Here is a 60,205-nt window from a genome sequence, read left to right on the forward strand (position 1 = left end):
CAGAGAAGCCAGGCACGTGGGCGTGGAGCTCAGCAGAGAGCCTGGGTCAGAGACAGGGATCTGTGTGGTCACTGCGTGTGGCTGAATGCTTTCTCGAGGCCGGGGAGGTTTGTGTGAGCTACCCAAGGGACAGCAGAGATTGTGCTCCCAATATCTCCTCTCAAGCAGGCAACAGAGAGATGGTTTCATTTCTTATAAATTTATTACATAATAATATTATAATAATTATTATCAATAATAATAATAATATAAGAAACATAGATCTCTGTGGGGTGTATCACAACGTCAGGGTCAGGAGGCCTCAGGACTGGAGCAGGGGGTGAAATCCCCCAGCTGGAACTCCATACAAAAGGAGGGGTGAAGCAGAACTGACCCTGTAAAGTTAAAAACCCAAATTGAACGGAACCAAAAACCCACAGGTGAGTGTGAGACGAGTGTGTATGTGGCAGTCTGTTACAGTGACTGCTGCTGTGTGTGTGACCTGGTCTGTTGGTGAAAGGGTTACTGGGTGTGAATCTGCCCAGGGAATGGGGCCGGCGGGCTGGGGGCGGGGCGGGTGGGCACAGACCGGCGTGCCAGGTCCCTGGGCTGTGAAAACTTCTGTTTTCTGGGTTTTTTAATTTTTATTAAAAAAAGCTAGAAATATAAACAGAAACTTGTGAGTGACGTGGATGGAGCTTAGTCCAGACTCCACAGCCTAGGTTTAAAAACGTCCCGGGCCCCCCGCCCCACAGGTCATTGCTGAGTGTGAGTAGTCACAGTAAGAGGGGCTGGGGTGCCCGCCGGGGCCTTTGCCTCTCCCCGGGGCTCGCAGTGGCCTGGCTCTAGGGCTGCCCCTATGAAGCCCGATGGGGGAGAGCACTGCCTCCAGGGGCCCTTGGGGGCCTCTCCCAAGCGGCAAGCCTTCACCAAGAAGGCCCACTCAGGCTCGGCGAGGCTCTGGAGGGACAGGCTGGGCAAACAGCAGGTCCCAGTGTGCAAGACGACCTCTGACTTTCTTTGGAAGTGGAGACGGGGTGCTTTCACAGGCACACACCCATGCACGCACCCTGTGCACGCTTCCGAAGCCCCTACACTAGTCCAGAGTGGCCCCTAGGGACCGCTCTCCAGTCAGGCACACGCGGGGCTCCGATGCACTCAGTCACACCCCGAGATTCACACACTCGCACATGTGCGCACACACGCAGGGCGGAACTGGAGACTTCAGGTCTGAGGCAGGGAGGCTTCTTTGCTGTAGTCGCCCAGCAGCGTGGGAAGGAGGCTAGACCCCTTCTGGGGAGGGACCCTGTGAGAGAGATAGCTGGGGGCGGGTGCCAGGGTCCTGCCCTCCCACCCACCCCCCAGCCCCGCTCCAGGGCCACGGTCTCCCAGGCCATCTGACCTTGCTAGTGCCCAGCAGGACTCGCTGCCTGCCGCCCCTCCTCCACGCAGCACCTGAAGGGTCGGTGGGGCACACTATAGCTCAGCGAGGGGAGGGGGCCCAGCCGGGGCCCCAGGGCGGGTTACTAGGACCCTGGCCAACCCCAGACCAGCTGGAGCGTCCCCCGCCCCATGTGGGGTGGCAGTGGCAGTTGAGGGGCCAGAGATGGAAGACTGGGCAGCCGCAGCGGTACCAGTGGGGGGCTGGAGGGGAGGGGAAGGGAAGCTATTGAGGACAGAGATATTTGTTCCTTTTCTCGTTCCAAATATAGAGTGGATTAAAATATGCAAAACAAGGGGGCTCCTTGGCCCCCAACCGAGAACCCCAATGTCTCCCCCCTCCCCCCGAGTCACCAAGGTGTGTCTTGACCTTGCATGCTGGACTAGGTTCCCCCCTCTGCGAAAGTAGCCACCAGGAGCTGAGCGGGAGATGGTCAGGCCGGAGCACCCCACCCCCCCGTCCCCAACCCCTCCCGCTCCAGCCCCCCCGCCCCACGGCCCGCGCCCTTCCTGACCGTGTGCTGGGTGGGGCTCGACGGCCTGGGAGGGCACTAAGCAATGTACAGGGCAAGTCTCCGAGCAACAGCAAACAGGACGATTCATGCAACATTCCTGGCCCGGGCGCCGTTTGGGTCGGGGTTAGGGGGCGGGCCGAGCCCGCGGCCCGGGGGCGGAGGTGGGGGGCCCTGCCGGCAGGGCGCGGCCGGGGCGTGGGTGGGGGGGTGGGGGGCGTCAGCTGCCGTCCAGCTGCCTGAGCGCGCGCTCGATGTTCATGCGGTGGCCCACGCGCGTGACGCCCAGCTCCACGAAGTCGTCCTTGGTGAGCGCCGGCAGGTGCGCGCCCTCGATCTCGTGGTCCTCGAAGCGGTCGCGGTGCTCGCCCAAGTGGATGCTCTCCAGCCAGTCGCCCACGTCGAACTTGCTCCAGAGTTGCAGGGGCTTTTGCTGGAAGGGCCGGCGCGGGCTGGGGGCCCCGGGGCCGGGGCCAGGCGCTGGCGAGGGCAGCGGCGAAGGCGAGGGCGAGCGGCTGCGCGCGCTCACACTGCGCACCACAAAGCGCACCTCCTTCGGCTCGTGCGGGATGGAGAGGCTGGACGACTTGAGGATGGTGGGGGGCGTGAGGCCGAAGGGCCGCCCCACGCCCCCCGCGCCCGCCCCCAGCCCCTCCACCCGCTCCAGCGACGCGGGCTTCACTGGGCTCGGGGCGCGCCGTGCCACTGGGTAGCGGCCGCCGGGCCGCACCGGGTAGGAGGCCCCGCCGCCCGGGCCCCCAGGGCTGCGCTGCGCTGAGATGGAGCTCAGCTCACCGAGGCTGCTGAAGAGCCTGCGGAGGGAGAGGGGGTCAAGGCCAGGTGAGGGGCACTAGGCGAGGTGGGGGTGGGCGGAGGGGCGGGGGCCAGCGGCCAGGAAGACTCCGGGAGGGCGGGGGCGGGAGGGGGTGGCCTGGGACTCGGTGGGTAGCCTTAGGGCCAGAGGAAGAAAGGAGGGTAGGGTCCTGTGGTTACTCTGGCCTCGTCCTCAGACTCAGAGCCAGTGCCCTGCTGGGGGAGGGGGGGGCCCTAGACTGAGCGGCCCACGAGGAGTAAAACCCCTGGCCCCCTCCACTCTTTGCGGGCTCCAAGAGCAGGCTGCCAGAGGAGAGACAGCCGCTGGGGCAAAGGGCTTCCCACCGCATTTCTGACAGCCCGGGACACCAGCTCTGGACACTGCCCCGTCCACCCACACCCTGGAGAGTAAGACTCCGGCAAGACCCCTCACCCCTTCTCCCACACACCACTTCCCCCTCTGTCATCATGAGGGGACCCAGAACGACCTGGGCTGGCTGCACGGCTGGCTGAGTCGTGGTACAGGCTGGTGGCAGCACAAGACGGAACAAGTCCATGAGGTCTGAGACAGACACGAGGCGGCGTTCACACCCACACAGAGCAGCGGCACGTGCAGGGCAGGCGTGAGGCAGCAACACACCCATGACACTCGGCCTCCCCGCACAGGACAGCGCACAGCAGCAGCAGTAGCACCCACGTGTGTTACATGCATGCAGCAGCATGGCAGGAGTGGCAGTGGCCTGCTCACGACAGTGACACAGCAGCACATGTGCACGCACACACACACACACACACACACACACACACACACAGATGGGTCTTCACTTCCCAGCATCACCTGATAGGACCCCAGGCCTTCAGCCCCGCCACGCCCCCCAGCATGGCCATGGTGGAAGGCCTGGCTGGGGGGACTCCTCCAGAGAAAACCCACTCCTAGATCCCATGCCACCTCCACCCCGTTTCTTTCCCTGTCCCCTACTGTGGCCACGGGAAGCCTCATGGGGCCGTCAGTGGCACCAAAGCCCCATGAAGCCACGCAGAGCAGAGATCCAGGCGGGCAGGTGCAGCGCACGGACAGTGAGAGGCATGGGATGGGCATGCTCACTTACACAGCCGGCGCTCGGGACCACCGCGCAGCTAGACAGAGCAGCCACATGCAGATGGGCGGGAGAGAGCAATGAGAAGAGAGTGTTAGCGGCCCAGGCCCTCAAAGCAGGCGCACGGCCCCCAGTCACGACCACAGTGAGGGCAGCCAGGTGCAGGGACCCCCCTGGCCAGATACCCAGTAAGGGAGGAGTTCAGGTGCAGTGGGCCCAGGTGCGATGGGAGGGAACACATCTGGAGCTGCTGGAGGAAGGAAAGTGCAGGCCCGATGTGGGCAGAGCTGGGTGGGCTCCTGGTTTGCCTGTGACCTGTTCTCTGGTCTGTGAAGTGCAGACCACAGTGGTGTGCATCCACAAGCTTTACTAAGAGCCCTGTGTGGCAGCTGCTCAGCAGACCCCTGGCACTTGGGGGTGCTTTGTGTCCCCTTGTGCTGCTGCTGCCTGAAGGGCCTCTCTCCAGCTGCCATCCCACCTCCCTCTCCCTGCCCTTGTCCGCACTGGGCTAAGGACCCCTCCCCTGGGTTCCCCCACCCACCTCTGTGCTATCCTGACTGGTACCTGTCCCACACTGCACAGTCACCCTGAGCATCCCTCCTCCCCTGAAAGCAGGTTTTGTCTCTTCCTGTCTCACCCGTGCAAGGTCAGCCTCCCGCTGGAGATCCAACTCTGTCCCTCCTACTCAACCTGGTTTCCATTGCCTTCCACTGGCTCCCTCTCCTCAGCCTCTGTCCCTGCTGCCTTGCCCAACTGCTCAGATCCAGAGCAGAGCCTCTTGAAGAGGCCAGACTATGCTTCCCCCACCCAGCAGAGAGGGACTCAAAGGACACCTGGGGTGATGGGCTCAAGGAACAGGCACCGATCACCAGAAGAAACCCTCCCCTCTCCCACGTCTGACCTCCAAGGTACCGCCTGGGTTTCGGAGCAAAGTGGGGCGGCAGTGGAGGGTGGGGGAGGGTGCCAAGGAGGTGGTAGGTGCCCAAGTGGTAGCGACTGCTAGGGAGAGGGCGAGGGAGCAGTGCTGGGGCATTGGGCCCAGTACAGTGCTCCCCTCCCGCCACCCCGGGCCCTCATGCATCCCACCCTGGCATGGGGACCTGCATCTTGGGATGGAGTTCTGCGTGGCCCACCCCCAGAGTCCCCTGGAGTAGGGTCTGGAGCCCTGGCAGGGGGTGAGCTGGAGGCCTAGGATGAGGGCAGACTGGCTCAGAAGCACTAGGGAGACCCTGCCGAGGGGAGATACTGGGTGTGGGCAGGTGGGCACCTGCCAGAGGCTAGGGCTGGTGCCAGGAGGTGCCATGAGTGAGGGACTGATCCAGCGGAGTGCAGGGGAGAGGGCCGGTCACACTCCTAAGGCTTCCCTCCCAAGGCCCCAGGGCATAGCAGGGAGCGGCCAGGGATGCCCACGGCCCAGGTGGCTGCTGCTCCGCCCCTTCCTCTCGGGGAACAGGGAACTTCCCACATCGTCCCAGGCCAGGCACCCTGGGAGTGTCCATGGTCAAGGTCCACATGTGTCCATACCACCTCTGCAGAGCCATCGCCGTCTATCACCACTCTGAGCTGTCTGACGGCCTCCCCAGCCACGCTCTGACCACGGCATGGCCACATCACCACCCCTACCAGCCTCCCAAATCTGGGCCACCCACTCTCTAACATGTGGTGCCTCACTAGGCACCAGCACCCCTGGATGCCTTCCGGCCTTTCTCCAGACATCTCAGCCAGGCTCCACACTCCCCAGCAGCTTTCCCACCAGTGTCTGAACCTCGCACTGTCTGGCCTCCTCGTGACTCCTCGACCAGTGAGGTCTGCTCCACCGCCCCTCGCCCCTGCAGTTACCGAGGCTGTCAGCAGAATCCCCGTGCTGACCTGTCCACTGGGTTCCCTCTTAGGCACCCTTTCCTCTACCCCTTCCTTCCTAGATAGGCCCCCCGCTTAGTTCGCACTTTCTCCCAGGCCATGTCATCCACTCCCACCCTTTTCTGTGACCGATGTGCCCATGAATGCCACACGTGAAGCCACGCCACTCTCCCCAGACCTCTCCTGGGGCCTCCAAACATGCTCTCCCTCGCCCCGGTCCTTCCCACACCAGAGGCCTGTGAGCCACCGTCAGCTGCTCCATCCTCTCAGCCCCATGGCTGATACGCCACCAACCCCCAGCATTAACCCTGGCCCTCCTCCTCACCCCCAGCCACCTCTGGACCCAGACCTTTCGTGGTCTCACTCAGGACCTTTCATGTCACTTCCTAATTGTTATCCTGGACTCTTGGTCCCTAGCTCAAAGCCAGGAACACAATATGCACTGAAAAAAAAATGTTACAAAACAAAGACAATGTGACATGTCACTCTCAGGCTTGACTGCCTGTCAACCCATTGGTGCCAACAGGCAAGAAAAAGCCCACTCCGGCCCTGGTCCCTGCCTGGAGCCTTCTGCCACTGCACTCACGCAGGGCAGGTCTAGGCCCGTGGCCTTTTGAGATTTAAGAGCCTCATTCACGGAAATAATCCTCAACAGGAGCACAAACTATATCCGGGCTTGTGAGCATCCCACTGCACTCTCTCTGGTCTCCGTGTCTCACTCCAGCCCTAACTTCTCACCGCCCACACTAGGTCATGGCTCCAACCCTGATGCACCCAGATGCCCCTATGACCCCTCCTCTGTGACCCCTTCCTGCTCCCCTAGCAGAGTTCCGTGAACTCCTGAAGCCCTGATCACATCTCCTGCAAAAACACACCTCACAGGTCCCCAACCTGTGAGGACCTCTGCAAGGACAGAGCATATCCTGGCCCCTGTGCCCTGCACTGGCCGGCACACAACAGGTCCAGTTTCAAAAGAACAAGCCCTGAGGCACCTGCAGTCATGTATGGCTTTATCCAGATCCCTGTCAGATGGGCTAGCAGGACAGGGCTCACAGTAGGTCCCCAGGGCAGGGTTTCTCCACCATCGCAGAAACGTGTGTCTTCTGTGGGATGCTAATGAGTGATCTACTAAAGAACCTGTCCGAGCCCACAGCACACAGCACATCAAAAGTTCGGAGAAGTGCCGCAGGAAAGAAACCTCGTCAACTTTGTGTTTCCAAAGCTATTTCGCCATGAACTTTTCTCTGTAAAATCAGATGTGACGGTCAGACAGGTGTAAAACTGAGGGCCACAGCAAAACTGAGTATTGCTGTGGGGCTCAGAGACATGTGGCCCTCAGACCACATGTGGGATCAGATCCACCTGTGGAGTCTGGAAGACAAGGGGGTTCCGAGCAGATGGGGGGCTCTGAGCAGACGTGTTCTGCCCATCAGGCTAGACCCAAAGCCAGAAGCACAAAGAGGTGGATGGTCTGGGATCAAAGTTCCAAAAAGCCAAAGGCCATGGGCCTCCTGGATGGTCCCAGTGCATTTCCCCAAGTTGCCGAGCTTCAAGTCCATGACACAAGGGGTAACCTCCCCTTCCCCTTCTGAGATCTTCCTAGGTCTCGGGCCGCAGAGTGTCTTGCGGGTAAAGGACGCCAGAGCCTAGACTGAGCTGTCAGTGAGGAAGGTGGGCAGAGCAGGCGCTTCCTTTCTTGTGGTGTCTGTCGGGCGAGGAGAGGGGCAGGCCTGTGAGGGAACACATGGGGGGCCAGTGGACAAGGCACGGGGGTGTGACCCACTGGGTGGCCGTGGCAACTGCCCTAGGGCTTCAGCTAGGATCCATCCTGGGAAGGAAACAGCCCCACTGGGACATCAGAACTTCCTGCACTTTGGATATGTCTCTGAAAGACAGTATCACTAGCACTTTTATCACTATGTGAGAAATGAGTGTCACACTCTAGCCACTGCTGGCGGCAAAACAAGAGCTGCCCAGCAGCGCCGATGGGCAACTCAGCCACTGCCGGCCACACGCGGGGCTGACTGGACGTGGCCACAGCATCTCCACTCAGCCACCTGCCAGTGGCCAGAAGTAAAGGGTCTAGGACAGGCAGTGGGGCCCACTCCAGAGGCCCATGATTTCACCCAGGTCCGAGGGCAAGAAGGGGAGCATAAGAGGAAGGAAGGAAGGAAGTGTGAATAGGAGCAGAAGGAAATGTAGAGGGAAGTGGGGACGGAAAGGCAGGGCAGACGGGTAACGTTGCCGGGCCTATCAAGCGGCACTGGCCGGGCTCAACTGCCAGTGATTTCAGAATCCACGTGCTGTCTGTTACACACCTGACTGATAAAGGTTTGGTCTACAGAATGAACACATACGCACTTCTGTGTGAGGGGAACTACTGCACATAAACACAGCGTCTGTCACTAGAAGGGGTTTAATGACAGAGGCTCCAGATTCTAGTGGACAGAGAGCGGGGCTTGAGGTCAGATGCCACCATCTACTGGCTGGAATGGATCTCCTTAGAACCTCAATTTTATTGTCTGGAAAATGGAGATTATATTATTATCCATCGAACAGAATGGCTCTGAAGATGAAGTAACATGACTTGGCCTTTTTCGGTGCAGGGCACTCATCTTCCCGTAAGGATCCTAAGAGTCCTCCTACCAGCCTGCCTGAGGGCTTGGTCACCCTCACCATTTCACAGGGGTGGGACGGAAGTTCACTGAGGCTAAGTGGTTTGTCCAAGAATACAAACTCAGATGCAACCTGCTGAGGGCTGAAATCCAGGGCCATCGGACCCCAGGCCGATGTCAGGGAACAAAGCGAGGTGCTAAAGCTGGTGAATGCCATGGCACAGGGAGTCTCTTGTTTTAGGCTCTCTGGCATCTGGTACCCTTGGGAACAGCACCTGATTTTCCTTTGGATGCCCGCCCCCTCACTCAGCGCCCAGCCGGGAGCTCTGGCTGACCCCGTGCCCTGGCTCCCAGGATAGCATATGAGGCAGGCCTGGCCAACAGCAGCCCTATGTCTCCCTGACCCCAATGACCGTTTCAGGGGAGGCAGGGGATCCACACGAAGCCAATCGGAGGCCGGGATTCTGCAGGAACTCCTGAGGGAAAGAGGCTCACTCTCCCGTGGGCCTGCAGGACAGATGGGATGTAAAGGTTGGAACTGCTGGCCTTGCCCCTCCCCCACACCACTTCCAAGAAAGGAAACAAACACAGGTTCTGGCATGACCCAGACCCACTGGCCAAGAGCGCCTCGCCGTGACAAAGGGGAAACGCTGAGGACGACCGTGAGGGATGTGGCGGCAGGTCCAGCCCAGAGACCACCTCCTCCTGCCCTGTGACGGCCCAGCTGCACCACGGGAGCCAGCAGAGCTAAGGCAACACCTGGGCTCTCCTGAGCTCGGCCGAGGGGCTCGACAGCCAGCAAACCTCAACCAAGTGTCTGTGCTTCTGTGGCATTTGTCCTAAGCCGCCTCCCTAGACCTCAAGTCACAAAAGACAGCACTTGCATTGAGCTTTGTTCTTTTGTCCGTTTAGCAAATGTTTTATTAAGGCCTGCACTGCACCAGGCACTGTGCTACCCGCTGTCAATGGCTTTAATTTTCATCAGGACCAAGGGGCACAGAGGAAAGGAAGGGCTGGTGGAGGGGGGAGAAACAGAGAGCAAAGATGGGGACTGGTCCAGGCTGAATCAGGGAATCCCCACCCTCTGTTCCTCAGAGGCCTAGGACCTGGGCTGCTCACTCTGACTGGCCACTCCTGGCCACACCCCTAACACCCACTCGAAGGGCACTTTAAACATTGCCCTGCTGAGAAGAGGGCTTTCACATTCAACTGGGAGTTGGAAGAGGTGAAAAGGGGAGGGCCCCAGCGCAAGCCTGGGATGACGGGAGCTGGAGGGCAGCATTGCCGAACCACTCGGGAGAGGCATCACTAGTTTCCCAAACCCCGACTTATCCTTTGAGTCCTTAGCTGGAAGGAAGTAGATCAGACAAGCCCTTGTGAGTAAGACCTGGACCCCTCACTGCTTTGTGAACTCTGCCTTCCAAGGTTGGCAGGAAAGACTCACTAGGTTGGTCTTCAGGGTGGCGAGAAGAAGGACTCAGGAGGTGGCACCCCATGTGCTACCCACAAAGCCAGAGATGGGGGAGGGCCTACGGGTCACAGAAGGCAAAGGCAGACAAGGGCTGGCCAGGGGACGACCAGTTCTGCGTCAGACCACTCGTGGGCAGGAACCAGCTCTCCCGCCAGCAAGCATGGAGCCCACAGGCCCAAGGAGGTACCCCTTGGGGGCAGAGGCTTGGGAATGAGGTCCTCAAGGAAAGAGCCAAGGGATGAGCCCAGAGGCTCTGGCAGCTTCTGCCCAGCCAGAGCAGCACCCCAGCCCCCTGCTCAGCCCCTCCCCCCAAGCCAGCGCCTCCTCCCATTTCCAGGGCACCATGTGGCCTCTTGAAGTCCCCACCTTGTGTAGGAAGTGGGCGGGGAGGACAGAGGAACGGGTAAGGTACGGAGAAGAGAGAGCAGATGGAGGCGCAGAGAAACGGCATGATTTCCGCCTAAGAATGGCTTCCTGATGCACTCGGAAAATCACGCACAGGAATCTGTGTTTGAGGGACTCTGAGGTGGTGCTGAGGGACAGAACAGAAATGTTTCCGGGGCAGAAAATGGGAAATTGGTGGTGGGTCCTAAGAGGAAAAGGATCCAGTGTACTCCAGGTTTCAAAAGGAAGCAAGGCAGCTACAAAAGGAAGCGAGGAAAGATGGCACCAGCCACGTGGGACAGCCATGTGGCCACAGAGAAGCCAAGTAGCTGGGGTGGGGGTGGGGGAGAGCTGCAACTTGAGTGTGGACTAGAGAACAACCCTCGATGGTAGTAGAAGCAGCTACGTCAGGCATGAGAGTGAGAGCGCAGGGACCCCGGGGCAGGGAGCCTCCAGGAGGGCTGTGGAGGCGTTCACGGCCAGCCTGGGTCTCCGGTGGGTGCCCAGCTCCCACTGCCAGCACCAACAGGGATAGAGAGAACAGAACCCCTGATATTTCAGATGGCTGAAAGAGCCTTCGGTCTCAGACAGATAAAGCAAGGCCAGATAAAGGACAGAGATGTGGACGGGAGCACAGGGATGGGCGCCACGGACAGGTGAGGGAGGGGACAGAATGGGCTGTGGAGGAGGAACAGAGGGGACCGTGGAAGGACAAGAGGAAGAACGGGGCGGGCATGGACAGGGGACAGGACCCTCCCCACACCGCCCTGCTCACCGAGCTGCCGCGATGGGCGACTTCTTGGCAGGGTCCAGCAGGCCGCCCAGGCCGCCAACTGGCTCCTCCCCCAGGGAGCGGGTGTCTTTGTTCAGCTGTTGCAGGCGGGAGCTGAGCTCACTGATCACAGTTGGTTTGTCGTCTTCGGGCCCGGGGAGCCCCCGGCTCTCCACGGGGTCCCCCCACAGCTTGGACCTTCTCTGGAAGAGGTAGCGAGGGCGAGCAGCCCCAGCAGCAGAGGCCAACGCGGCGGAGGCGGCATGATGCTGCTGGGCCATGAGCTCGCTGTCGGAGGACTGCTTCAGCAGCGGGTCCCTGAAGGTCACCGGCCCCTTCCCCAGCGGGGACTTGAGCTTGGGCTTGGGAGGCACTGGTGGCTTCTCGAGTAGAAAAGTATGTCCATCGGCGAAGGAGGTGTGGGTGTCGGTGAGCTCCCCGCTCTCCGAGCTCAGGGTGGACATGCTGGACACCGTGGAGATGGTGCTCGTGGTCTCCAGGTGGGGGTCGCTGGAGCTGCGCGTGTCGGCCTCCTCCACCCCCGAATCCGCTGCGGACTCGGGGGCAGGGGGCGGCTCGCTGCTCGGCTTCCCTGAGGCCGGGCCTGGCAGCGTGTCGGGCGAGGGACCTGGGCCAGGGAGTGGGGTGGCCAGCAGGACCCCATTGGCAAACTCTTCAGGAGGCGGCACGAGTCCAATGCGGGCCAGCTCCTCTCTGGTCTCCTCGTCGCTGGAGGACAGCTGGGCGGGCGGCAGGTTCACGGCGAATACCAGCTCTGGCTCCTCCTCTGAGCTGCCCTGGCCCAGCCCGGGTTCTGTCGGGGTACTGCCAGGGGGCTGGGCCCGGGGGCTAGGCAGGGGCTCTGCCACCACGGCCGACTGCGTGGGGGCCGGGGCCAGCTCTGGGGTGCCCGGGCGCTCCTCTTCGGCCCCCAGCCCACTGGGCTCCTGCCCATTGCTGGTGGCGTGCACGACGATGAGGCCGGCTGGCCGCTGCAGGGACGTGTCCAGGACGCTGAGGATCATGGACTTCTTGTCCTCCGGGGACTTCCGCTCCTCCCGGGGAGCCTTCTCGGCTTCCCTGCGAGCAGGCACAGGAACCCAGGCTGGGCTCCTCGGGGAGAAGGCTGGGGAGGCCAGGGGCCCTCGCTCGGGGTCACGAGCCTGCACATCCACAAACAAGGGCCCAGGGCGGTCGGTGTCAGGGCTGTGCACAGGTGTGGGGGACCGGGAGGGCGCCTGGGAGGCCAGAGCCCGCTCCCGGGCAGCCAGGGCAAGGGCCAGGGGTGAGCTGGGGTCCAGGGGTTTGCCGGTGAGCGGGTGGATGAAGGTGGAGCCCGAAGGCCCAAGGCTCGGGCCGCTGACCAATGGCTTCAGAGCGGAGACAGGGGAGGGCAGCAGCAGGTCACGGCCGGGGGTGGCGCCGGGCCCCAGTAGGCGCTCGTCAATGGAGCGGGAGGGCTGCAGGGAGGGCATATCCGCGCTAGGAGGGCTGCTCTCGATGGCTCCCACAGACAGGAAGACGGTGGAGCGCCGCCGCTCCTCCAGCCGCCGGTCCTTGCCTGGTGCCGGGCCGCCGAACGCGAGCCCGGGGCCGTCTCCGGGGCTGTAGTCGAGGCCGCTCGGCCGAGGCCCGCGGTGTGTCGGGGAGGGTTCCCGGGCGAAGCTGCCGCCCGCCGGGCCAGGGCTACCCACAGCCAGGGCCGCGCGCTCCTGCGCATCCTCCACCTGCAGCTGCTTCACCAGCGGGCTTTTCCGACGCTGAGGTTTGGACGGCGCGAAGAGGCTGGCGCTGAAGGCGCCGAGGTTGGCGTAAGGGCTGTCGGGGCCGGGCGGCCGCGGCCGACGCTTCGGGCGCTCCGGCGGAGTGGCCGCTGGCGGGGGCCGGGGGACGTCGCCTGCCTCGGGCGCCGAGTCCTGAAGGATGATCATGGAGCGCGCGCGCTTCTGCCGTTCCGGGTAGGGCAGAGGCCCCAGGGCCGCGCCGGGATCATACAGGCCCGGGGCGCCCGCGCCCAGGCGCGCCTCCAGGCCGGGTTTGAAGCTGGAGCGCACGGTGTCGTAGGCGCGGCCCGGCGGAGGCGGCGGCGAGAAGGCGGGGGGCGGCCCGGAGTCGAAGTAGTAGGGTGCGGGCGGGGGCGGCGGTGCGGTCTGCGGCGGGGGCGGGATGCCTCGGCCCTCGCGCACTGAATCCTGCATCGACGTGCTCCTCGGGAAGCGCCCCTCCAGCAAGGACGCCAGCTTCTCATCTTCCCCTGCGGACAGAGGGGCCCCGGTGAGCCCGGCCCAGGAGCCAGGGGCCTTCGAGGAGGCCCCTCCCGACCCAGGCGCCCGCACTCCCCGTCCGCAGAGGCCGGCCCCGCCCCCCACCCCAGGGCAGCCAAGGTCCCGGACGCCAAGGCGCCTTCGAAATCTGCGGGAGGTGCTGGCCGCCAGCCAGAGGACAGAGTCAGTGTGGGCGTGGGCGCTAGGATGAGATCAGGGGGAGACACGGGGATCCCAGAGCAGGGGATCTAAGCAAGATCCCCAGTCTGGGCTCGTCCCCGCCGGGTTGGGAGGGCTCCTGCGGAGACTGGGGAGGTATCCGTTCAGATATAGCGGAGAGGAGGGCCCCCCAGCGGAGGCTATGACACAAGACCCAAATTCTGCCTACTCAGGTTGGGGACACGGAGAGGGCCCAAGGTCAACACCGCAGGAGGGCAGGGGCAGCCCCACCCCCGCCCCCACCCCCAGTCGTGGGGACAGAACTGCAGAGAAGGGCCAGGGGGTGGCTGGCACAGGCCTTCGCACACAAGACTGAGCAAGGCCTCATCTCAGAACCACCAGCAGTGGAAAAAGCAGGTGTCACTGGGAGGCCCTGGTGGCAACCAGAGGCGGGAAGAAGGGAGATGGTCAGAAATGAGCGGGAACTCTCCCAAGCAGGAGGGACACGCTGTGGACAAGGGGGCAGCAGGGCTGTGGCCGGGGACAGTGCCAGTGCCCAGGTGAGGGAGGCTTTGTAAAGAGAAGTCCTGAAAGGCTCTACGCCAGAGACCGACGGACACTGGACTGAGGGAGGCTGCCAGGTCACTGCCATAGCCCTAGTGGCGGAAATTCAGAAAGGCTGGGCAGGAGGGAGGGAGGGCTGCAGTGGAATGGCAGGCTGAGCACCTGACACGTGTTTTAGTTTCACTCCTTATTGGCTGTGTGACCCCAGGCCAGGCCCTGAGCCCCTCTACGCCCCAATTCTCTCATGGACAACACAGACTGAAAGTGAACCCTACTTCCTGCCGCACTCAGCTGTCATTAGGATCTGTGTGGGGGCAGGGCTGGAGCGCTCAGAGCCCCCACCGTCCTGCCGCCCAGCTACGGCAGGGCAGGACCTCCCGAGCGTTCCTGTGTACACAACGCGTACACCTGTGCTGCAGGTGTGTTCAGTGAGGCTGCAGGTGTGAGGCAGCCCGATCCAGGGAGAGTGGAGGGGCCGTCCTCAGTGCTGACACACGGGTCTCCGGAACAGTTCCTTGGGAATCTACACCTGGCCTCACTCTGGGCTTGGTCACATTTTCATGAACCCACGACGATGCAGACTGCCTGTTCCCAACCACCTCCTCCTTTGGCCACCACAGTGCTCACCAGGCCTCCCAGCCGGCACTGTTTGCGTGTGTCCTGCATAACGGCTCTTTTACCCACCCCCACCCACCCCCTGGCTCAGCAAGGGGCGTGGGGCATGGGGCCGCTTTTGTATAAGATAAGGCTTGAATTCCAGCTCTGCCACTTCTTGTCTGATACCTCTTGGCACTTCAGTTTCCTCATCTCTGGAGACCTGCCCCCTCCCACTGAAGTGCGAAGTGAAGCCATTTAAAGCTTACAGCACAGGGCTGAGCCCCCAGCAGCGCCCCGAGGAAGGTGGCTGAGGTCGTCGTCATCATCATCATCATCACCATCATCATTTTTAGGCCAGCCTTCCACCCCCACTGCTGGACACAGATTCTGTGCCAGGTTCGGCCTGGGTCTCCTCCCTGCTGCATTTCTTGAGCAGCATATGAACGCAGCTCAACACCCACAAGCTTGTGCATGAGATGGAGCCACGTGGGACAAGCTAGTGCACCTGGAACACACCGGAGGGTCAGCATGCCACGTTCTGACCCGGGGTAAAAACAAGTCACTTTCCTTGTGATGAAAATGGGAATCCGTTCGATACAGAGCGGGTGGGGCCGCTGCCCAAATAACAGCCGTGAGCATTTCTCCAGCCCTTTCTGTGCACCAGCCTCAAGATGCAGTACCTGCATCTACTATCACCACGAGCAGTTACTCAGTACTCAGCCTGTGAGTACAGCCCTCTGTGCGAACCTCAGAGTGGCCTTAGGAGGTAGGTACTAGATGGTCCCCATGTTTATGGATCAGGACCCTGAGATTTCAAGGGTTGAGATGTGTGCCCAGGGCCACGTAGCCAGGACAAGGGGTAGGAGTCCCGGAGTCTGACACCTCAGCCAGCGTTCAAGTGGGTGACAGGCGGCAGGCTAGGGCAAGGGGGATTAAAGATGAGCCACCCGTGGACTGAGCACAGGAGGGTCCAGGAGGGTGAGCAGGGAACAGCTGGCAATCTCCACTGAGAGGCTTACAGCCTGAAGGACAGGCACTTAGATGCGGACGTGTGGTGGTCAGTACTGAGACTGGGTGGGGCTGAAGGACAGGCCATCCAGGCAGAGTGAGGGCAGGTGGAGAACAGCCAGTCCTGGTAGATGAAAATCAGAGGGAGGCAGAGACAGAGGTCCCTAGATGAAGCAGGAGAGGGCTGGGGCTAGGCCTCAGGGCCCCAAGGCAAGGCAGAGCCCACAGAGGACCAACTCTAGGGATGTGAGGTGATATCTCCTGCAGAAAGCCCCCTGTGGCCAGAGGGATGGACTAGAGGGTGAAGCTGGGGCAGGAGGTCAAGAGGAGACCAAAGCTGTGGTCTCCAGATGCTGAGGCACAAGACAATGAGGCCTGGCCAGGTAGGGCTGCAAGGACGGTGAGGAAGCCGGCCATCCCTAATTTGTCCAGGGAGGCAGAGAATAAGGAGGAAACCACAGAGGATGCCCAGGGCTTAGGCCAGGGAGGTGACGGGGGAGTGCCTCTTGGCTCCAAAGTAGCTGCAGTCTCATGTGTCCTCTCCCCCACCCTCCTACCTACAGAACTGACCCACAGCCGTCTCTGAAGGACCACTGCTGTCAGCAATTCATGCCATTATCTCTCAGAAACCCCCACTCATCCTGCATGTCTGAGCCCAAACGCATGCACACACACATGCCTGGCCTTTCTTGACACCCAAGCATGGTTGGTGCTCCCTAGTAAATGTGCTTTTGCACCCACCATGTAACTGCTGAGCTGAGCTGTCTGCAGACGTGTCATCTCCTCCAACTGAGCCCCCAGACCCTGCCCAGCATCAGCCTAGAGTGTGCATCAATCAGCAGGGGTCGTGGGGTGAATGAGGGATTGGGTTTGCGGAAACTGATTGGCCAGATGAGTGAATAGAAGACAGGTAAGGCAGCTGTGTGACCTTGGGCAAGTCATTTTACCTCTTTGCCTCGGTTTTCTCATCTATAATCCAGAGGTACTGATAGTGTTACCTCAGCAGGTTACTGTAAGTATTAAATGAACCAGTGTGTGTAGAACACAGAGCGGTGGGGTACACAGGGACAAATGGATGCACAAGTGGAAAGGTCAGTGGGTGAACAGATGGACAGAAAACTGGACATGTCTGTAGGTGGATGGATGGACAGGGGGGCAGGTAAGGGGGCACTAGATGCCTAGAGGGAGGAGCAGTGGGTGGGGCTTATTAGATGACCCAGTCTGGGGTCAACAAGAGAGGAGATGGCCAAGGGTGAGATGTGATGAGGCCCCAAGGAGACAGGTGCAGAAGGCAAAGAGGCTAAGGACATAGCCTTGAGAAGGACCCACATCTTGCAGGGGAACGACGGGGACTGAACAGGTCCAGCCTGAGAACTGAGGGGAAAACCAGTAAGTGTTGTCCTAGAAGCCCTGGGTAGGAAAGTTTCATGGAGAAGGGAGCAGCAAAATCAAATGTGTCCACTGGGAGGAACGCCCTGGAAACCACTGGTGATGCTGGCAAGAACAATTTCAGTTTCAGGTATGGACAATTCCCTAAAAGGCCGAGAGGCAGGCAGGGAATGGGAGACAGCAAGTATGGGTGACTGCTGGAGAAAACTGGCTGTGAAGGAGAGGAGAGATACAGAGCAATAACTGGGGTGCCAGGGGGAGGGGAGAGGGCAGATTCAAGGGGAGGGTAGCTTAGCATCAGAAAAGTGACAGGTACTCGGGCTGCAGGGGGCACAGCCAGGTAGGATATGGAAGACCCAGGGATGGGGATGCTGGCGTCTGTGGGAAGTACAGACGGGGGTGCCCGCTGGCAGGGGGTGACAGATGGCGAGAAGCTTCAAGGGTATCTTTCAGCAAAGTATCTCTGGGTTGGGGGAAGGACTGACACCGCCCCCCCCATATACGTCCACAAAAAAATGAGATTCCTGGGTTGGGGCCAGGGAGAGGCAGGACTCAGAGAGAAACCGGAAACCTCAGTCGAAGGGTGGGGAGAGACAGGGTCCTCCAGCCCCGCACGCACTCCAGCCCCCGCCCCAGTCCTCCAGCCCCATGCAGCTCCCAGCCCAGCCATACCTACAGACTTGGTCCGTGGAATCCCCTTCCGCAGGGAGCCTGGCAGCTTCTCTGGGCCTGGGAGGCCCTGGCGCTCAAACAGTGACTGTGAGAGTTGGAGGGGGCGGGGGTATATGGAGGTTCCAGAGCACTGGGGTCCCCAGCTGCCCATCCAGCCCCACCCATCCTCCTCCTAAGCCTGAGATCAGACACCGCGTGTGCTAATTCCAACAGTGCTAATTCCCATGGTGTCTGACCCAGAAGCCAGGCCCAGGCCCTGCCTCCAAGGAACAGGGGCATGGCTGTGGGCCCACAGGCATAGGCAGCACTGGGCAGGGGTGATGCAGACGGGCCAGAGAAGTCAGGGGTCCTGGGTATGGCTGAGGTGAGGCTGGGGGAGCAGCCCAGAAGGTGCCAAGTGAGAGGAGTGGGCGGGGGGACAGCGACACCATGTTGTGGCCTCAGCGTGGCTGGGGTCCTTGCTCTAGGTGGCACAGAACCTGCCTAAGGCGGGAGGCGCCAGAAGAGTGAGAGCTCAGCACGAGCTGGACTGTGGCTGTTCTGAGGGCTGATGGCCCCAGGTGTCTTCGGGAGACGCTATGGGGTCCTTCACCCCCACCCCTGGAGAGTGGAGTCCAAATGATGGACCCTCGCCCTCCAAAATGCACAAACACCCAGTAGGGGACATGGCACTCTGACCCCGTGCCCCAGCTGCCAGGCTGGCTTACGCTGATCTCAGCAGGGGTGATCCTCCGACTGGTGGGCCGCTGTTTGACGGTGGCAGCTCTCGAGTCAGCATCCGCGATGTCTGGCCTCAGCGCCGGCTCCGTGGCGGCTGCCAGGATCTCGTCCAGCTTCTCTGCACAGCCAAGGAGGTGCCGTCTCAGCCACAGGGACCTTGAACCCGCTACAGCCCTCTGCAGCCCCACTCACGCATCCTGGCTGGTCCTCCTGGGGCTGCTGACAGAGGCCACTGGGGCCCCGCCCACCTCAGCCCCTCACTCCCCAAGGCACACAATCCAGAACCAAGACAAGAGGCCCCATAACTTGTATCCCATCCAAGCCCCTCACACACCAGAACCCAGACACTGCTCCAGCCTGGCCCCTCCGTCCTCAGGGAGGCTCCAGGGGACCCCACAAACCCCACCAGGAAAAGCCCGGCTGACCATTACGGAGAGAACCAGGCAGGGGGCGGGACTGTTTACAGCCCAGAGACCTCCTGAATTTCCCCATTTCCCTTTGCCCTTTCACTCTTCTCCTTAGCACATGGCATTACTCGCCTGTCTGTTACCGCCACTGCACCAAAAGATAAGCTGTAGCCCCAGAACAGACCCTGATGTACAGGAGCTGCCCACAGAGAATGTGTATAAACCAAGAACCACGGGGGGCAGGGTCTGCCCACAAAGAATGTGTATAAACCAAGAACCATGGGGGGCAGGGCGGGGGCTCACTGCAGGAGGCTAGAGACCTAAGAAATAGCTGTATGCAGATCAGGAGGCCACAGAATCTACAACCCCCGAAAAGCAGCCCCACCAAGGGTGGGGGGTGCAGAGAAGAGGATATTGCGAGGGGCAGTGCTGCGGGGGCTTCCACCGGCCCTTTAGAAAGCAGCCCCAGAAGCCAGGAGGGGGAAGGACAAGCCCAGGGCTGAGGCCTGAACCAGGTGCCCTCGGGCGGCGCTCTTTTCAAATCTGTTATAAAAGAAAAGCTTTGTTTGCTTGTTTTTCTTAAAGCTATTTAATGTTTTTGAAAGTGGTGTTTTTGATTACCAAGCAACTTGGAAATTTTGTTAAACACTTGTGTCTGAAAACTATCAGCTGTGGACTGATGACTGGGGAGGGCCCACTTAGGGCCAGCACACGGGACACAGCAGGGGCTGGGGGCAGCTCCCATGTCCACCTGGCTGCCACACTGCCCCTCTCATCCAGGAGCCCCACTGCAGCCCAGCCATCACTCAGCCTCCAAATCCCTGAGCCCTTCCAGACTCTTAGGAGCTGTGCCAACCAGAGAGGACCACGCATCTGGTTACACTTAGTCCTTTTATGCCCCAAGTGCCCCCCTTGGAGAATTGTGGTCAGCCTTGACACCTCCTCCCAGCACTGCTCAGCAATTGCTGTGGGGAAGGAAATAAATTCCTCTGAGATGTACAGTACCCGACCCAGCCCAGACCCATCCTGTATACTGACTGTCCTGACCTAATCTCTTTGTGACTTGATTTCCTGATCTGATAACAGGCATTAAAAAAGGTACCTGCTTCAGTGTCTGTTGTGAGAATGAGCACATACGGCAGAAGTGCTACAGCTGTGCCTGGCTCAACACAAGCACTGAAGACACACTGGCTACAATTCTTCATGTCTGTGCGCCTCACCTCCCTGAATAGCACATGGGCTGGCAGGAGAAGAGGGCAAATACCTTTGCCAGCATGCCCTGCGCATCCAGCCTGGTACCCAAACACAAGAGAGTTCAACAAATGCTACGAGTCACCAGCAAAACACGCTCCATCTGCAAACCAGCTCGCTTGGCCTGTGCACAGCTCCCAGCGCCACCAGGTGCAGACAGGGGCGGGCTGTTAGAGGGGCCTTCCTGTTTGCTTCTGTAATGAGGTGAGTAATTTCCCTTTGGAAGCTGAAATCACCATGATCACCATTTGCTAAGTCCGTGGGGATTTCCAGAGTTAGAAGAGGTTTATGCGGCCCCTCTCATGCTGCAACCACCACAGGCAGAAGGGATCGCTATTGCCCCCATTTTACCCAAGAAGAATCTGAAGCTCTGAGAGAGATAAGTTGCCCCAGATCACAGATCCGATAAGAGATCAGACTTAACAACCAGATTATCCGGAAACCACAGACATAAAGACATGAGCAGAGAGAAGATATTTCCGTGGGACACACGGGGCGCACGCTCACCCGAGCTGTGGATTTAGAGGCTGCGTCTCTAGGTCCAGAAGCACTCAATCTCAGAGACCCAAAGCAGTGTGCACATCAAGTTATTAGCAAAGCGAATATTGTTGGCCATGGGGCAATGGTGCTGAGGCCAGACGAGACTTATTTTCAAAAGGAAAAGAATCAAGAATTCTGCAAACTACAAGCTGGTGAGGTTGACACCAATCCCCAACAAAATGAGAAAGATATATTCTTAAATAAATGACTTTAGATACTTAACAAAAGAAATGAAGCCCATTAGGAACCAGGTCTGGGGCACTATACTGGCTGTCAGGGGTCGCTATGTGGCAGGGACGCAGCTGGGGATGCAGCTGTTTGAACCAGGACCCAAGCAGGGATGAGGGGCCTGCGGGGGCGACGAATTGCTGTCACTTCCCCTGCAACTGGAAGAAGCACACAGGCCTCAGCAGAGCACCCTGGGAGCCCCGCTAATGAGCTGAGGAAAGAACCAAAATATTCCAGAAATAGCTTGTGTGTCTGCCTCAAAGGTGTGAAGAAAAGTGTCCCCAGAGGAGACCTAGTCATCTGTTTTATACCTGAAAAGACCCTGAAAAGGGAAAGCATTTCACCTGGGACCGGGGCAAGGGCAATGGGAGAATTCAGAGGGTGAGATCGCAGGTCACACAGGGAACCTGGGCTCACACAGACGGGCAGGTGTGTCCCTGGCACAGGGAAGGCCCAGTGGATCCTGGAGTGAGGGGTGGGCGGGCACCAGGCACAAAGACAAACGAGTGAACACACAAAGCCTGGGGCCACAAAGCCATCTCAGGCCCCTGCTGGGCACGGACTCCTGTGCAGCAGAAAGAGGCTCCAGTCTCCACGTGAGGTGGAGCCGGCTGGCAAAGGCCAGGCCCTAGACCCCACCAGACACTGGACCTCAGCGCCCAGGCCCAGACTCTGTCCCCGCCTGGCTGCTGTGCCTCATGTAGCCAGGCTGGACATACAGGAAGGAGCTTCAAAGGATCCAGGGCAGGAGGTCTGACCGAAGGGGCAGGGGTGGTCAAGTCAACAACCTGGGCCACAAAGCTCTGGGGCCCAGATTCCTGCACCTAAAGGGTGTCAGCCTTAGGCTTGACCCCGTAACAGATCAGCACAGAAACGGAACCCACACACCAAGCACAGGAGCCCCAGAAAACAAGCAGAGAGGAGCAACACAGGCTGGGGCTGAGCACCTGACACCCCACCCCCATCAACCCGGTCACCCTGGTCCCCAAGCGAGCTCCACAGCTAGGCCTCCTGAACCCTTCCCCCCTCCGCTCCAGGCTGCAGCACGAGCCGTGGCCTCCACTGGGACACTTTTCCAGCTCTGCCTCGGCAGCCCCCGTGGCCCTCACGCCGCTGCCCCCAGCTCACTCGAGCCCCCGAGGACTGTGGCCACACTCCCCATCCCAGGCCCATCTGACCCTTCCCAGGTCCTTCCACTGTGCCCCCAGCAGCCCACCACGGAGAAGGCCAACAGGAGGGTGCAGCCTAGGCTCCCAGACCCCCTGACTCAAACTGGAGCCCCTCGCACACAAGCACTCCCGCAGCCAAGGGTCAGGCAAAGCTGGGCCCCGAGCACAGCAGATGACTCACCCCCTTTCCTTCTCCGAATGGAGGCTTGGAATCAAGAAACAGAGTAAACGGGGTGAGAGGCAGGATTTGTCCCTTGGCACCCAGGCCCCACACCCCACTCCCACCCCCTCCTAGCCCATCCTTACCCTCCCAACAGCCAGGATCTCCCAGACCCCCACCACCCCTGGCCTATACTCTCGTCAGATCGTGAGTGGTAAATCGACCCAAATGCCAAGTCAGTACATGAAATTCAAGGTGCGAACAACCACAAGCAGGGACAATGCTTGTGTGCATGCATGCACGCGCACACACACACACACACACACACTCACATGTGCTTGTGTACGTACACACACACAGACATGCACACACTTGTGTGGACGCACAACTAAGTCACACTTGGTTCAGTCAAATGTTTGTTCAGAAAAAAGGCAAAACCCCATAAAAACCCATTTCAGAGGCCACCAATGGTGCAGTGGCCACCCACAAGCATTCCTGCAGTGTGTTTCCAACAGGCAAGTCAGCATGTTTTCCAGACCAAGGCCAGTCAGGGACCACACCCTGGCATGGCACCTGCCCTGACATTCTCATCTCGAAAAAAAAGGAACCCAGAAGCTCCAGATTTCTTATGGGAAAGAGGATGAACAGGAGGGACTTGGACCCATCAGGGCCCCCTCTGGCCTGGGTCTCCACCCACCTCTGCAGCCCCAGCACGTACTTGGTTCGAGCTATGCAATGAGCACCTGCTGAGTGTGAGGGGCCCCAGGGCTGAAGGGCACTGGAGGGGTCCCACCCTTCCTCCTTCCCCCTCTCTCTCCCTTCTCAGGAGGAGAGTCCCCATCCAACCCCTCCTCTCAATGCCATCTCTGCCAGCCACCTCAGCCCTTCCTTTTCTGGGACACCAATGCCCCCCCAGGATATACCTTCCCTTCCTCTTTCCCCTGCAGGGCCCTCCAAGCCACAGGGAGCCACCTTGCGTGAGCCCCCATCCTTGCCACCTGCTTTTTCTGTCGCCTCACATTTTCCTTTCTTCCCAGGTGTTCAGGTCATCTTCTCAATAGACTACAGACACTAAAGGGCCCTATCAGCCCTCGATATTGTGACATAAAACTGACAAGTTTATGCTGGCAACGAACCCACGGGTCTTATTTCTATCCCGTAAAAGCACAAACACTGGATCATGGGATGATCGCTTAGGTACCTGGGAAAACCCTGATGCTGGCCTGGCTTCCTCAAACCAGGTGTGTCTACAGAAGGTCGGCAGGTGGACTGGCTTCCCAGGACAGCTGTCGTCCAGGGGCAGGAGTGGGTTTCCTGTGCTCCCAGCTGCCCAGGCCCTTCTCTGAACAGAGCCACGGGAAGGGCCTGGGTCCAGTTCAACAAAAACTGTGACCCCCCTCACTCAGCAGTGTGGATGGAGGCTCTGTGGTAGGCTGTCCCTTTGCCCTCCCCCAGACTCTGCTCAGGAAAAGCTGGTGAAAAGGATGCTGACCTCGGGCCACAAGAGTGAGCCCCCTCCCTCTGGAAGACATGGGTCTGTGGAGCAACCCTGTCACAAGGCAACAGAGGGGATGCCCAGGCCAGAAAGGAAGGAGGCTCTTCTTCCATCCACTGGTCTCTGCACACAGAAGCAGCCCAGAGAGCAGAAGGCAAATCCTCTGTTTCTGCAGCGCAGAGTCCCGGGGCCCCTGGAGGGCAGGCCTCAGGCTGCCCAAGCACCTCCTTCTGAACATGCAGCTGTACGTGGCCACGTGATGGCCTCTGGCAAGAGATTCCCAGGAACCATCCACCAGAGCCTGGTGTGGGGTGTAGCCAGCCCCAGGTGCCCACTGGTATTGGTTTATTGACCAGTTTGGATCTTCAATCAGTGCAATGGGTCAGTTCCCCATGGCTAGCCTTGTACCCTTGTGACCCCGGGGCCCAGAGTCTGCCAGCTTCTCTGCCTTACTCTTGAATGAGCGAGGTTAGCAGGCATAGAATTCCAGGTGGAAAGGCATTTTGACCCAAGACTTTGAAGTTACTGTTCCGCTGTCTTCTAGCATCTGCTGATCAGACCTCCGCTGTCAGTCTGACCCTTGTTCCTTTCTAAGTCATCATTCTCTGACAGTTAAGATTTTTCTTTTCGTCTATGGTGTTGTGAAATTTTACTGTGACAGGTCTAGAGGTAGCTTTGTTTTTACTTCATTGCTTCAGACTTACACTCCTGCAAACTGGAGTCTCATGTCCTTGTTCAATTTTAGAAAATTCTTAGCCATTTACTCTTCGAATATCGCCTCTTCCCCAATCTTTTTACTCCTTCCCTCTGGGACTCTATTTAGGCTGGGATTTTTCTCAGTTGTCCTCCATATTTTTTATCTACTCTTTGATATTTTGCATCTCCTTATCTTTCTGTGCTGAATTTTGGGTAGTTTCCTCAGATTTATCTTTTAATTCATAGTTTCTTCCTTCAGGTGGGTCTACCATACTGTTTCCCAGGCACGGATTTTTAAAATCTCAGGGACTATATTTTTGTTTCAATAACATTTCTTTAGGAGTCCTTTTTAAATCTGCTTATCCTTATTTTTCCTCCCGACTGTGTTGTTCTTTCATTATGAGTTCTGTTAGTTCTCTCAAACTTTGTATTTAAACACCTTGTTTTGTCTCTTTCATAGCATTCTACGGTTTCCAGTTCTTCTGATGTTAATTCCGAGTCCTGGGCTTGGCTCGAGCTTTCCCCCATCTCTTGGCTTTGTGGGGTATCAGAGCCCCAGTGCCCTGCCCGTAGGGTCTGTATCGGTCCCAAGTCCTCATGGACTATGGGAGCATCTGCTTCCTCTCACTCCCTTGGCTCTGATTTCTTTCTTCATTTTTCAGAGCTGGGAAATTCCTCTTCTTTTGTTTTGAGATGGCTATGTATTTTTAGAGTTTTACTTTATTCAGAATATTTATGGGGAAGAAGGTCCTGACCACATCAGCCTAATCTATCTTGGTGGCTGTCCTCCACACCAAACTAAACTGCAGTCAAGAGGACCTGCTTGGAAGGAAAGGGCTCAGCAAAGGACTAGGGTCAGGGATCAGTCCATGAGGGAGGTCAGAAATAATTTTAGGAGACAGGTAAGGGTTCCTTCTATGGCTGGGGCAGAACCAAGCCTGAAGCCAGGGTTGGGGCTCAGTCTAGAACCAGGATCAAGGCCTTCCTGTGCCCACGACTGGGTCAGAGCTCAGCACAGGACCAGAGTCAGGGGTCCTTCTATGGCTGGAACGAGAGCAAAGTCTGGAACTCGAATTGGGTTCAGGTTATAGAAGGACAGAGCACGTTAACAGTCACGTGTATTGGGACATGCCGTGATAAAGACGTCCATGGTCATGTAAGTCAGGGCATAACCATTATTAACTGTCACGTATGTCAGGACATGGTCATGTACATCTGAACATGCCAATGATGAGGCTATTAACGGTCACATATTATCGAGACACACCCACGATGAGGCTGCTGGTGGTCACCCTGGGATCGTGACCCCCACATACCCATCAAAGCCCCAACACACTCTTGTTTGCCTCCTGCAACTTACGAGGACCTGTCCCATCACTGTACCAGCAACGTTCACAACGGCCCCATGAGGTCGGCAGCTCACTCTACTGACCCCTGCGTAACCGACGTGTGAACGGGTGCTGAGAGGGTAAAGGAAATGCAAACACCACACAGCTAGCTAGTGCCTGGCAGAGCCAGGAGCAAAGGTCAGGTCCCCTTTTCTCACATGGATGAAATGAAGGCGTAGTCGCACTGGAGGCGTGGAGGACCAGGGGCGGCATGTGCACACGCATGCAAACACACTGGTGAGCCAGGGCCTGACTCCCCACCGCCAGACATGGTGGTCCCACTGTCTATCCCCAGCCCTGTCACCCTGCCCCTCAGCCCTCGATCCATCCACATGTCGGCTCCTTTTGCAGCCCACAGACACCCAATTCCCCCACCACTTCAGCACCCACCCATTTACCTCTAACCTGTCCATACGTCCACCTCTCCGCCCTCCCTCCGCTCTGTCTCTGCCTGGCTTTGGCCCAGCTCCCCTGACCTGGCCCCCCACCCTGGGCTATCTGCCCACCGCCTGCGCTGCCACTCACCAAGCTCCTCAAGCTCCGCCGTCATGGACTTGGAGCGCAGGGTCAGCGTGGTACTGGGGGCCCTCTTAGGGGGCGGCGGGGCTGCAAAGAAGAGGGAGGCCTTGGACCTCCTGTCCAGCAGCAGGCAGCGCGGCGTGGCCAGGTGCAGGTGCCACCTGCGCTCCACCGCTTGGATCTCCTCGTACTCCCGGGAGGACGAGTCACACTGCGCCAGGATCTTGTTCAGGCTGCGGCTGGATGCAAACTTCTTCATGGCGCTGGGAGCTCAGGGGGTGCTGAAGGCTGGGCTGGGCCAGGGCAGCCAGGGCCTCAGGCGGTGGTCGAGGGCCCCAGGGAGGTCACAGCGCTGGCCAGCCTCAGCCCGAGGGCCCACGTGGAAGGCTTCGAGGGCAGAGTCATGGGGTGGGGGCTGGGAGGGGTCTCCCGGCAGGCCGGGCTCCTGCTGCTCCAGGGCCCCCCACCCACCAGGCCTGGAGGCCGCTGCCCCTCGGGGGACCAGGGTGTGGTCAGCCAAGCCAGGGCCTGGGCTGGGCTAGACCCAGCCAGCAAAGCCTCCTGGGCCCAGGCTGTGCCGCGACGTTGGCGCGGGGAGAAGACGCTTTTCCTCTTCCCTCAGGTGCCGCCTCCCCCTTCCCTCCGACAATAAGCGGCAGCGGCAGCGTCAACCTCACAGTTGCTATGGCAACCCCGGCCTCCAGGCAGCTGCTGGCAGCGTCGGGAAGGAGGGCTCTTCCATGCCAGGGGCTGGGGGGCGCCGGGAAGGAGGGGGCAGGGATCTTAGGAGGGCAACCTGGGGTCAGAGGCCGGGAGAGGGTTGGCTGACTAACATCGGGGATTGGCACCCAGGCGGCGCACGTGGGCGTTCGCCTAGGTTCAGCCCTCTGACGTCAGCAGTCAGCAGTCTGGGGCCGGGGGTAATAAGAGGAGCATGGGCCTGGGGTCAAAGGTCTAAGGTCAGGGGACAGAGCAGGGACACGGGGCACAGAGGTCCGAAGCCCGAGCCCTCACCTCTGCGCCGAGCCCCATCTTCTTCAGGCTTCCTTGTCACTGACACCACCTTCATGACGAGGCGGTTCCCGCCCTGGCGGATCAGAGCCACCACCTGCTTGTGCCCGACCTTCACCACGTTCACTCCATTCACCTGGGACAGTCAGGGCCGGGGGCCATCCAGGTGAGTCCTCCTGGGGCTCGGACGGAGGCCAGCACCCCACGGGGCCGCACAGGGAAGGACGAGCCTCACCTCGATTAGGAAGTCCCCCGTGCGCAGCCCGGCCCTCCAGGCCACGCCCTCCACGTCCACCGACTCGAGATACTGAAGCGCGGGGAAGGCCGGCGTGGGCGTGAACTCCTCGATGGGGGTCTCTGCTGTGGGATGGGGAGAAGGCGATGAGGACGGCGTCCTGCCAGCAGGGTCCAGGTGGAGGTGGCTGCCACACAGCAACCTCCCACGAGCGACCTGGGCCCGGGGGCAGCAGGCGGGGGCTGGCCAGCGCGAGAAGAGCCAGCCCGGGAATCCAGGACACACCCCTCTGAGAGACGCCCCCCCCCTCGCCCCCGCCACTCACCCCACCAGAAAGGCCCCCGCTCCATTAGACACGCACAGCAGAGATCCTGGGAACCAATGAGGGAAAGGACCCGCTGCCTCCTACCAACATCCCAAACCAAGAATACAGAGTCACAGCAGGGAGAGAGGAAGCGGGTGGGGGAGAAGAAAGGGGGGCAGGGGCGCGGCAGGAGGAGAGCAGAGGAGCCGAGGCAGGACACAGAAGACACCCCGAGTGGTGCGCAGCCCTTGCCAGCTGGGTACCCCCCTCCGTTACCTTTGGCCCCGCGGAGCACAAAACCAAAGCCCTCGTGGTCCCGTTTCTGCAGGACAGCCACCTTGTCGTCAATGACATAATCGCTGACAGAGGAAAACAGAAAGGTGAGGAGAACCCTGCCGGGAAAGCACGTGCCCCAGACAGGATCCCACGGGCACGGGCACAGCCCACCCTGGGAGCTGTCCTTGCACTCACCCGGGAGGCCTCCCTCCATATCTGACGCTCCATCGCACGCGTGCCCACCCTCGCCCGCCTGCCCACCTGTCCCACCTGTACCTGTGTGCAGAGAGGCTGTCATAGGAGCCCACCGTGTAGTGGCGGAAAAGTCGCTTCGTCCGGTCCTCCCGGGTTTCTGAGGGGAGGTTCAGGAGCTGACGGAGGGTCTCATCCTCCAAGTGGCGTGAACCGCCCCCTGAACCACGCCGGTCACCAGCCTCACGCACACGCGCACGCACGCACACGCAGCGCACGCACGCGCACGCACACACCCCTGGCCTGGTAGTGCCCACGTGGAAGTGAGGGTCCAAATCCTGGGGTCCTGGGCCCAGCGGTCCTAGGTGAGAAGGCTGAGGGGACCATGCAAGAACTTTTGCCTCTAGGGGTCAGGATTCAGACAGGGGCAGGAGCTGTGGCTCATCTTTCTCCTGAGTGGCTGCATACAGCAGACCAGACAGGGCCAGGGCAAGCACAGAGCGAGTCAGCAAGCCCCGAAACTAAGGGCAGAGAAGGTGTGCGCACACACACGTGTGGCCTGGAGTTATGTGTGAGTGCTGTGTTCATACAGGCGTGTCTCTGTGTGTGACCTGCAGTTATGTGCAGGTGCTGTGCTCATACGTGTGCACGTCTGTGTGTGCATGTCCCACAGCCATGCGCAAGTGTCACGCTACATGCCCCTGTGAACTGGCACTGAGGTGGCCCTGTGTCTTCAACGTACCCCTCACCACAGGGATGCTCATCCTTATGGGGTCCTTTGCTCCAGACCCCACCTCTGCATGGGCAGGGAGGGGTCCACGTATGGGGGGCTGGGTCCCCCTATCCTGCTGTCACTGCATCCCACAGAGCTTTACCCCCATCTGTACTCTTGATCTCAGAGTCCCTCACAGCCACTGCAGAGCTGCCCCACCCTCAGCCTCGCTGATGTCCTGCAAGCCTGCAGGTTTCAGTCCGCACCTCCAGTCACTACCCTCCCTACTCCAGGCTTACTTCTCCAGCTGCCTGTACACGTACACTGGATTCTCTGGTACCCTCGCACCCACTCCTGGCCCCCAGCCCCCAGCACCTCTGTCTCCAGCTCCACCACCACCTCAAATTTCACCCCTCAGCTCCTCCCCCCTTCTCTACCAGCTTAGCATTCCTCAAGATCTATTTATTCATTCAACAAGTACGTACTGAGCTCCTACTACGTACCAGGCTCCAAGAATGGAGCAGAGACAGAACGAAGCCCCCCTACCCTGTGGAGTTTACAGGCTAAACTGTACAGCTGAAGAGAGAGAGGAGACGAGAAACAGGTACACACAGAACGTGTGGAATGCTGGTAAGCGGTAAGAAAAAAGGAAGCCATTCGGGGCACTGCAATTCTAGGTGGTCACGTGAAAGCCTCCCCAGGAAGGGAGAGGTGAACAAAGGCACGAGGACGAAAGGGAGCAGCCCTCTGTGTGGGTAAAGGGCTTCCTGGGAGTGGGGGCACTCAGGGCAAAGTCACATGGCAGGTATCACCTCAGGGTGTTCAAGGGACAGTAAGCAGCCTGGGCAGCTGGGGCAGAGGGAGCAGGAGAGAGAGCAGGAAAGGAGGCCCGAGAGGGGACCTATGATTCTGACGACTGTCTCCACCACTAACTGTAAGCTCCTGTGGGTAAGGACCACGTCGCAGTTATTTCTGTGATCCTAGCACCGAGCACAGCACCTGGCACATAACAGGCGTTCCAAATGCCAACTGGAAGGACAGACAGGTGGACAACTGGCTGGGTGGGGGGATGGATGGAAGGATGGATGGAACAAGAGACAGAAAGAAGGATGGATCAAAAGGTAAATGTATATATAAGTGGATGGAGGGAAAGAGAGCAGGGTAGGGGGTGGGGGGATGGATGGAAGGAGGGGATGGGTGGACTGGATCTGCTAGGTGGGTTGATGGATGAGTAGATGGATGACAGGATGGGTGGGTGAGTGAAAGCATAGATGGATGTAAGAGTAGACAGAGGGGACTTCCCTGGTGGCACAGTGGTTAAGAATCCACGTGCCAATGCAGAGGACACGGGTTCGATCCCTGGTCTGGGAAGATCCCACATGCCGCGGAGCAACTAAGCCCGTGCGCCACAACTACTGAGCCTGAGCTCTGGAGCCCGCGAATCACAACTACTGAAGCCCGCACGCCTAGAGCCTATGCTCCACAACAAGAGAAGACACCGACGAGAAGCCCGCGCACCGCAACGAAGAGTGGTCCCCGCTCGCTTCAACTGGAGAAAGCCCGTGAGCCGCAACAAAGACCCAGCACAGCCAAAACTAAATTAATTAATTAATTTAAAAAAAAAAAAAAAAGAGTAGACAGAGGGACTTCCCTGGTGGCGCAGTGGTTAAGAATCCACCTGCCAAGGCAGGGGACACAGGTTCAATCCCTGGCCCGGGAAGATCCCACATGCTGCAGAGCAACTAAGCCCATGCGCCACAACTACTGAGCCTGTGCTCTTGAGCCCGCGAGCCACACTACTGAAGCCTGCGTGCCCTAGAGCCCATGTACCGCAACTACTGAGCTCACATGCTGCAACTACTGAAGCCCACATGCCTAGAGCCCACGCTCCGCAACAAGAGAAGCCACCGCAACGAGAAGCCCATGCACCTCAACAAAGAGTAGCCCCTGCTCGCCGCGACTAGAGAAAGTCTGCGCGCGGCAACGAAGACCCAATGCAGCCAAAAATTTAAAAATTTTAAAAAAAGAGTAGATGGAGCAGTGGCTGGATGGAAAGAAGAGCTCCTGTTAACATCAGAAGACACAGATATCAGGAAAAGTATTGATCTGGATTTCAGAACCCTGCCACTAACTTGTGTGATTCTCAGTATGTTCGACAGTCCCTTTTGGCCCTCCCCTTATAAAGTAGGAAAATTCACCTTGGAGGCCCCCTGGGTTCTGATGGCCTATAGTTTTATCTCACTGGCACCGTCCCCAGTGCTCACACCCTCTCCTCCCTCTGCAGCACACCTGCACCCACCACCCTGCCGTCCCCAAAGCCAGAGCAGGCCAGGCCTCGGCACTGCTCAGGTAGGGCCCAGACCTCTCCTCACCTCCACCACACCCTTCTTTCTCCACGCTGACCCAACTTCGGAAATGTTCACAGGGCCTGCCTGCAGATGGACCCCTCCCCCAAAAAAGACCCTCCGCAGATCACTGGACTCCTATTTTTATATTTATCAACCAAAGACAAATTATTACATAACGCAAATTCATTTTCCAGTTTTATAATCAGACACGTAAAAGCTAGCTCAAATGAAAACACACAGCATGCCCCCCCCACCCCCAGTACTGGAAAGAAAGGGGGAGGAGGGAGGATGCCAGCCAGAGCCATAGCTTTGGTGTTCTATACCAGCCTCCAGGATACCCAGAGCCGCCTCCCCACTCCCTCCCCTCACAGCTCAACTCTCCCTGCTTGCAACTGCTCCTTTCACCCAGATGGGTGCCGTGGGAGCCTTGCTCTCTGCTGACCCTGGGCATCGGCCTGGCCCACACGTGTTGGCAGTATCCCCTCCTTGGCCTCTAAGTCCCTCTCTGTCCCTGCTCCAGTCTCAGAAACAGATCTTTCTTTGGATCTGGGCCTGTTGGAAGCAGGTTCCTGTTCCTGGGCTGCCCTCTCGCCTCTGGCAGAACTCAGCCCCTGGGTCCCAAACCAGAGACTGCCCAGAGCAGCTGGCGGCCGGGCCTGCAGGTGAGGACAGAGGTTACTCCCACCCCCTCCCAGCAGGCAGCCCCTGCGGGCCCGTCTCCCTGCCCATCCATGAAACGCTCCCAGCTACCTTCTGACACTTTCAGATGACAAACCCCTGAGCCACCCCTGTCCAGGAGCCGCACAGTTGCCTGGAGGCCTATAGCTCCTTCAACAGGTTGCTCTGTGTCCTCTCCCTTCTCTATGACTCCAGTCCAGCCCTGCCCACCCCGTCTCCATCTCCCTGCTTTGCCCTGTCTGGGCCATCACCCTAATCCTAAATGACCAGCACAATCAGGACAGCGCCCCCCAGACTCCTCCTGCGACACCGCCACAAACTTTAGCCCCTGGTCCCAGGACACATGAGCAGCCCTCACGCTCCCCACTCCAGCCCTGCCACCCTCCCCTCAACACACAGGTTTACTCAGCCAGAGCCCATGAAGCGTGGCAGCTACAGCACAGACCCTGCAGCCCACCGCCTACACTGCAAACAAGACTCTGCTCCTTGGGCTGTGGAACAGAACCCTCCTAGAGATAAACTAACAACAACTGTCCCCACCTCCCAGGCATGCTGGGACGAGGCAGTGAATTCTTAGATATGAAAGAGCTTAAAACCCAGCCAGGCATCCTGACACTGCTTGGAGCACACTGGGTGCCAGCACGTGTATGTCTAGAAGGCCATGCTGTGCTCTGGCCAACAGGCTCTGCCCCCACCCCCATCATGCTGACCACCTAGATGGTCCTAGCAATCATTCAAGGCTTAGCTCAAACACCACCTCTGCTTTAAAGGCCCCCTGGCTCCTTCAGACCAACCCAGGGAGGCCCCTGTGCTCACGCCCATCACAGCCGTGCAGCATGCACGCCTGCTCCTCGCTGGGCAGAGAGCCCGCCCCTGTGAGCCCAGCTCCCAGCACAGGGGCCAGCACACGTCAAACACCTAACAAACATGGGCTGTTCTCAAATTCCAACGCCAGTCCAGACCTCCCTTCCTTCCTCGCCAGCTTCAGACTCAGCTCCAACTGCCCCTGGACCCACAGAGTTCTCAGACCAGAACCTTCACTGCCCACCCTATAGGGGTGCACAGGACCCACTCCCTACGCAGGTCTGGAGGCCCCTCCTTCCCCTCCCCGCTCCTGTCCAGTTGGCACCAGAGCCCAAACTTCCGAAACCATTCCCCACCTCAACATACCACCCCACCTGCCCACGATGGGCAGAACACAGGATGTCGTGTCCCTCCCAGGCTCCCAGCCGCAAGGAGAGCCATCAGGGTGAGGCGGCGTGAACAGCCAGGTATGAGAGTAAAGGCTCCATTGTGAGGCAATTATACTCCAATAAAAATAAATAAATAAGTAAAACTTAAACAAAAAAAAAGTAAAGGCTCCTGCTCAGGAGTGGATCAGCGGCCACACTCCTGCTTCCTTGGGCTCTGCCACGCTCCACCCAGGGTAGGAGTCCAGGCCACACAGGGGTGGGCTCCCCTGGGGAAACTCGCAACCCAGGATAAGGGAGCACAGCAACCCTGGGTCTGAGCCCTTCATGTGCAGGAAGACAGAGGTGTGCACCCTGGGCCCGGACACACCACTAGTGACCACCACTAGCCACCCCTCAGGAGGGGGCTCCCTCGTCCCACCAGCTCTCGGGGCCAGAAATAATACCTGCGGGTCAAGGGGCCTCCTGGGGGCGCAGTCAGCCCTGGCTGGGGTCTTGAAAGGACCAGCCGCTCCTTTCCACTGGCAGGACCTCAGATCCCAACTCCCAGAGGGGTCCTTCCTGGAGGTTCAGGTGGTGAGCAGGGTCGGACCGAGGTTGCTCACCAGCCCCCGGAGCCACAGCCTTTGCCCTCACGTCCTTCCTGCAGGCTAAGGATGCAGCGATCCCCCACCTGCTGCCCTCAGACCATCCTGGCCCCAGGGCACCCATGACAGCCCCTCTGGGCCCAACTGGCCTCATTTCCTTTTGGCTGGTCTAGGCCTCCCTGCACTGCCCACTTGGACAATCTGTCCACTTTGGAAAGATGCCTCTTTTCTCATACTGACCTCTTTACTTGTCTGCCAGCCACACAGCAATCACACACTCCAAGCACCCAGCATTTCGGTGAGAACCATGTCTGGGAAGTGCTGTGGTCACAGAGAGCTGCATGTGGGATCACAGACCGGGGCACGTTCACACGTGTGCGTCCCACGGGCGTGCACGTCACCTGTGTCTCCACAGCTGTCCAGGATCCAGATGCACACGTGTGTGTTGGTAAGTAAGTATGGGGTGAACGCGCGCTGTGTCTGTCATGTACACGAGTTTGCACCTACTTCGAACGTGTGTTTGAATTCGTTCTAGTCTTTTCTCTGTGTATACAGTGAGGATCTGCCTCCAAGCAAGACCAGCAGGAAGCTGGAAGGGGCGGCACCCTCAGGGGCCAGCCACCCAGGGGACGCAGGGGTCACTCACCGTGCCGCGCGTCATACTGTCTCATCTGCACCTCCTCCACGCAGTCAGCCGGGAACCAGCCCGTGCGGCCTTTCACGGTCCCCTCCCAAAAACCGCCCTCCCCAATGCTGAGCACTGGGGGGACAGAAGCCAGACGGGCTGTCAGGGCGGAGGAGGGCGGCCAGAGGGCCACACCTCTCCCACCACCACCACCAACTCCACCTCCACCGCCTCAGGCTCAGGTTCTGCCCACCCACCCTTCACCTCTCTCTCCTTCTCTTCCCGGCCCTTCCTTCATCCTCCTGTCTTTTTCCCTGGGAAAATTTTGGGATCCACACAGAAAACAGAAAAGAACAGATGGGCACAGCACAGGATGGGCATGTGGGGGACAGAGAGACGCACAGATGGACACACTCGAGGGGGGGACAGGAGGCAGAGGCAGGGGCCACAATCCTACTCCCGCCCTCCCAGCTGACCCCTCGCCTCCCACCTCTTCAACCAACCTTGCTCTGTCGCCCACCCCAGGGGTCACTGCCAAGAGCTCAGGGTCACTGTGCTGTGGCCAGGGGATTAGGCCACGTGATGGGCCATGGAGAGCTGACCCTCGCAACTGTGTCTTTCTGAGGCTCCACGTACAGAGATCACTCATGAGGTGAGGACCCCAGTGATGACAGAGACTCTCGTAATGAAAGGAGCTTGTCATGGCACAGGACCCCCTCATCACAGACACCCACATTAACTGTCACAGATACCCCCAGAATGGCAGAGAATTCCCACATATCACAAGCGTTTCCAATGAAGAAAGTCCCAGAAGTGACACAGGAACCCCATAATTCAAGGAAGCTCTGTAATAGGATAAGGTCCTACGAACACAGAGAACCCCACCACCACCAGCCCCGAGCATGACACAGAAACACCCCCATGACGAGAGGAGCTTCTGTTGTGACACGGAAAACCCAAAATGACAGAGGATGGAGAGGGACCCACGACAGGAACCCCATAAAGACAGACACCCCTCCCTGACAGAGCCCTTCACAGTGACACAAGGAATCCCCAGTGGCAGATGCATCCCATAATGACCACGGCGACTCAGAGTTCCCAGGGACACCCCTAATGACAGACGCCCCAAAATGGCATCAGCCCCTCCACGGCCGCCGGGAAGCCGGGCCGGGCACCCCAGAGTGGCGCCCGCGAACCTCCGGAGGCCCTGCGCCGCGCCCCCCGCGACCGCGCCCCCCGCGCCCCCTCACCCTTCACGGCCTCGCCGCGGTGCAGCGGGATCTCGCCCTCGCCCTGCGGGCTGTGCGCCTTCACGGCGATGAACTTGCGGCCGGGGACAGCGCTGTAAAGTTTCCGCTTCGGGCCCCGGGGCGGCGGCGCGGGGGCCGCGGGGGGCGCCGGGCCAGGGCCGGGCGCGGGGCCGGGGCCGCCGGGGCCGCCGGGACCGCTCGGGCTGTAGACGAACACGTAGGTGACGGACGCGATGCCGGGGGGCAGCGGGCACGCGAAGCCGGCGCCCGGGGCCTCCATGGCGCCCGGCCCGGCCCCGCCGCCGGCCTCACCGCAGCCGCCGCCGCAGCGCCCGCCGCCCGCCGCCCGCCGCGGCCGCCCGCCCGCCCGCCGGGGGCCCGGCCCGGGGCCGCTCCATGGGCCGCGCCGCCGCGCCCGGCCCGCTCCCGCCAGCGCACGAGCCGCGCCCGCTCAGGGCTCCGGGGCCGCGGGGCTGCGCTCCCGGGCGCGCCGGGCTCGCTCCATGCCACGGCCGCTCCGCGCGCCCCGCCTCCTCCGCGGCCCGGCTCCTCCCTCTGCGGGCGGCGGGCCGGGCTCCCTCCTCTCCCCCCTGCGGCCCGGTCGCCGCGGCCCCGACGCGGGAGAGGCCGAGGGGCCGAGGGGGACTACGGTGCCCAGAGGGGAAGGTGGCGGAGGGGCCAGTCCGACGGAGGAGCGCGGGGAAGGGGGAGGCGGGACCGGCCGGGTGGGAGCTGCGGAGGGACTGGAGGCTTCGGACAGGAGGGAAGCGCCTCCGTGAAGGTTCGCCTCGCCGCCAGGAGGGGCTCCCCCAGCGGGTCCGCCCCCGCACCCTCCAGCTCGGGCCTTGGCCTCCTCACTCCCTGACCGCTGCGTGTGCTGGGCGCCAGAATCCCCCTCCCGACCTGGGTCTTCTCCTCCTGGACATCTGCCTCGGATGTTCATGCCCTCTCCAGGCTGACCGCCTTGCCCGGACCACTCCCCCGATCTGGGCACCGAGCCTGAGGCCTCGGCCCTACGCCTCTGCCCTGCTCAATGGCCTGCACTGGCTCCCTGGCACCTAGGCCGACCAGGTGCACGTTCTCCGCCGATAGCCAGGCTCTCTGGGACGAGAATTCGCTACACTTCAGTAACAAGGCTGGGGACCTTCTTTTCCCTGCCCCGGCCGCTCATAAGTCTGTTCCCTACACCTCAACTATCCTAATCCTTCTCCTCCGGCCAACTGTTAAGTTACTGTCTCTCAGCTCCGAATGCACCCTTCTCTGTCCGGCTCTGTGATGGTGGTGGGGGCTCTGCGACTACATTTCATGCCAGGCTTTGCCAATAGGGGGAGCCAGGGGGAAACTGCCACCTCGGCCACCTCTACCCGCCACCCCACAACAGCAGCTCAAACTCAGACGTCTACCTTCTCTCCTTCCACCAAAGATGATCTCTCCCCGAGGCCCTCTCCCTCCAGGGTGCACCAAGCTTCCTCAGCCCCCTCCTGGCCACTCACTGGGGGACTCCCTTACCTGGATCGCTCCCCGCCAGCTGCTGCTTCGCCTTAGCCCCCCACACATCTGGCACCCTAGGCACCTACTAAATGTTTGCTGGAAAAAAAGTTATAATAATTCTGCTCTCCCCACAGAGCAGGCCTTAGCTTGTGTTTGCTAAAAAATGACCGAATATACGAAAACTGCACGAAAGCAGGGCTTCCACACAGCTCCAACACAGGAGCAGCCCATCTGCAAAACTGAAACATCCCAAAGTTTGTTCTTTTAGCCACTGGGCCATGCAAAAGTTTTGGGGGAGAACTGAGGTGATTTGGGGCAGGACAGGTAGCCTTGCAGTCTGGGTAGGAACACGCAGAGACAGAGAAGACATCACAGGTCGAGGCTGTAAGAGCAGGGACGACAGCAGAGGAAGAAATGGCTTTTATAAGCTCCTGCTGCACCCCAAGCCCTCTGCTGAACGCTCAGGCTTAGGAAGTTTGGGAATCAGGTCTACCTGGGGGCTAGTTAAGCTGCTTCCCAGCTCTGTGACTTTGGGCAAGTCATTTACCCCACCTGAGAGTTAGGACCCTCATCTGTAAAATACAGCACAGCCTCATACACAGTCAAGGTTAAGTGATATGATACACACTACGCTGCTCAGCCCAGCTGTCACTGTGAAAACAAAGTGCTGTTTATGTAACTCTTTCAATCAACATGTCAGCCGAGCACCTTCTATGTGACTGGCTCTGGAGCAACTGTGGGAAATGAGAAAGACAGCTCCTGCCCTCAAGGTGCAGGGAGGAGAGAGGCCTTAATCAGCAGCAGCAGGCCGCTGCTGTGGGCCAGGGGGTCCCAGTAGGGAGCCTTCACTGCCCAGGCTCCAGAAGGCTTCCCAGAGGAAATCTTTTGGGTAGGATTAGCCTACCTTCCTGATGAGAAAGCCAGGCACAGAGTGGTTGGCTAATCCGCACAAGGCCACACGGGCGGCAGATGCAAGGACTGCACTGGAGCCCGTCTATCTGTCTGCAGAGCCAGTATCTACCTTCCACTTCCCACTGCTCAGCTCAGTGGGGCTCCAGCCCACAGAGTCTAGTGGGGCTCCCGCCCAGGCTTTTTGCTCTAAGTTCTAGGAATGCCAAATCCTTCAGACGTCCTTGCTTCTCAGGGTCCCAGCACTCATGGTGAGGGATAAAGAGAGAAACCATGGGGTCCTGTGGTTATACAGGGCCAGAGGGGCTGGGGAAACACCAAGAGGGAGTCTTGGGATGAAGGCTCCCCCCTTGGGAACAGGGCTAGGGTCCACCTATAGATTTTGAGCCCTCATGGAGAGGAAGCTCCAGTCCCTAACCTCTTGCCACACGTCCCCCAGCCCTGCCTCATCCCAGCCCTCATCCTCCTCCCTGGCACTGCAGGAACCTTTCTAAACCACAGGTCTGACCAGACCCTCTCCCCACAACATTCTCCCTCAGCTGCCCACTGCCTTCGGGACAAGTCCAGCTCCAACCAGAGATCAGCACAGGGGAGCCTGCCCCAGGCCACAGCACCTCACCTTCTTCCCTTTCCCATCCAAAGAGACCCCCCCCCGACCCAAAGTCTCAGCTCATCACTGCAGAGGTGCCAGGCACCAACAGGCCTCTCCCTGCCCCCCTAATGCTGGCTCCTCCTGGCTCAGGTCCCGGCCCCCACATACCTGATCTTACTCTGGCTGCCCCTGCCTGCTGCGGGGCCACTGCCGTCACTCTGCTGGTCACCATCCCGGTCCCGGTCTTTCTCTTCCTGCAGCCGCTGGAGCAGCAGCTGGTGGGGGAGGCTTCGCAGTGAAGGTCCAGGAGAAGCTGCCGGCTGCACCTCACCCTTCAGGTTGATGTCACTGGCTGAGCGCTGCAGGGGCCGAGGAGAGGCAAGGCCGCTAGGGCCAGCCAGCCGCCGCCGCTTCGCATAGCTGGGGGTTTCCCTGAATGGTACTGGGAGGGGGTAGGGGGGACAGGTGAGACTCTGGGCAGCCAGAAAGGGTGACCAACTTGTCCTGGTTTGCCTGGTATTCCCAGATTTTAAAAGTAGAATCCTATGTCCCAGGAACTGCCTCAGTCCCAGGCAAACCAGGACAGCTGGTCACCCCATGACTGAAACTATGATGCCGGGCGGGTCACATACCAAACTGCCTCTACCTCTACCTTCAGGGGTAAAAGCCTGACCTTCCTGTCAGCCAAATGAGGTCTTGGAACTGCCTATTTCACAGGCTTCCAGAGAGACAAAACCAGCCACATGTGACAAATCTCACCAGATTACCACTGTATAGAACTGTTTGCAGTTGACCATAACCAGAGAAACTGTAAAAGATGTTCTAGACCAGGGGTTGGCAAACATCTGTAATGAATCAGATAGTAAACATTTCAGGCTTTGCAAGCCATACAGTCTCTGTTGCAAGGACAGCACGGCCACTGTGGCATGAAAACAGCCTCAAATGATGTATAGGCAGATGGGTGTGGCTGAGTTCTAATAAAACTTTATTTAAATAGCAGATGGTGATTTTAAAAACATGATCCAACTATGTACTATTTACAAAAGAATCACTTTAGATCCAAAGACACAAGTAGGCTTAAAATAAAAGGATAAAGGAAGATATTTCATGTAAATAGTAACCAAAAGAGAGCTAAGTAGCTACATTAACATCAGACAAAATAGACTTAAAGATAAAAAGTGTTACAAGAGACAGAGGACATTATATATTGATAAGAGTGTCAATTCATCAAATAGATTAACAATTATTAATACATATGCACCAAACAACAAAGCATCAAAATATATGAAACAAACACTGATATCTTTGGAGAAATAGACAGTTCTACAATAATATTTAAGACTTTAACACCCCACCTTCAATAATGGATAGAACATCTAGAGAGAAGATCAATAAGAACATAGAAGACTTGAACCAATTAGACCTAACAGATATATATAGATATATATATATATAGGACACTCCACAGAACAAGAGCAGAATACACATTATTCTCAAGTGCACATGGAACATTCTCCGGGACAGATCATTAATGAGGTCACCAAAAAAGTGTCAACAAATTTAAAAAGACTGAAATCATACAAAGTATCTTCTGCAATGACAATGGAATGAAGCTAGAAATTAAGAACAGGAAAAAAACCTGGAAAATTCCCAAATACGTGAAAAATTAAACAACGCTCTTAAACAATCATTGTGTCAAAACAGAAATCATAAGCAAAATTGAAAACACTTTGAGAAAAGAAAAACAAAAATACAACATACCAAAACTTATGGGATGCAGTAAAAGCAGTACTAAAAGGGAAATTTATAGCTGTAAGCACCTACATTAAAAAGGGATAAAGGTCTCAAATCAATAACCTATTTAAGGAACTAGAAAAAGAGAAGCAAACCAAACCCAAAGCTAGCAGAGGAAGGAAATAATAAAGCTTACATGAGATAAACAAAATAGAGAATAGAAATACAGAGAGAATCAATGACACCAAAAGTTGTTTCTTTGAAAATATCAACAAAATTGACAAACCTTTAGCTAGACTGACTAAGAAAAAAAAGAGAAGGGGGACACAAATAACTGAAATCAGAAATGAAAATTGGGGTATTACTACCAACCTTATACAAGTAAAAAGAAATGTAAGAGAATACAATGAATAATTGTATGTCAACAAAGTAGATAATCTAGATGGACAAATTCTAGAAAAACATAAATTTCCAAAACTGACTCAAGAAGAAATAGAAAATCTAAACAGATCCAAAAAAAGCAAGGAGATTGGATCAGTAATCACAAATCTCCCAACAAAGAAAAATCCAGCATGAAATGGCATCACTAATGAATTCCACCAAACATTTAAAGAAGAATTAGCAAAATCCTTCTCAAATTCTTCCAAAAAAATGGAAGAGGTAGGAACACTTCCTAACTTATTCTATGAGCAATTTTTAAATAAGCAAAGGGACTTCCCTCGTGGTTCAGTGGGTAAGACTCCACGCTCCCAATGCAGGGGGCCCAGGTTCTATCCCTGGTAGGGGAACTAGGTCCCAGATGCATGCCGCAACTAAGCAGCCTGCATGCCGCACCCAAAAGATCCCGCATGCCGCAACTAAGACCCGGCAAAGCCGAAATAACTAACTAAATAAATATTTTTTAAATAAATAAAAATGAGCAAAGAACCTGACATTTCTCCTAAACAGATGTACAAACAGCCAATAAGCACATGAAAAGATGCATCAATAGCCATTAGGGAAATGCAAATCAAAACCACAATGAGAGATACCACTTCACTTGGACTAGAATGGCTATAATAAAAAAAAATTTTTAATAAAAAAAATTCTTTTAAAGATAATAACAAGTGTTGGTGAGGATCTGAAGAATTTGGAACCCTCATACGTTGCTGGTGGGAATGTAAAATGGTGAAAAACAATTTGGTAGTTCCTCAAAAAATTAAATATAGAATTATCATATGACCCAGCAATTCCACTCCTAAGTGTACACCCAAAATAATTGAAAACAGGTATTCAAGCAAATACATTTCACACATCTTTGCAGCAGCAATATTCACAATAGCCAAAGGGTGGAAACAACCCAAGTGTCCATCAAAGGATGAATGGATAAACAAAATGTCACATATACAAACAATGGAATATTATTCAGCCATAAAAAGGAATGAAGTAGTGATACATACTACAATATGGATAAAGCTTGAAAACAAGGAAACCAAATACTAAGGGTCATTCCACTTAAATGAAATATCCAGAATAGGTAAATCTATACAGACAGAAAGTATGTTAATAGTTGACAGGGGTTGAGGGAGAGGGGAATGTGGAATAGTTGCTTAATATATATGTTGTTTCCATTTGGGAGGATGAAAATGTTTTGGAATTCAATGGAGTTGGTTGTGAATGTACTAAATACCACTGAATTATTCAATTTAAAAGAGTTAATTTTATGTTACATGAATCTGATTTTAACTGAATTTAAATTCTCAATTTTAAAAAACAACAGAGGTGGGCTGGATCTGGCCTGGGGGTATTGTTTGCCAAGCCCTATTCTAGACTCCTGTTATGCAAAGTGTAGGCCTTGGACCTCACCTCCAGCTTTTAGAAATGCAGAATCTCAGGCTCCACCCAGACCCTCTGAGTCAGAATCTACATTTAACTAGACCCCTGGGTGACTCAAATGTACATTGCAAAGTGAGAAGCACTTCCCTAGGGCACTCTTCAAAAGCACTCTGGGATAGGAAGTCAGTGAGAAGTATACTTGAAAGTGTACACACAAGAGAGGGTGGGAGAGCCGGTGGACCCAGAGGTAGCCCAAGGCAACAGGTGAGGAAGCAGAGGTGGCTGCTCCCAGGTAGGATCCCTGCTTCCGGCTGGTCAGTCTAGAGAGGGAAGGTGGGGCTGCCAAGAGGCTTCCAGGTGACCTGTCCCAGGAAGGGTGACAGGTCTCAGCCTACCAGATCCCTCCAGGTGGGCTTCGTGCCTGAGGAAAAGGAAGGATAACTGGGCAAAGCCTCCCTGCTGCTCCTCCTCTGTGTGCAGGTCCCACCCAGGTCCCCAAGCTGGGGTGGGACATGACAACTGACTCATGGAGGGACTGTGTGCAGAGGAGTGGGGTAACAAGGATGGATCCCTGGATTGCTCAGGACTGAAGACAGGCTTTGCCATTAACCCTTCTGTGCCTCAGTTTCCTCCTTTGTAAAAATGGACTAACAACAATCACTCACTGGGGTGTTGTTAAAACAGTGAATTAAAATAACAGGGTTTATCATAAATACTCATGAACATCTGGCTGTGTCTTCTGAGTGTATGTGTGACACCTGAGCAGGTAAGGGTACATGACCAGCAGAGCTGATGCCCACAGTGGGACTAACTGATATGGACCTCTCAGCTCAGCGACAAATGCCTAACCCCAGCCGGGTGAGCTCACTCTGGATCAGGCAGACAGAAAGCTGAGATAATGGTGACCCCAGGAGCCCTAGCATGTCTGTCCAAAGAAGAGGGGCAGCTGAGGCCTGCCTGACTCTCAGCCTGGACCGTGGGCTGGCCCCCACCCTCAATGCCACCTGCCAGAGTCCAGACCCACGGAATCGAATCCCACGTGAGGTCAGAGGGGGAAGGAGTTGCAAATAACCATATTTTACTGAAAGGAACTGAGGCACAGAGGTCCCAAGCAGCCTTCCCAAGGTGAGATCACAAGCAGAAGAGGGAACCCACATCCGCAAACCAGGTTTCTCCCAGGCTAACAACCACCTCCAAACACGCAGCAGCCCCAACCAGACCCTAACTGGAGCCCTTGCTCTGTCTCTCACCCCTAATTCAAACCTCAAACTTCATCACAGTCCTCTCCCAAGCAGAACCTGGGCCCCAAGCCTACACCAATTCATTAGCTCAGTTATGTGCTCAACACACACCTACTGATCCTGCAGCCTACCCACTCTCACGGTCCGCTGACCCTGCTTGGGGAACAAGGGGCTCCTAACCAAGCCTCACTGTGGGGAGGACTGTTCAGGGGAGGCTCTATATCGGAAGACTTCTTAAACATGAACTTGGCCTTAGTCTTAACCCCTGCCTGACCATAACCTCACATTAGAACCAACAAGGACTCAAAACCTGAGACCAGCTCTAGCCCTCTGCTGTCCACTGTCACTTTAAATTTTATAAAAATGGGGATATCGCAATCCCAGCAGAAAGGGGAGCCTGGGAGTCTGTGTTCCAAGGAGAGCCGTGGGCAGAAAAGCCTTGTCCACCAAGGACAGGGGGAGCTGAGCAGGAAGTCCCTCTATGGCTAGAGGGCTGGAGGGGGCAGCCTCTGGCCAGAAAATATTCTTTCCAGGAAGAGAGGCCCACCCCCCAGCCACCCCACACAGGGAGGGGCGGCAGAATTTGGAGGGCCGACAGGGGAGTGGGTGCCCCCTGACCCAGGCCCGATGTAAGCCCTCCTGCCCTGAGGTTCAGACTACAGGGCACCCCCTGGTTCTCCTTCTGGGGCACGTACAGGGCTCCCCCTGAAGCACTGGCTCCTGAAGGCTCAGAGCCCCTTGCCCCCAAGACTGCTGCCACCCTTTCCCACGTGCATCCCCACCACTGTGTTTTGATTTCTTTACGCGTGCATACACGTGTCGAGGCTTGCTATGGGCCACTTGAACTGCTGTATGTGCCAGGATGAAGTGAAACACTGAGGGTCCACTGCCACATGTCCCCTGCTGGCCCTTCACACGACCTAACAGGAAAACAAATCTTGACCCTAACTTCAACCCTGCTTTCAGCCTAAGTTGATCTCTAAACCCAGCACTGGCACCAACCCACAGCCCTAACCATTATAACCATACCCTTGACCCTGACCTGACTCTAACCCCAATCCACAGACCTCACCTAACCATGACCTTGACCCTGAACCTTTGTCCACCCTACACAGGCCCTTCCCTCAGCACATTCCCCATACCAGCAGGGGCCACTAATGGACCACTCCCAGTTGTACTGGGAGAACTGGAGGAAAAGGCTCAGGGTACGGGGGCTTCCTTGTAACATCCCCACTGACCCTTGCACTGCTGGGCCCCGACGACCCCCACAAGTCCACATTCAGCAGGGACCTGGGTGCGCAGAACTCACCAACATCCGAATCTTTGTGAGTCTTGATGACCTCCGCGAGCTCAAAGTTCCCTGCTATGATGGCCACCTGAGGGAGGGGAGGGGCAGGAGGGAGGCTCAGCAGCCCCAAACTCGCCTCCCCTCGGCCCTGGTGGCTCCTTCTCGGACTCCTGTGTGGGGTCCTCCTCAGCTGGGGGCCCCAGGTTCGGACCCTGTCCCCTGCCTAAACTCACCAGCCCAGTCTGCATGGGACTGAGGGGTCTCCTGGGACATGAGACTCTCGGAGCTAAAGCTGGGACGTGCTGGCCGCTCCGCCTGTTCTCTTAAGGGCCCGTCCACACACCATCTTTTCTGTCTCAGCCATGGCCCACCACTACTTTACTCCTGTCACCCTCTCTCCTCCGTGCCCTCACCCCTGCATCTCATCATCCAGAAAGCCCTCCACTGCTGCCTCTGCCCCCTCGACTGGACAATCAGTGGCCAGACCTGTCCTTCCCACGTCTCCCAGGAAGGCCCTTGCTCCCAATGAGAGTGGAGTCCCAGCTCCTTCCGTGTCCAAAGTCCCCATGACGTGGTCCCCGACTCCCCCCACAAACTCTAGGCCACACAGAGACCCATCCATCTGGTCATCCTGGGGCTAAGAACCAAACCTGGCCAGAGAAAAGGCCCAGAAACATGACCTCAGTTCAGTCGGGATCTGGGACCACCCCTCTCGCCCCTGGTTTGGCCTCAGCACCCCACCTGTCTCTGGTAGGTCAGGCCCACACCTGTTCTCCCTTGGCCCCAGAGCCCTCTAGTCCTCTTCTCTTCTCCCTGGAAGGGGGACCAAGGGAACCACCCGCAACCAACACCCCCACCACGAGCTGGGCACTGCACTGGCTCACCCCCTTCCTCTGTCCCACCCTGGGGCGATCCTGGGGTCAGAGATCCCTTATTACCCTACAGGGAAAAAAAGCAAGGTCTAGAGAGACCAAGCCACATACAAACAGACAAACACGCCCTGGGGCAGCCTCATGCTCCTGTAGACACTGGTGTACCTGGAAGGCTGTCTGGCTGTTATAATTGCGGACATCCTTATTGGCTCCACGGAAAAGCAGGACGCGGGCACAGCTCTCCTGTGGGAGGGTCGGAGTAGGGGTTGCGACTGGGCGACAGCACATGCGCACACAGGAGTGCAGGGCACACGTACCCACGCCTACATGTTCAGCGCACACATTTGTAGCACAGGGACAAGCAGGTCAGGTGTACACGTGCAGGTCCCACCTGGCCCAGAGGGCCCAGATGCACACAATTCACACTTGGTTGTGCAGAACACACACACATGTGACACGTGTGTGCAGGGAACTGATATACACACACGTAGGCCTACGAGGCCACAGCTCACCGCAGGACACAAAACACGCACTTGTGGCGCGACACACAGGGTCAGACGTGCACACAGGTAGTCACTGTACAGCATCACCTGTGTGTACACACACGTGTGCACAGGCGCAGGCACACCTGGTTGTAGAGGGCACAGATGTGCAGGGCTGTGTTCCCCGAGGCGTTCTGAGCCCCCATGTTGGCTCCGTAGAACAGCAGGTGCTCCAGGTGCTGCACGTGCCCAAAGCGGCAGGCCTGGGGGAGGGAAGAGGTGCTGCTGGGCCCCTGGACAGAGCCCAAGCCCCAAACCCCAGAGGCAGAGCCAGGGACGCCCCCGCCTTCATGCTCCCTGCCCACCTGGTGGACCTCCTGCCAGCCGTTCTCGTCGGCGGTCCCCAGCCGAGCATGGTCGTGCAGGAGCAGCTCGCAGCAGAGGGCGTCTCCCCCGCCCAGGGCGCTGTGGTACAAGGGCGTCAGGCCGCGGCTGTCCTTGTAGTCGGGGGAAGCGCCCAGGTCCAGCAGGGTCTGAGAGCGAGAACCTCAGTATTCATGCCAGGCCAGCCTCCTCCCGCTACTGGGTCGCATGCCCCTCCAGGCCAGGGCTGTGCCCGCACTGACCGTCAAGGCCGCCGCATTCCGCTGGCGCGTGGCACAGTGCACAGCGGTGAGCCCGTCACGGGTGCGGAAGTCCAGGTGAGCACCGCCATTCCTCAGCACCTTCAGCAGGTCTGTGGCATCATCTAGCTGGGCCGCAAGGCTCAGAGGACACTCTGCGTTCAAGGGATAGATGAAGGTTATGGTCCTGGCCATTCCAAGGCCATGCCCTTTCCTTCTCTGCTTCTCACCTCCTGAGTCAGGATCGTGGAAATTGGGGTCCAGCCCCTTGTCCAGCAGGCGTGCCACCTTTTCCGTGTTGTGCAGCTGGACGTATTCCATAAACTTCTTCAGGTTCGCCTGGAACACCCAGCCATCCTGATCAGCCCACACCACGGCCACCATCATCTGACCATCACCCACCTTCCACCAGGGAGCCTCAGATTACCTGTGGGGCATCTACCACCCCACCCCGCCCTCAGTCTGACCTATCAGCCTACATCGTGACCTTGTCACTCCCCTCGTGTCACCCTAAGCCCTGCACTCAAGCTGTGGCCCCGATCCCAGCTCAGCTGGACCCACGTGCTGCTCCAAGCCCTTCCCTGCATCCCAAGCCCAACACAGCTGTCAGCCTGAGCCCAGCCAGCCCCTCAACAAGGCCAGGCTGCCCTCACCCACGCCCCTTGAGTGAGTTCCCTACGCCAACCTCAGCCCCTGCCCTGGCTTCTCTCCTTGGCCCTGGTGCCCCAACCTGTCCAGCCGGGAAGAGCCCGAGGCCACATGGGCAGGAGCCAGCCCAGGGCAGCCCACATCCCCATCACTCTCAAGGTAGCCTGTTCCTTATCCAGCCCATTTTCTTCACAAGCTCACCCCATGGCAGACTCCCAACTCCGGGGCCCTCCCCCATCACCAGGTGTCCCCTCCTGTCACGTGACCTTGACTGCCTTTCATTCATACCCCAGTCGTGTGCTAATTTACTCAGCAAAGCCTCACTGAGCTCCTGCTGGTGCTACAGTGCCACGTGCACAAGGCAAGGTGCCCTGGCCAGAGGCCCCAGGCCCTCTAGAAACAACGTGCATCAGAAATAAGACAGGGTGCCATAGGGACAGCTCCACAGGAGGTAGCATCCTCCAGGGGGGGCAGGCAATGAGACAGGAGGAATGCTGCTCATGGCTGAGAGGAAAGACCTCAGCTGTAGCCAGCAGGGTGGGAGGGGGGCAGTGTGATGGTGGGGGCCAGCTGGAGCCCAGGCAGGCAGAAACACGGGACTGTGGTAAGGAGCTGAAACGCATCCTAAAAACGAGTGGAACTCACTGAAGGTCAGGAGTCACTGGTGTCCTGTGGGTCACTGGGGACAGTTTTGGAGGAGGGGCAACTACAGGAGGAACCCAGGGTGATAGGTCACACCGGGGCCAGTGACGGAGTCTCTGCCCAGCCACAGAGTCATGGCTACTGACCACCACATGCCCCGGGGTAGCAGAGGAGTCTGGCACGGAGGCTCCAGGATCACAGCGCGGTCACTGGGCCACAGGGGTGAATGTTCAGATCCCTCTCTTAGGCTCCAGAGACTGTCAATGAAGTGTCCAGCAAGCAAATGTCCATTGGCCCAGGGGAGCCTGGGGTGGGAGCTCAGGGAGTCTGCCTGCGGGAAGGGCCGCGGCACCCACCCTGCCCCTCCTACATTCAGAGAAGACAGGGAGGTGCCCCCCAAAGAGCACTTGGGGTCAGACCCTCCTAGCAACAGTATCGAGGAGTAAAGACTCCACAAGTACGCCTAGGGACAGGGCCCCAGAGTCAGAGAGATCTGGGTTCAGCCCCAGCATCACTGGATGCAGAGCTGTAAGTCACTTAACTTCCCTGGGACTCAGTATCTTCATCTGTGAAATGGGATAATAATAGTCCCTCACAGAAGAAACGTAATGAGATGCCTAAAGTGCCCAGCACTGGATGACCACTAAGTGCTGGGCTGCCTGTTCTCCCCACCCCTACCCAGCTCCCCGCAACAACCACATCTGGTGCCTGCTCACTTCTCCCCCACAAAGACACTGTGCCCTATAGCACTCCACCCCTCAACCAGGGGCCCACCAGAGGGGCCAGCCAGAGTCTGATCTGACTAGAACCCATCACCAGACCAACCACCCCAAAGCCATGGTGCCCCGAGTGTGCACCCAGCCCTCTAGCTGTCCCCAACACCCACTCTGGGCCCCTGACGACAAGAGAAAGCAGACTGAGCGAAGGCTGGCAGGACTGACTGGTCAGCCCCAACCAAGATCGGGTGGGGGGGGGTCTGGGAACAGGGGGAGGGCCTCAAGAAGGGAGTTTTTAAACAACATTTTTGACACCACAAAACGCAGTTAAGGTTGGCGTGGGTGAACACTGGTCATGGGGGTGGGGCGGTCGGAGGGGGTGTAGAAGGTGACCTTGGAGTCCACTCCCTGTGGCTGCCTCCTTACCTTTGTGTGAAGCTTTGCAAACTGCTTATCATCAATGAGGTTCTGGGCATAAACTCGCCGTTTGTATCGAAACTGCTCAGGTAAAGACAAGGCAGAAAAAGGCATCCATCTGGGCTGAGTGAGTGAAAGTATGCACAGAACCGAGTCCTGCCCACTTCTGTGCGGCTAAGGCCCCACGCTGCTCGCCACCCCCATCACAAAACCCCTGCCTGCCAGCCACACAAAGCCATGCACACTACCATAGACACCACCAACACAGAGGTCAGGCGTGATGTATGCCCAGCTGTCCGCCTGCAGTGCCCTTTCTGTCTCATTCCCATCCCCGGGATTCCCTGGAAACCTCAGTCCTCTTCCAAGACCAGGTTCCAGGCTGACCTTCCGAGACATCCCGTCTCTGGGAAGAACTGTCCCTACTTGCCTGGGCCACCACGGAGGCCAAGCCGGCTCTGAGCTCTGCCACCGTAATTCTTGCTTCAGTGCTCATTGCACTTGCCACCCCCACCTCCAAACCGTGGGTCTGGGTCCCTTTGCTCACAGGGCGCTCAACAGCGTTTACACCGTGGACGGGTGAGCAAACGAGGAAGCTTAGGTCGCCCTTCGGACAACTTCACGGGCGCGGAGGGGGAGACGCTGACACCGACGTGCACACAGACCACGGCTGGCTTACTCCACACAGCGCTCCGGGCACTCACGCCTGCTCACACCCCATCGCACGTGCCGCTGACCGCACGCACGGCACGCGGCTCACACCTCACGCGCCAGACACACAACTCAACCCCCCCGCCCGCCGCTTCCACACTAACTCCCCGCGTCCGTGCCCCTCGCTGCCGCGCCCTCCGCCGCTCCCGTCCCGGAGCTCGGAGCTCTCAGCCCGCCCCCTGCCGCGCCCCCGGCCGCCGCTCACCTCCAGGTAGGGCAGGGGCGTGTCCAGGTTGGGCGGGTATTCCTGCAGGAGCCGCTCCTCGTCCAGGAACTTGCCCGCGCGGCCCCGGGAGGGCGGCTGAAAGAGCCCGTAGTTGAGCGCGTCCTGGAGGCTGTGGTTGAGGGCGCAGAGCACGCGCTGCTTGGCTGCCCACACTGGCGCGGCCGGGTCCAGGCGCAGGCACTTCTGCGGCGGAGCGGGAGCGTGAGCGCCGATCGGCCCCGCGCGGCTCTGAGTACTGAGTCCCCGGGCCCCGCGCGCCCAGGCCGCGGACCCCGAGCCTCCGCGCCCCGCCGGCTAGGCCTCGCCCCGAGGGCGGTGCTTCCCCGGGCCCCGCCCCCGCCCTGGAGGTGGGGAGGGTCCCGGCGGAGGTGGTGGGGGAGGGGTGAGTAGCGGTGGGCCTGGGGTCTCCCGCGCAGGGCTCCGAGCGCGCGGGTGGGGGGCTGGGAGAGGAGGGCGGGGGTGCCGCTGGGATCCGGGCGGCGAGGCTCACCGTCTGCTGAAGGTCCGGGATGCCGACGCGCACGATCACGGCGCTGGCCCCGGGGCCGTCCATCCCCGCGCCCCGGCCGTGGCCGCTCGCGGCCGGGAGCTGGGCGCCCCGGGGCTCCTCGCGGCGCCCCGGCCCCCCCTGCCCCCCCACCGGAGCCCCGTCGGCCGCGCTGCGCGGGAGGGGGCCGGGGGGGGCCGGGGCCGGCACGGGGGACAGCGGCGCCGAGGGCTCCGCAGGGGCGGCGGCGGCGGCGGCGGCGGCGGCGGCGCGGCTCAGCTGCATCGGCCCCGGCTCCGCTCGGCGCCTGCCTTCCCCGGGGGCGGGGGCGGCGGGGGGAGGGGGCCTGAGCGGCGAGGGAAGCGGGGGTGGCAAGGGGGCTGCGCCGGAGGCGGGGGCCGGGAGGGCTCAGAGCCAGCCGAGGGCGAGGGGGACTTTGCGGGGTCGTGGGGTGAGGGGTGGGGTTGGTGCTAAGGGCGAGGGCCGCACTGCAAGGCGGGGGCCTAGGGGCTGCGCCGGGGGTGTGGGGAGTCCTAGGCCTCAGTGTGGGGAGAGTGGCTGAGCAGCAAGGGCCGCGCCGCCGTTCGGCTGCGGAAGAGCATCTGTGGCCCACAGGGGAAGATGCGGCGAGGAGGGGGTCTTGGACCTGGCGTGGGGGCCGCCTTGGGCACAGGGACAAGAGGCAGGGCAGGAAGGGGAGACAAAAACAGGAAAATTAATTTCCGGGGGTGGCAGCTTCTCTACCACCCTACCGACCTCCCCTCCCCACCCCACTCAAGCCCCGGAGGAGATGACAGGGACCAACACTGCCCCAGTCCTGGGGTGGGACGGTGGGGACCTCGGAGCCCTGGAGGGGCCCGGACTTCTCCCACAGCCAGAACCAAGTAACCTCACAACTTAACCCTTAGGACCACGCCGAGCAGTGTGCCGCGCGGCTCCCGGCTCCCCCACCCCTGGCCGAGGCTGGGGAGTTAACTCCGAACTCTGAGGCCCGCCTCTTCTGCCCCCCTCCTCAGGTCCCCTGGTCCGCCTAGCTCCAACGCCTGTCACGCCCTCCCAGTCACCTTAGCGACGACAAGATGGGGGCGCGACCTGAGAGGAAGGGCTTAGGGGAGGGGGCGCCACTAGCCTCCACCTGCAACCGGGGAGTGAATTTTAGTTTCACGCGTTGTCGTGGCAACGCGGGAGGGGGTGATGAGTAGGCGGAGGAAAGGGGAGCGCAGTAAAGAAACTAGCTCAGGCGACACCGCCCCAATGGAGCTGGCCAGGTCCCACCAACACCCATCAGCCTCACAGGACTACTCCAGTGCTGGGAAACCCTGTGCCCCCAAGGTCCCTAAAAGCGAAGAGCGGCCCCTTAACGTTGAAATAGCCCTGAGTTCCGGAGAAACATCTCCTGACTCCCCCAACACGCCTGACTCCTCCCCAGAAACAGGCCCTGACCCCCGCAGCCGCTCACCCTCGCACAAGACACCCTGGCCGACCTTCACAGAACACCCCAGCATGAGGACACCTTCGGTCCCTGGCAGAAGACAGCCCAGCCTCACCTACCTTCTCCAAGAGCAGCCCTGGGTCCCCTGAGCCTCCCGGCAATAAACTTGAATAAACCTGCTCCCCCCGACACACACACTCACAGAAAGCCTCCCTACCCCTCCCCATGACAACCTGGAAGCAGCCTTACCCCACACGGACCAGCGCTTGACACCACCCCAAGAACAGCCTCCTCCCCTAAATACCCACCCCTCGCCCCCCGCCAAGAACAGCCTCTGGTCACCCCAGAGCGCGGCCCTCTTCCCCAGGACCAGCCGTGACCCCTGAGGGAAACCGGGCTCTCTCCCTGCCCAGCCGGCCCCCATTCAGGAAAAATCTCTGCCTCCCAGGATTTCACTGACCCCACAGAGCCGAGTCTCCAGCGCTGGCTGTGGTCTGGGCCCGCTTTCTTCCCGAGCCTGGGCGGACCCTGCCTGCCTAGAAATGTGGCCCCAGGATGTCCAGGCTCTTCCCAAGGCCACTGGCCTGGCCTGAGTGGGGGAGCTGAGGGTCCCCAGGGGCTGGAGCAGGATGGGAGGGGTAGGGGAAGGGGGGAGCAGGAAGGGGCTGTTGGAAGCCCACTTATCTGCAGGAAGCACCTTGGGAAGCACGTGGCCCAGCCCTGGAGAGAGGAAACTAGTGCTTCCCGGCCCCCCTCCTGTCTCCACTGTCTTCCTGCCCCTGTTCTCCCCTCCCTGAGTCACCCAGAGCTGCCCCCACCCACCCCACCCCCGTGTCCCTCATCCCTCCCACTGTGGCAGCTGCAAGGCCGGGCCGTGCTCACCAGAGTCCCCGATTCATGGTGGGACCGAAGGGGGAGGCTCACAACCAGCCACAGAGCAGCCCCAGGCCTCCGTGCTCTCCCTGCAAACCTACCCTTGACCTGGATAGCCAGACGCCCACCTGGCCACCCAGCCTGGACCTCACAGAGGCCCCCTCAGCCTCCCCAGCAACCCACTGTCCTCGGTGAGCCCAGCACCATGAATGCCAAGCTTTCAGGAGAAAACCTCACAGCCTTGCTGATGGCCACGTTCCTGGTCTCCAGGCTCAGGCAGGCCTGCACTGCCAGGGCTGTTTCCACAGAGCACCTGGCGCAAAGGATAGGTACATCATGAATGAATGCCAAACCGGCACCACTCCTCTGGACCCACCACCACCCTGGCAAACGGCAAAAATTCCAATATCCAGAAGCACCTTACCCACACGATGTCCTCCTGTCACTGCAACATGGTGGGTTTACAGAGGAGGAAGCCCAGGGACAAGCTATTTTGTTGAGAATAAAAGACCCCCAGGCTCTTCACCACCTCCCAGCCTCACCCCTCTGCTCTCCTGCCTCTGTCCTTGAAGGTGAGGATTCCCCAGACTCCATGGCCCCTCTGCATCTCCACTCCTTCCATCAGGGCTAAGATTCCAGAATGACCCATGGTTCTCCCATCCCCACTTCTTCCCACCACACACGTTCAGACGCCCAGGGCCTGTGGGAGCTCATGTGGGCAAAGCGTCCAGAACAGTGCCTGGCACAGGGTCAAACCCATCCGTGGGTGAACCCCTGCACACATAGGCCGTCTCACACCCTTGGTGCCCCACACCCTCAAAGTCTTAAGCTCCTCCCCCAGCATGGATGGTCCACCCCCAACTCCTGGCCCTTCCTGGTGAGGCCTTTTGTGTCCCCCTCCCTCACCATGCCATCCCTCCCTCCTTTTACATTCCTGGGGTCACTTCCTCACCCAAACCCTAACCCTTCCCTCCCTCTCACCCCTCGGCCTACAGTGGCCTGGCCCCACAATCCGCCTCTTGCTGAAAACCCCACAGGCCTGCTTTCTCTCCTATCTCCCCTCACCCCCTGGTTTCCTTGACAACTAGGGGTGTGGGGCAGATGAATGTCCTGCTGTCAGATGCTCCCCTGGCTGCCCTTGGTCTTCTCTCCCAGTCTATACTCTTCCTCTGCCCTCCACTCTGATCTGTCCTCCACAGTACCCTAGTGCCTACCTGCCCTGTAATTCACTTACTTGTTGCTCACTGTTTAGGATCTGTCTTCCCCCCAGAATGTAGGCTCCCTGTGGAGAGGGAGCTTTGCCTGTTTGGTTCACTGCTGTGTCCAAGGCCCTGGTGCTCAGTCGATGCTGAGCATGTATTTGCTGAACCTTCATCTACAGACTGTTCATGCCCAACTTCCTTCAGAGCAGACCCTCTCCAACCTCCAGAGCAGATTGTAGGGGCAGAATACCTGAGTGTTCAGTTGACTGTCCGGATCCGGTGTAATTTTTGTGGGTAGGGTTTTGGGGTTTTGTTTGTTTGTTTGTTGTTGTTTTGCTTCTAGTTATTTAACATCTATCAGTATATTTAGATTCTGTTTCATCCTGAGTCTGATTTGTTAAGTTTTATCTCTCTAGGAATACAAATCTATTTCTAAAGAATCAACTTTTCATTCTGTTAATCATCTCTATTTCTATTTTGTTTATTTCTTTCTACTGTTTTGGTTGTTGTTAAGATTCTTTTTCTTATTTCTTCAGCTGCGTAGTCAACTCAATTTTTAGTCTTTCTCTTCTCTGACAATGAGTATTTAAGGTTATAAATTTCCAAGTGTGACTTTAGTTATGTCCAGTAAGTCTTGATAAGTAGCATTTTTAATTTCATCTTGTTGATTTTCTAATATCAATTATATTGTTTGCTTTAGGAATTGCTGAAAAATATGCTTACTTAAATTTTCAAATGTATACTAGGTTTTCTTTGGAGGGAGGACTAACCCTTAGCTACTGATTTCTTTTTTTACTGTGTTGTGGTCAGAAGGTGATCCGCATAATGCAGATATATATATATATCTCCATTATATCAAGCTTGTTAATTGTATTATTCAAATATCCTATGTCCTTTCTAATGTTCTGTTTGCTTGATTTATAAGTTACTAAAAGAAGTGGGATAAAATCCCACTTTAGCAGTCTCACCATGAAATTTTGCCAATTTGGGGTTTATATGTCTTTCCAGACTTTGTTTTTAACGCTAACAGATTTAGGATTATTATAGCTTCCTGATAAATTATTCCTGTTATTATTATATGGTAACCTTCTTTATCCCTATGCTTTTTGCCTTAATCTTTTTTTTTTCAATAATTATCCTAGGCACAGCACTTTTCTGTGAGTATTGACCTCATATGTCTTTTCCCCTCATTTTCCTTTTATCCTTTCTACATCTTACATTCCTAGGTGTGCTTGTGGTAAATAGTATGTGTGGCCAGATTTTTATGAAAACCAATCTTACAATTTTCAACTTTTGATGGTGTTTTATTGTGATTATTGATTACTGATATGTTTTCATTGATTTTTACCATCTTATTTTGTGTTGTCGGTTGTTTTTTTGTTTTTGTTTTTCCTCTATGATACTTTTTTCTCCCTTTGGGCCCTCCGTTTGATTGATCACATTATCTTTATTCCTTTTTCCCTCAACTCCCATTGTTTTGGAAGTCCAGCATTCTCTTTCTTTCATTTTCATAAACACACTTTAATTTTCAGCATGTGGGATTAACAAAGCCTGAAGTTAATTACTGTCTCCAGCCACCTCATGAACTAGTGGGAGTTTAAGATGCTTTAGCTGCAGGTCTTTGTCCACATCGTCCTCACTCCAGTGAGCCTTGAGGCTGCTTCAGGAGTCACATGTCAACCCGCTCTTTACTCACTTTCCTTCTGGCTTGAATTTTCTTCTTCCTGAAAGTAGTGACAAATTTCAGCCTTTGAAATGTCTTATTTCACCCTCATTTTGAGTGATTATTTAGCCACTGTAGAATTCTAAATTGACAAATTATTTTTTTCTCAATACTTGGAAGATTTTTCTCTCTGTGTGCTGTATCCTGAGTAATTTTCCCAATTCTGACTTCCATCTCACTGATTCTGTTTGATTTTAATCTGCTGTTAATCCCATCCATAGGGTTGTTGTTGGTTTTTTCCCCATAGAATTTTAAATTTCAATGACCCTAGGTTTTATTTCTGTAAGCCCTGTTTTGTACATTATCAAATCTGCTTGCTCTTTCTTTATATTGGCTTTTTCTTTTTTATTTAATGCAATTTTTATTTAATACAATTTTTAGATTTCTTTTGTCTTTAATTATTTTAAAAACATTTATTTTAAAATTCTAGTCAGTAATTCCCTTATGTGAAATTTTTGGTGGTCTAATCCTGTTTGCAGTGTCCTCTGACTCACTCACTGTAGGGGGACTGTAGGTTCTTTCTGTGACAGTTTTGTGACTTGGGGTTACAAACTCGGGCCTGTATTTATGTGGAAATCCTGGGCAGCCTAGATGTGTCCCTCAGAGGAGTACAACTAGCCCAGGACTTGTTTTATGTTAATTTCTTGGCTTGGTGGTCCTGGGGACTACAAAGAGAAACACAGTTCAGACTCCAAAATTGTTGGGGACAGGCAGTGGTTACAACTTCATAGGGAGACTTCTCCACAGCGAGATCACCACAAAGCTTTATGAAAATTGCTTAAATAAAAGAGAAATATACAATAAGAATTATGAAAATAGATTACTCACCAGGTTTTTGAGCACTACATGTCATCCTAAGTGTATGACGCATATTAACTCATTCAGTCATCACAAAATCACTAAGCAAGCCCATTATTGTCCCCATGTAACAGATGAGGAAACAAAGCAAACTAGAAGTAACTTAACTTGTCCAGAATCACATGTGGCTCATCAGTGGAGAAACCAGGATTTGAAACACATCAGTGGGAATGTGACCCAAGCAGGACCAATGAGAATCCTGCCCTGGAGTCTTACCCTTGTAACTAAGGGAAGAAACCCCTTTTCTACTCTTGGGATTCACAGGAGAGATGTAGCTCGGCAATTGCTAGTGACTGAGATTCCAGCCTTGGGAAGAAAGCAACCCTGCAAGGAATATAGATACAGGAGACGAGGACGGTTCTGAAGGAGCTTGAGCCCCCAGACTTAGTCCCTGAAATCTGCTTTTCTTGCCTTTGGTTTCAAGAGCCAAGGGTCCCTAGAAGGGGCTTTCCCTTCTAGGATGAAAATCCATGGATAAGAGAGGCTGAAGGGCTGGCCCTAGGGCAAGGGCCTCGACTGGAATCCCAGCTCAGCCATGAGATACCCAGTGGCCTGAGAAAGCCTCCTGGCTTCCCTCTGTCTCCCTGTGAGCTCTGGTACGTTGAGTACAATGGTAGGAATTACTTCATTCCCTCCCTCATTCAGGCCACATACCAAAAACCTGCCTTTGGGCTGACAAGGTGGCTCCTGTCCCCCTGGGCTGTTGTGCAGGTTAGATGAGGTCCATGGATGTGACATGCTCACCATGTGCCTGGTACATAGTGAACACATTTTTGGTATAATCATAAAGCTAGTTCAGATTTGGTTTCTGTCATCTCAACCAAAGGAGTGCATTCTAATGCACATTCTTCGTGTAGAGTGGCAAAACTTAGAGCCGTGAGAAGGGATGGCTGATCTTTGTTGTAAGTTCTTAGAAAGAGCATTAGACTTAAAATGTTATTTTAACAGTGAAATTAAGCGTGAGAAATATATGCCTAGTTAATTTCACACTTAGGATTCTACTTACCCTTTGGTTCAAGACTGTGAGTTTTGCCTACATGTTTATCTCTTCTTCCCAAAGGTCACTGACAATTTAAGAACTATGTGAGGTTTTTTTTTTAAATTATTATGGTAAATAATACATAACATAAAATTTACCATCTTAACCATTTTAAGTGTATAATACAGTAGTGTTAAAAGGAACAATATATTTTTTTAAATAATAAGTCCATCCTAGTGTTAAAAGACAGACACATGGATTGTGAATAAAATCTGTGCAGACATAATACAGACGGATCAGAAGATGGAAAAGCTAACAAAAGCTGAAGAGTCGGCTGTATAGCCCTAATGTCACAGCGACTTCTGGGGAAGGGGCCAGCTGGGCACAGTGGGACCATGCTGGAGTGGGGTGGGATCAGCTGACTCCAGCTGCAGGGCACAGAACTTCTCCCTGAGTATAGTGGGCGGGGGACTGGAGAGACCCCTGGGCCAGAAGAGAAGTGGGGCTGTTATTGCAGGGAGGGAGGGGCTTAACTTTTTATGAAAGGTAATTCCTAGCCCCTCCTTCTCAACTTTCTGAATGACAGGGGATCCCCAGCCTACTTTCTGCCAGAGTCCCCTTGCACTCACATGTCCCCACCCACCATCTTGCAGGGAAGCCCTCCTAGGGATAAATCCCACTCAGTTCATTCTTTTTGTTCTGAGCAGTATTCCATTTTGTGAAAATACCACGTTGATATGCGTATTTAGGTTGATTCTAGTTTGGGACAATTATGAATAAAACTGCTGTGAATATTTTTGCTAACTTTTTGTCTTGTTTTGTTTTGTTTTGTTTTTTGCTAACTTTTAAAGAAACTGGCAAGCAGTTTTCCAGAATGATAGTACCATTTTACATTCCAGCTTTTCCCATCTCCTCCACATCCTTGCTAACACTTGATATTTCCTGTCTTTTTAATTTTTAGCCATTCTAATGGATGTATAGTGGATCTCCTTGTGTGATTAAATTTGCATTTCTCTGATGACTAATGATATTGAGCCTCTTTTCATATGCTTATTAGCCATTCACATGTCTTTTGTGAAGTGTCCATTCAAGTCCAGTGACCATTTTTTTTAAAATGTGTAGATTACCTAATTGAAATTTTGAAGCTCTTTATATATTGTGGGAACAAATTTTTTGTAAGATACGTGTATTGCAAAAGTTCTCTAATTTTGTAGCTTCCTTTCACTTTCATAGTAGTTTCCTTCAAAGAGCAGAAGTTTTTTATTATTATAGAGTGAGCTTATCTTTTTTCTTCTATCATTTATATTCTGTGTCCTATCCAAGAAACCTTTGCCTCCTGCAAGATCATAAAATTTTCTCCTGTGTTTTCAATGAGAAGTTGTAGTTTTAACTTTTCATTTAGTTCTATGATTAATTTCAAGTTAATTTTTATTTGTGGTGTCAAGAAAAGGTTGATGTTTGTATTTTCCCTTTTGGGGTGTCCAGTTGTTTCATTCCATTTTTAAATTATTTTAAAATATTTTTATTTACATTGTTTTGCAACCATCACCACTATGTCCAGAACTTTTTCATCATGCCATATGGAAACTCTGTGCCCATTAAGTAGTAATGCTCCATTCCCCTCCCCCAGCTCCCGTAACCACTTTTCTACTTTCTGTCTCCACCACTATTTTAGGGACCTCTCAACACCATTTTTGAAGACTTTCCTTTCCCACTGAATTGCCTTTGCACTTTCTTTACTTTTCCTTTAATCTATATTTATAAATTTTTAAAATTTATTTATTTTATTATTATTTTTTTTTGGCCGCATTGTGTCTTCGTTGCTGCACACAGGCTTTCTCTAGTTGCAGTTAGCGGGGGCTACTCTTGGTAGTGGTGCGTGGGCTTCTCACTGTGGTGGCTTCTCATGTTGCGGAGCACGGGCTCTGGGAGTGCGGGCTTCAGTAGTTGTGGCACGCGGGCTCAATATTTGTGGCTAACAGGCTCTAGAGGGCAGGCTCAGTAGTTGTGGCGCACGGACTTAGTTGCTCTGCAGCATGTGAGATCTTCCTGGACCAGGGCTCAAACCTGTATCCCCTGAATTGGCAGGCGGATTCTTAACCACTGTGCCACCAGGGAAGCCCTAATCTATATTAATATACTTTCTCCAACACCACACTATCTTAATTTCTATAACTCTATACTAAGTCTTGAAATCAGATAGTGTAAGTCCTACAACTTCATTCTTTTTTAATTTTGTTAATATTATTCAATTTCAGTATGATGTGCCTAGGTGTTCTTTTAGTTTTATTTATCCAGTTTGCAATTTATTGTGATTCCTGAATCTGAGGAGTTATGTCTTTCATCAAATCTGAAAATTCTCTGCTATTATCTTTTGTAATATTGTATCTCCTCAGTATCTTCTTTAAAAAATATGTTAGACCTCATTTATGAACGTTGAAAACATGTGAAGGGAAATAAGCCATTCACAAAGGGCAAACGTTATATGACTCTACTGATATGAGGTTCCTAGAATAGGCAAATTCATAGAGACAGAAAGCAGAATAGAGGTTACAAGGGGCTGGGGAAAGGAGAGAATAGATAGTATTGTTAATGGGGACAGAGTTTCTCTTTGAGATAATGAACAAGTTCTGGAAATGAATAGTGGTGATGGTTCTACAACATTGTGAA

The 60,205-nt window shown here is 56.6% G+C and overlaps 1 protein-coding gene across 1 annotated transcript; it reads right to left on the reverse strand.

The window, feature by feature from the left end:
- Positions 1-2,151: 2,151 nt before the first annotated feature.
- Positions 2,152-50,753, reverse strand: SHANK3 (SH3 and multiple ankyrin repeat domains 3). Its single transcript, XM_060112793.1, has 22 exons — positions 50,472-50,753; positions 49,961-50,164; positions 49,057-49,128; positions 46,855-46,963; positions 46,628-46,779; positions 46,367-46,534; positions 46,148-46,264; positions 45,685-45,762; positions 44,669-44,735; positions 38,738-39,011; positions 35,578-35,780; positions 34,349-34,462; positions 28,272-28,347; positions 27,996-28,078; positions 27,416-27,540; positions 27,184-27,316; positions 26,176-26,256; positions 22,093-22,116; positions 18,304-18,434; positions 17,597-17,681; positions 10,947-13,197; positions 2,152-2,743 (listed from the first exon to the last, which is right to left on the reverse strand). Exons 1-22 carry the CDS (start codon positions 50,751-50,753, stop codon positions 2,152-2,154), a joined length of 5,421 nt encoding a protein of 1,806 aa, XP_059968776.1.
- Positions 50,754-60,205: the final 9,452 nt, after the last annotated feature.

The sequence above is a fragment of the Mesoplodon densirostris genome, chromosome 11, assembly GCF_025265405.1.
Source record: "Mesoplodon densirostris isolate mMesDen1 chromosome 11, mMesDen1 primary haplotype, whole genome shotgun sequence".
NCBI lineage: Eukaryota > Metazoa > Chordata > Mammalia > Artiodactyla > Ziphiidae > Mesoplodon > Mesoplodon densirostris.

Coding starts and splice junctions, on each gene's coding strand:
- SHANK3 (XM_060112793.1), bottom strand. CDS start 50,753: ATGCAGCTGAGCCGCGCCGCCGCCGCCGCCGCCGCCGCCGCCGCCCCT. Junction 46,780..46,854: donor CCACGATCCTGACTCAGGAG/GTGAGAAGCAGA, acceptor CCTTGAACGCAG/AGTGTCCTCTGAGCCTTGCG. Junction 28,348..34,348: donor ACAGTATGACGCGCGGCACG/GTGAGTGACCCC, acceptor ACCTCCCCTCAG/AAACCCGGGAGGACCGGACG.